The sequence below is a fragment of the Cyclopterus lumpus genome, chromosome 8 (genome assembly GCF_009769545.1).
Source record: "Cyclopterus lumpus isolate fCycLum1 chromosome 8, fCycLum1.pri, whole genome shotgun sequence".
Lineage (NCBI taxonomy): Eukaryota > Metazoa > Chordata > Actinopteri > Perciformes > Cyclopteridae > Cyclopterus > Cyclopterus lumpus.
Genome location: NC_046973.1, coordinates 13,991,480 through 14,061,187, shown reverse-complemented (window position 1 = coordinate 14,061,187; position 69,708 = coordinate 13,991,480). Strand labels below are relative to the sequence as shown.

General features: G+C 45.6%; 5 protein-coding genes across 10 annotated transcripts; 3 read left to right on the top strand and 2 right to left on the bottom strand.

Annotated features, from left to right (window-relative positions):
* Positions 1-14,091: 14,091 nt before the first annotated feature.
* On the top strand, positions 14,092-29,816 carry tcf20 (transcription factor 20). 5 transcript variants are annotated; one of them, XR_004609828.1, is made up of 7 exons: positions 14,092-14,252; positions 16,276-24,641; positions 24,726-24,819; positions 24,982-25,045; positions 25,197-25,294; positions 27,252-27,391; positions 29,733-29,816. XR_004609828.1 is itself a non-coding variant. In XM_034539212.1 (7 exons), the coding sequence occupies exons 2-7, from the start codon at positions 16,442-16,444 to the stop codon at positions 27,266-27,268; spliced, it is 7,374 nt and encodes a 2,457-aa protein (XP_034395103.1). In that variant the 5' UTR covers positions 14,092-14,252; positions 16,276-16,441; the 3' UTR covers positions 27,269-28,566. The 5 variants fall into 5 exon arrangements, 4 of the variants coding, with proteins under 4 accessions (XP_034395103.1, XP_034395104.1, XP_034395101.1 ...); XM_034539212.1 differs by lacking the exon at positions 29,733-29,816 and having other exon boundaries at positions 16,276-16,467; positions 17,567-24,641; positions 27,252-28,566; XM_034539213.1 differs by lacking the exon at positions 29,733-29,816 and having other exon boundaries at positions 24,982-25,031; positions 27,252-28,566.
* Positions 29,817-30,500: 684 nt separating this feature from the next.
* On the top strand, positions 30,501-36,086 carry LOC117734784 (germ cell-specific gene 1-like protein). Its single transcript, XM_034539050.1, has 5 exons — positions 30,501-30,795; positions 34,077-34,124; positions 34,258-34,422; positions 34,554-34,665; positions 35,627-36,086. Exons 1-5 carry the CDS (start codon positions 30,501-30,503, stop codon positions 36,084-36,086), a joined length of 1,080 nt encoding a protein of 359 aa, XP_034394941.1.
* A 249-nt stretch (positions 36,087-36,335) lies between these two features.
* Positions 36,336-41,001, bottom strand: LOC117735462 (peripheral myelin protein 22-like). The gene is made up of 5 exons (XM_034540097.1): positions 40,868-41,001; positions 39,099-39,186; positions 38,420-38,528; positions 37,767-37,907; positions 36,336-37,664 (listed from the first exon to the last, which is right to left on the bottom strand). Exons 2-5 carry the CDS (start codon positions 39,174-39,176, stop codon positions 37,504-37,506), a joined length of 489 nt encoding a protein of 162 aa, XP_034395988.1. The 5' UTR covers positions 39,177-39,186; positions 40,868-41,001; the 3' UTR covers positions 36,336-37,503.
* A 9,552-nt stretch (positions 41,002-50,553) lies between these two features.
* LOC117735212 lies at positions 50,554-56,498 on the top strand. Its single transcript, XM_034539712.1, has 11 exons — positions 50,554-50,631; positions 50,717-50,835; positions 51,281-52,847; positions 53,074-53,184; positions 53,407-53,567; positions 53,715-53,800; positions 54,413-54,543; positions 55,149-55,329; positions 55,828-55,963; positions 56,121-56,190; positions 56,394-56,498. The coding sequence occupies exons 1-11, from the start codon at positions 50,580-50,582 to the stop codon at positions 56,411-56,413; spliced, it is 2,634 nt and encodes an 877-aa protein (XP_034395603.1). The 5' UTR covers positions 50,554-50,579; the 3' UTR covers positions 56,414-56,498.
* zgc:65811 (uncharacterized protein LOC393524 homolog) lies at positions 56,480-61,192 on the bottom strand. 2 transcript variants are annotated; one of them, XM_034539713.1, is made up of 9 exons: positions 61,065-61,192; positions 60,740-60,836; positions 60,560-60,665; positions 60,355-60,452; positions 59,835-59,909; positions 59,602-59,703; positions 59,231-59,326; positions 59,035-59,118; positions 56,480-58,294 (listed from the first exon to the last, which is right to left on the bottom strand). In XM_034539713.1, the coding sequence occupies exons 2-9, from the start codon at positions 60,803-60,805 to the stop codon at positions 58,091-58,093; spliced, it is 831 nt and encodes a 276-aa protein (XP_034395604.1). In that variant the 5' UTR covers positions 60,806-60,836; positions 61,065-61,192; the 3' UTR covers positions 56,480-58,090. The 2 variants fall into 2 exon arrangements, with proteins under 2 accessions (XP_034395604.1, XP_034395605.1); XM_034539714.1 differs by having other exon boundaries at positions 56,480-57,493.
* Positions 61,193-69,708: the final 8,516 nt, after the last annotated feature.

Below are 69,708 nucleotides of genomic sequence, written 5' to 3'. Positions count from 1 at the left end.
TGATATCACTAAGTTTTTCTTGTTTTATGTTCTGTTGGTATAATATTTCACTACTGTTTTAGTATCTGTAGTTGTATCCTGTCTACCCTGGGTGGCAGCAGGAAGGTTGTTTTAAGTTCATCCAACAAGCCAGAAAGACTGAAGTCCTTAAATCCCTTTTTTTTCCGTGTTCTGTAGAATATTTTACTCCACGCTCATAACATTTATTTGCTCCTTGTGGAAAAACAGAATCTGGCGGACACATTTAGAGCTGACAGATCCCAGATCTCATTTGATGTTTCAAGAGGGTACAAATCAAATGCACACACACACACTCACACACACACACACACATGCAGATTTTATCGGTCTGAACTTGTGTTACTGTGAACGACACGTTTCGTCCGGAGCTGAAGACACTGAGAGGAAGGACGTGCCTTAACGGTCTCCAGTGGACGTGTCCTTCCGGTTCACACGCGGCACCGGGACGGACCGGCATGCCGTTCGGCTGCTCGGCGTTCTCTACGCGTTTACCAGCCAAAGCTGCAGTGAAAATGTTCAGCGGGCTTGAGACGCGACGACTGGCGGGTTAAAATACACGGGGAGGATGTTTTATACCTTCGTAAGATTATTCCGTACGTCGAGTTTGGGATGTTTTCAGGATGTCGCGAACGGACCGACGCATTCTCACCTTCACAACCCGGCAGCCTTCAGACCACTTCTTTTTATTCAGGTGTTACAGGATAGCAGTCACCAGGCACTCGCTATTTTTTTTCGCCTCTCTCGCCGGTTTCTCGATGTAGGCGTTACTTTTCACTCACACAGAAAGCTTTGTTTGTACATTGTGTATGATTAATATATATGCACTGTTGTTTTTTTTCTTTTGTTGGCGAAGTGCAACAAAACGTGTAGGAGACGTGTTGTTGCCCCGTGACAATGATGCCGATTGAAGCGTGAGCTGACGAGGATGTCTGATTGAAAGAGGCCTCTGAAACATCGACGGAGGCGTCCGGAAGGCGGCCATCTTGCCAACGCTTTCCGGCCTTTTTCCCCTCCGACTGATGTAGATAGTCCTTTTGAGCTGGAGGGGCCTCGTTTATTGCACAGGACCTTTTACTCAGTGTAGGTTCAGGATAGACATGCCTTATCATCCCATCAGCCTGCCCCCAGCCCCGTGATGACTCATCGTATTACTGTACAGAATAAAGACGCCTCTTTTAGTCATTTAAAGGTTTGATCTCCGATTGGCTGGCGGTGTCAGAAGTTCAAGGCCTGCGGGAGACTGAGCAGAGCGCTGGCCTGGTGTCGGAGTGCCACCTTTGTGACTGCAGACTTCTATCTTCTTATTCCCTAATCTAAAAGGTTGCCGTGTGTGCGTGCTTGTGTGAGTGTGTGCGTGGAGGGAAGCAAATCACGATTGAATGATTACAGTTGTTTAATCCCCCCCCCCCCCCCCCCCCCCACTAACCTGCTGATAACTATTCATAAGTTCAGCCGCCTCTCCTCCTCCCCTCGCTCCACAGATAACACCGTCAATGTGAGACTGATCGAGTTAGCCTTAAATCAAACAGATCCACCCCCACCCCCCCCCCCCCCCACCCCCACCCCCGATGACTCTCCTAATAAATAGATTGGGATCTCTGGAATTTTTTATACGCACACATTTTTGAAAGTTCAGGTCAACCATTATCAGCGAGATGGCATAAGGAGGCGACCAGGAACTGACGAGGAGGAAATAAGCAACGAGACTTGGGAGTGGGCATCAATCAGCGTCAGCATTTGTACGTTCAATCTTTTCCCTGTAAATAATATATTTAAAAACGCTTTTCACTTTGTACAGTAAACAGACAGACAGGATGTAAGTTTCAATATGTTTTACAGCAATTTAAGAAATAAACAAAACAATGATAAAAAACTCAAAAACAAAAAAAACTCAAGAACAAAAATATGCAAAATATAGTTAAGACACAAATATTACTAATCATAAGTGATATAATTGAACCTTTTTTTCTTTAAATCTCATGTTTACTTAATTATGATAGTTTACCAATGAGTATACTGATTATGTTAAGAATTATGCTTTTTCATATCTTCACTAAAGTGTTGGAAATCGAGGATAATTTACTGTAGGTGTAGACGTTTGGTGATAAAAGGGGAACGTTTAGTTTTAGCAGTCTTTGCTAAGCTTCCCTTGAATTGTGTTTAGATTCTCTCTTTTTAAGGTAAGCTCTTCTTCATGCTTTTTGAGATAAAAATCAATTATCTACACATTTATGGAATACAATATTACGTGTATACATAGATGATATTTGCGTATAGAGGCAGTATATTGTGATCCTTCATTTTTAAAGCAGCGATCCTTAAATATCCTAACGTACAGGATATTTGTGTTTTCGTTCCCCTTTTTATTTTGAACGTTGATTGCACACAGAATTTAGAGCCATCGTCGGCCCGGCCTATCCTGTTCCCTCTCTATGTTTGGGCTATACATCACTGTGGTAAAGGACACACACACACACACACACTTATATAAACACATGCACACACATACTCACAAATGTGCGCTGGACATTCCCCAGAGTTTATGTTAACACTGCTGAGGATTTTGGCACAGTATTGCCCGAGAACCGAAAGCGAGTGTAGTTCCATCTTATCGAGAACCCATCAGAAGCTGAAATGCATTTGTGCAACCCCTTTATTAAAAGGTGCAACATTTGTCCTGTCATGTCTCATCTTTGGTGGAGATTTGCTTCAGGGGAATCAACTGTTGTTGCTTTATTTGAGCTTGCCTGTTACTAAACTGTGCTGTTTGACAGCTGGAAACACTTAAAAGCTTTTGGATTCTAATTTATATTTGTGCAACTTTGCGCACCGCTTGTTTCTCAGTATGAGACGGGAGATATGATTTGTAATTTGTTGTGTACATATGCAAGTTTGTCCCCCATGCAGTCGCAAGTTATTTCCCCCGGTCTTCTTCTGTATGGCACTGATTCCAATAAGTCTCTATAATCCTCGCCCCGGCCCTGTGAGAGAAATTCATCTCTCTTCTGTTTTTTTTCTCCTCAACTGCTTTCATGTCTAGCGGGTTGATTGAAAAGTGAAAAATGTATCCATGTGCACAAACTCTTTTGGGTTTGCATATTTTTTTTCCATACAAGCCACCACGATCCTTCTCCTCATTTGCAATAAACAGGATGACAAAACAAAAAACAAGATCTTACTGTACACTGTATGTGCCAATTCATCACTTCCTTTTTTTGGGGGGGGGGGGGGCCCGGCCCGGCGTCCAGCTGCAGGTTGGGAAGTCAAAGGTGCACCTGACACTGTGGTAAACATGCTATCATCAGGCCCGTACCACCTCCAGCTGCTCTGAGTAAGCATGGCTCGCCAGACCATTTTATTGATTGATTGATTGATTTGATTTCCCTCACAGCCCGGTTGCTCCCGGGCTCACTTCTCTGCACACGAGCATGCCACAACACATTTTATCCAAATTGGGGTCGGGTCGAGCAAAAACACTGTGTCACATTTTTACAACGCAACAAACGGCTGTGGCGAGTTGGCGGGTGTGGGACATCCTGAAGGTGGAGGATGTGAATATCACCCTCAGCTGACGTGTGTTTATTTGGGACCAAACGAGAGCATGCCGGGGTCAGCCACAGGGATCGATGTACCGGTTAAACTGACTTGTGAAAATGTATCTGATATCAATATTTCTATCATGGTGTGTTGTTTTGTTTTTTTGTTTTTTTAAATCAACAAGTCACATGCAGATAGGAAGAATTATACTGTGATATTATGCGATTGATTTGTTGTGAAGCTCCATGTAATTTAGCTGCTTATAATTTTCCAGTTCACTCTAATTCATTTGCAGAAGCTGTTTACTCATATGTTAAAGATCTATCTGTGTGTGTGTGTATTAATATGTATTGATATTGCTTTATATTGATGCATACAAAATTTTCTATTAAATTGTGTACAGTTTTGTTTGTTTAATATTGCTATTTTCCATCGTCATCATTCATACAGTCAAGAATGAAAAAGGCATCAGGGGTTGCTACTAAATGTATTTCACAAGGTGAACACACATTGATTAGATTTACTGTGGGTTAACAAAGATGTAACATATGAATAGTATCAATTGTATACATTATGATATACATAATATTATTCTTGGCCATTCTTTTCTCTTTTTGTGGCCCTTTTCTTTGAAATATTCCCCCAAATTTTTACACCATACGAACAGAAAACGACACAAAAACAAATAATTGTACAGGTTGTGTAAATACTGAATATTGGGGGAAAACATTGACCTTGTTTTGGGGTTTTTTTTGTATGGAAACAATCAAAGTAATCTCAATAACAAAAAAAACGTGACAAAATCACAACAAAAAAAAAACATTAAGGTACTTCTAATAAGGATAATACTGATATCTACAATTATAAGTGCTCAAATAAGACTATCCTTTCTCTTTGTACATGATGAACAAAATGAAGTGTTGAGTATTAATAATAAAAAACTAAGTTTCACGCATATGGCACAGAGTCTTTTTAAGCCTTTCCCTCTGACCTCCGTCACACTCACTGTGGATTCATTTCACTTCGCCGCCATACCGTCCGAACAGAAGCCTTTATCTGGAGGCCGACGCCATCAACAGCTCCAATTCAGGTGCCAGTCGGAGGCGCCGCCTTGCTCTCCATCTGCCTCTCAGGCCCTCTCTGTCGGCCGCTCGCCGATGTTTTTGCGCCGTCACTCCTCCCTGTTCTCCTATCTCCCACCTGATACTCTAACACTGAGATTGTGTCCCTTCCTCCTGTACTTCCGCCCCCCCCTCTCTCGCACGTTCCCCAGAACACACACACACACACACACACACACACACACACACACACACACACATATAATCTGAAACCCTTCATTGAGTCCTTCGCCTCTCCCTTTCACACACACAAGCTCTCGCTCTCTCTTTCTCTCTCTCTCTCTCTCTCGCTCTCTCTCTCTCTCTCTTTCTCTCTCTCTCCCAGGGCCATATGGTGACTGTATGGTGGAGTGGTTGGGTCTGGGTCTGCCCCCATCAACCTTCCACACTGCTCACTGCTGCTGGCGCTCCACACAGCCTCGTCTGATGCTGTCCAGCCCCCTCAGGGTTCTCTCAGGCTGCTCTCTCCTCCCTCCCCCTTCCACACACACACACACACACACACACACACACACACACACACACACACACACACACACACACACACACAATCACTGCTCCTGCTGGACTTTGCATCAGCGCCTGTACCTGCCTGAGACCTGTTGTCTGATTATATTGTAAAACCTGATCCGGCCCCCATTTGGGTTCCCACTGAAAGGCATCAACACCGATTCATCCGGGAGAGATCAACATCGGGGTTGAGGGTGTCTTTCACAATGCATAATAATGATCTGAGGTCGGGGAAGCGGGACTGATTGAAAAATCTAGTTGACGGAAGTAAATGAAGAAAACCCTCCCCTGTCTCAGCAATTGCCATCAAACTGACATTGAGAAGGGCATTTATCTTCCGGCAGCAGCCGCCGACGCCGTTCAGTTGCCAATAGTGTAATATTGTTCTTGTACTGAGCAGGTCCCCTGTGCAAATGTGTTTAAATGTGAGAATATTAAGCAGGAGGATATACAGGCAAAAGCATCCCGCAGAAAATCAAAGCTGAAATCGTGTGCAGTTAGCTCGGCTGCTCATGTCCTCAGCTCTTTCTTCAGCAGTGTTGCATGTCTCCATTGCACACGCATCAACGCCAGCCAAGTTTGAATCCCGATGATGCTTCATTAAAATGGAAAGACATGTGCGTGATTAGCTCTGATTACCTCTCACATTACAAAAGCGCCTCACATCCAAAAACAACAGTTATTTTTTCTTTCCTTTTTTCCTCCCTTCTCTTTTCCACCGTTGAACAGCTGGGCTGTGTAGTAGATCTTATCCTGAGTGCCTTAAAGATGCAGGAGGAGTTTTTTACCGCCACAGTTTCTACCACCTCGTGACTCTCCACCTCTCGTAATCTCAGCTGGTCAAAGGTGGAGGACGGGAGCTTCAGTCACGAGTAAATCCAGCACCACAAGCAGGTTTTGTGCCCGAAAAGCAGAGCAGTCTTCATTTGGGGCCAAAAGGGCCGCCACCACCCAGGCGATCTTCTCACCTGTGCTCCCCACAGCTCCCCATCGTCTGCCAGGGGAACCTGGAAGCTCAGAGACGTGATGGTAAACTTGCTGACGAGAGCAAACACAGTCCGGATCATCCGGGTTGATCAGTGCAGTGAGGCTGCCTGCCGGGACAATGCTAACTAGCTTAGCATCCATTCTGTATGCTAAATCTCTGACCTGCTCTCACCTGCATACCTGCACTCGGCATCTACGGTGGCACCCATCCTCCTCATTCATCATCCCCTCACTCCTAGCTCACATTAATGTTTCAGTCACACTGGCGTGTGAGACTTATTCAATTATTGAGATGGAGTGAGGTGTGTGTGTGTGTGTGGGGGGGGGCATGATATATTAGTAAGAAGAATATCAATAAATGCGCTACAGTGCGCAGTGTTTCAGCTGCTGTCAGATTACCTGAATTATATACAGGTTTTTTTTGTTTTTCCTGCTTTGGAGAGTTGGGCAGTCTGACCTTCCGAACAGAAGCCAACGCCATCAACAGCTCCAATTCAGGCGGAGGCGCCGCCTTGCTCTCCATCTGCCTCTCAGGCCCTCTCTGTCGGCCGCTTGCCGTTGTTTTTGCCCTGTCACTCCTCCCTGTTCTCCTATCTCCACCTGATACTCTAACACTGAGACTGCGTCCCTTCCTTCTGTACTTCTCTGCCCCCTTCCCCCCACCCTCCATTCTGTTCTATCTTTTACTTTCTTTATCCCACTCTTTCTCCCTCCAATACCCCCTCCTTTTATTGTGCGTCAATTTGAGTTATTGGGGCGGAGAGAGAGGTGGGGCATCGCGGTAATAAAAGAAAGAGGGGCCCGTGAGTTATGGATGAGAGTTCACTGGATTATGGAGAATGAGAGGAGGAGCAGGATGGAGGGAGAAGAAGAGGGGTAAAAAGGACAGATGACAGAGGGGCTACAGTACTTCCAGAAAGTCCGATAAAGCAAGCGTCACCTTCAGTGATTCAACTCACTTCATCCTTGAAACCTGTGACCTTAGAAGACTTGCTTGTCTGCTGAATATCTCTCAACTGTGTGTGTGTGTGTGTGTGTGTGTGTGTGTGTGTGTGTGTGTGTGTGTGTGCGTGTAGCACTGCTCTGTCACTTTCCTACCTTTTTCTTCCATCCCTGTCCCTTTCTCTTTCTGCTCTTTATGATGTATACCTGCATTTTAACAATAATTAACAGTTACCTAGCAACAGGATATATTATGTCAAAAAAACAGAGAAGCGTCTGATGCAACGACAAAAAAGAGTAGTAATATTGTTACATTTCGATTGTATTTCAACTTAATTCCCACTATTTGGTATATAACAGAAGGCAGTTGACGCGTGCTGACTAGGCTCACCTCCGCACACTGGGAACAAACTGTGTGTGCGTGTGTGTGTGTGTGTGTGTGTGTGTGTGTGTGTGTGTGTGTGTGTGTGTGTGTGTGTGTGTGTGTGCAGTGTAAATGAGACTGTAAGTTATCAGTACACGCGGCGTATAGAATTCCTTCTGATTGTGGGAGGAGGCTTTTCTTTGTCATGATGCTGCATTCGAAGAGCGACACATAGAAAATATTGGAATTTGGCAAGAGTTGAGGTTGGCACTGTGTTTTATTAATTTAGTTCCTGACCTCTAAATGTTCTGTTTTTGCACTGGTAGCCATATCATAGAGGTACACGTGAGTGATCGTTAAAGCTGGGGAGGGCAATTTATTGTGGAAGTGTATTTCTTTGTTATATTTGTTGAAATTCTTTTTACACCCTGACAGCAATTCTTTAAAGCTGGGCCATGTAGAGAAAATCAAAAACAGGATATTTTCAACCAAAAACCTCCTTATCGATATTGCGACGATATCAATGTATTGACCAGCGGTGCTTTCTCCAAAATATAAGACCTTTTTGATAAATAATCACAGGTAATGTGGATAAAATGACCAGATGGGTAAAGGCAAATAACAGAACAGCTTGAACAATCTGGTAAGTGCAAAAGGTTACACCACTTTACTGTAACGCAGCTCTTAAAATACTTATTCCATATTACTATATGTCAAATGTAATCTTATTTCGCGACATGAAATGTATATGTTGCCGCGAGCAAAGCCTGGAAACAGGTGGACGCAGGTGGACGCAGCTAGCCCGGCTGTGTGTATTTAATCTGTCCAGAAAGACCGAGTTCAAACATGGCAGCTCTACACAGAATGATGTGCCACGCAGGTAAATGATGCCTGGAAGCCGAACAGGTGCTCAACCTTTAAAATGTACTCCTTGCATGACAGCAACCTCCTTCCCCCGCAAGTTTTTTTCCTTCCTGATTCATAACACGGTTCGGCACAAATTGTTGCTGTTCTCGCGCGCAGAATGATTCAGTGTGAACAAAGCACATGTGTGCAGACAAAGCGACAGGTGTGCCGACACGAGGATGAGCAATCGGGAGGAAGAAGATGAGAACGAGGAGCTCACGAGCCAGTCATTTTGTGTTGCAGGGAGGGAGAGCGAGAGAGAGAGAGAGCAAGAGAGAGAGAGATAGAGTGGGGGACACAGATGGAGTGATAGGACATCAACAAGTGAGAGATCGCCGCAATGATAAACGACAGAAGGTGAAAGTGAAGTGCTGAGGAGAAAGGGTTAAAGAGGAGAGAGAGCGAAAGAGAGAGAGAGAGAGAGAGATGGTTGCCTCGGCAACAGCAGCCGGCGTTTTCTCTCTTTCATTATCGACCCCTCTTGCACACACACACACACACACACACACACACACAGATGCTACATACACATGTTTTTGCAGGCGCATTGTATTAACGCGGCGCTCTTCGTGCTCTATAGATCTCTTCAGAAGGACGATGCACTTGTCTGATGCTGTGGAGGCGCAGGATGTTTAGAGATGAGCGAGTTCAACCAATGAGTTTTCGTGTTGTTATAAAGTCATAAAGATATATAGATGTGATGAATGTATTCTTTAGGTCACATGTGCAAAAAAAAAAGAAAGTCTTACTGCTGCACAGAGGCTCTCTGGCCTGAGGTTGAATTAAATGTTATATGAAATGTACAGTAATCACAAGATGCAGGCGATGTTAATTATTTATGCCTCTGCGAGCTGACACTGCACCGCACATACAACATCTTGCTATCAGAAATAACCTGCATGTGCGATCATGTTACAAGCTGTTGTGTATATTATATATTTTTATTATATATATATATATATATATATATTTATTTATTTTAAGTACCCTATCAACTCCTGTTGTGTCTTCCTCAACCCGGTCATGCGAGATCCAGTGTCTATAAGGTCACCGCCGCATCACACGAAGGGTGAGTGAAAAGCGTGACTGTGAGTGACGAGCATGTGTAGGTGTATGTATGCATGCGTGCATGCGTTTTCTTTGAGGTCTGCATGCGTGACATGTACACAGAATGTTGGACTCTGTGTGGCATCTCCGGCTGCAAATATACATGACTTGTGTGTGATGCAATGATAGGCTGTATAATGTAAATGTAGGATTGGAGCTTGTGTGTGAGTGTGTGTGTGTGTGTGTGTGTGTGTGTGTGTGTGTGTGTGTGTGTGTGTGTGTGTGTGTGTGTGTGTGTGAGTGTGTGTGTGTGTGTGTGTGTGTGTGTGTGTGTGTGTGTGTGTGGGTGTGTGTGTGTGTGTGTGTCTGCGTGTACGCGCATGTGAGAGCAACATAGATCACCAGAGAGAAGAGGACGGACCCCCGAGGAAGAGTGGAGTGATAAAGCGCAAAGGCCCACTACGAGAGTCACAAGGACGGAGCAGAGATGATGATGATGGCACCATCAAATGTAATGGGGCTACGGGAGAAGGTGGGTGAGAGTGGGGAGGATGGGGGGAGCTGCCGGGGGGTGAGGACCATGAGTTGGTGGAGGCTACGGAAAGGGGCCCCTCAAGACCAACGGGCTTAAGAGGGGCAATCACTCTTCTCCAGGTCCCAATCTGTAATGCGCCCGGTTTGAATTATGATCTCGACGTGTGCCTGAGAGCCTCTCCCCTCTCCCCTCTCCCCTCTCCCATCTCCCCTCTCCCAGCCAACACGACCCCCCTCTGGAACTCTTTGCATCGACTTTTTTTACCTTTGCACTCTATTAATTTTTGCTGCTCGGGATGCTGAAGCCTCTATAGCAACCTCTCACAACCTCCTCCTCTTCTCTCTCCCTCCGCCTCTTTCACACTCTCCCACCCTCCCTCCCTCCATCCCTCCCGGTATCCGTAGTGATTGGAGGCAGGGTTCTGCGGTTGCTAGGAGACAAGCAGAGTGTGGCAGCCGGCTTCAGTGTGGGAGAGGGAGATGTGAGAGCGGCAAGGGACATGAGGGAAGGGAGCGCCCCCTGCTGGTTGCTGCCGGCCACTCAGTTCAATGAATGGCGAACGAGCAAAGGGGCCACACACAACTGAGTGTTTTAGTGTTTGAGGGAGCCCTGCTGTGAACTTTTTTTGATGCTATTGATTTTCAGATTTGGTTAACATCCCTTGTTCGAACAGTCACTTTAAGAGCTGGCGGACTGAGGGGAATGCTGATTATGTACCACTCCGTGTCCCTTTGAGGAAATCATCTTTGTATCATCGGCCTCTGTTAAGGTCACAGATTTGGAGTTGGAGCTGTTGCAAGTGTATTTCATCTGGGCTGCGTCATGCTTGTTTGATCTGGGAGAGTTTTTAGGGAGATTGTGAAAGGAGGCGCCACAACGAGCAATCAAGTTCACCATCTCATCCGTCTGTGTCCTCAGAATGATGTTTTCCACCGCGTATTATCAAAGCTGGGCCTCTCTGCTGATATAATTCTTTGTGTCCGTGGGACACTAATTGTGATATTGTAGGACACTCCAGATGGAAAAGGATCAAAGACTGTGAAATTGTACCGAAGCATAACTTTAGAAGCACACACTTCAAAGGGATTGATGAACTGGGATTTCAGACAAAATAACACGAGAGCTATTTTTTCCCCATCTCATTCATCCTGCTGCTGTAATAAAGGGCCGAGCCTGAGCGTCAGAGCCCAGCTGCATATTTTTTGTATGACTCTGACTCCATGTGGTCATCAAGGAAACTGCAAATCACTGTTGTTCTGATTGCTGTCGTATGAACTGGATGAAGCAGGATGCTAAATATATGTATTTAGTGTACATATACAGCTCTTAAATACCCTAAAATAAAGCACTGTATTTAAAGGCCATTTGCTCCCCTGTCATGCCCAAACGTCCTGCTGTTGAAACTAGTGATTGTGACAAAATGTCAGCAAAGCATCAGCACCGAGAACAGAGTCATTATTGGTCATTTTGGTCAGTCAGTGGCTTGTATTCACTCAGGTTGCAGAGGGACTGAGTTTGAACTGCCGATTCACTTGCCGGAGCAACGTCCGGCCTGGACATGGCCGACCTACCGCAGAGAACCAGACCCATTCAGCGGGTTGAAATGAGTTCTACATGAATGTTGGCACGTTGGCGCACGGATATCCTCACTTAGTTTTGATGTGTCAAGGGCGATGCAATTTCTTTGTTGTGTGAAGGCTTTCATACCAGCTTCAGCTACTCGGTGCACTTATTTGCTTGGATTTTATGTACGAGTAGCTGGCATCAAAAATGGAAATGCAGTGTATTCACAAGTTCCTCTTAACTGGGTTACGTTGGACTTTGTAAACACGAAGGTCTTGTACATAATGTAGTGGACGTACTGTTTAGTGATCATATTTATTCAAGGATCTGGACCAATTCAGTCGTTTCTGTGAGTGGGTGCAGAGCTGGGGGACAAGCTGTGGCAATATCAATCGTTAGCATGACAGCCTTGAGATGTTCCCCGTGATGAAAACACAGCGACGTGAAATCAAAGTGCCTTTTAAATTAAAAAACATCGCCGGTGGATATGAGGCAACAAAAACTAACAAAGGCCACGCTGTTCAACTTCATCCAGAGAGGAAGCTTATTGAGGCATGAAACATTGTTTTTCCCACTATAAATGGAAATGAATATGATTCAATTAAAAAAAATTCCAGTGCCTTTGTTTTTAAATTTCAAACATCAGTTCCTTGTATACAATTTCAAAAAGATATCAGCAGATTGAAAGATGGACGTCTCTGCAGGACTGTATGCGCATGATTGTGTGTGTGTGTGTGTGTGGAGGGCATTGAGCGTGTTCAAAACCGCTCGCTTTCTTTACAACTGTTTCTTACAAATCGCTTCGAGCCTCCTCTGCAGACGATTGTGTGCCCTTGCCCGTGATGGAGAGAGTGTGTGTGTGTATCCCAGCAGGCGCTCCTGTTGATTGGATAGGCCTGGCTGGCTGACTTGCTGGCCCAGAGTATCAATGCCCTTTATCTCGCCTCTCAGCTCTCTCGCTTCGACTTCATGGCAACGCGAGCACGCGACTGCTATAGCTAAAGATCTTTGTGCGGGCAAACAAGAGGGGTCTGCATGAAATCATACGTGTGAAAAAGCAAGTGTAGATACGTAGCCTAAAAAATATCCACAGTTAAGGCTCTGTGATGCAGTTGCTATGGCAACTATGATAGAAATAGACATGTATCTGCAATGGGGAATGAAATGTATTGCACAGTTGCGACAGGTTAAGTGAGAGACTTTGCATGGATGTATGTGAACTGTTTGTGTGTGTGTGTGTGTGTGTGTGTGTGTGTGTGTGTGTGTGTGTGTGTGTGTGTGTGTGTGTTTGTGTACGCCACACTGCAGTACATTAAAAGTGCAACACCATTGATGGGGGCCATAGGGCCCATCATTATGATGGTATAGGGGGTGAGCGGGTCTGCACTCACTCGCTGGTCCATGTGTGAGAGCAGAGGAGCTCGGTGCAGAGGCAACACAATACATATCAACGGGAACAGGATTCAGTTTGTGGCACCTCCGTTGTCATCAACAGTCGCAATGATGTTGTGAGAGCGTTGTGTCAAACATTAACCAATGGCTGGATATTACAATAAGAATTTGAGTGGAAATTTAAAAAAAAAATCTTTGTGGAAAAACAACAATATAGCTGCACTGTGTGTATGATGGGTCCGCGCTCCAGCAGTGGGAGACCACAATGAGCTGAACAAGCTTCAACCATTGCACTGCAATCTCCCTCTATAACGCAGGCGTATATCTATTTGCTCCCAAATGGTCTTTATCTGTTATTGACTTGTTCATTTCAGACATAACCCACCGTTCCATTCAGCCCTGTCTCCTCTCCACATTGCCTTTGTACCCTGGTGCCTTCATTAGGCTATACCCTAATTCGTTTTCCCACTGGAGATGAAAATAGGAACAAAGGAGCTGTGCTAACTCCCTGAGCCCTGACTGAAAAAATTACATTTAAAAAAATTGCATTTGCAATATCACTATAATTATAGATGTTATGGTAGAAATAGGTAAAAACCAGTGGAAAAGCAAAAGCCTCAAGAGAGGGAGGGGAGGTGGAGGGATTGTGATGGAGAGAGATGAGGGAGGGGGGTGCAGGAATATGAGTGTGTATGCATTTTCAAGGCGGTCTTTCTGTTGCAAGAAGAAGAAGAAGAAGAAGAAGAAGAAGAAAAAACAGTAGTCTAACAGAAAAACGGAGAGGTCGAGCTCCCGATGAAGGCATGCAAATGCAATTCAGTGGCGGAAACTGACGTCTGAGATCTCCATGCGTTAGTGGTCGGCTCGGGAGATGGCAATGTGTTTAATTTCAGTTCGAGATCGGCGGTATCACCTCGTCGGCGTGTGAAAGAGGGAGAGCGAGCGAGAGAGAGAGCGAGAAGCAAGGGAACAAGAGGGGAGGGGCGGGGGTGTATGGACCTCACTGGCTACGGGACCTACAGGCACCCCGATTGTGCTCCGCTCTCATCATTTTTGGAGGTGAGGACAAAAGAAAAAAGGGGAAATCGGAAGAAAGGCCCGGGATCTGAGTGTCGTGACGGGCGCCCCCCAACCCCGCCCCACCCACCCCCCTTCCCTCCCTCTCCCCGACTTCGCCGCCGCTGGTCGGGGTTGTCTGGACTCAAACGGGTGAGGGGAAAAGCGGCGGAGCGGTCGACTCGAGACTGGGGTTTCCTGCCGCAAGCAGCGGGCTTGTCACAAAACAGCCTTTCACTCTTCGAGGGGCCTTGTGGCGCTCCGTCCTCAGGTATGCATTCACAGTGCGTTAGCTAGCCCGCCTCGGACCGACTTGCCCTTTTTTTCTCTCCCTCTGGCACACGCTAGCTCTTGTTTGCTCAGGAAAAATGTCAGACTGCGTGATGATCGCTTTCTAATGCGGTACCCACGCCAGGTCTCGAGCCAGTGGACGTTATTTATGCTAGCTAGCCCTTTTACTCCCAACCCAACTGGCTTTCCGGGGGGGGGGTCTGGGTGAGGGGAGGTGGGGGGTAACATCTGCACCTAATCACCTCTCTTTTGTAGCTAAACGCTGCCTGGCTGCCTTTAGCCTGCTACAACCGCCGTGTTGTGCACGTTCTCAAATGCGCGTGATAATTGTAGCAAACAGCTATGACGCTAGCTCCGCGACCGTAACCTAGCCGCCTCCTTAACGTATGCGTATGCCTCGCATAATTAATTTGCAGTATGTGAGCTGTTTTTTTTGTTATTTTAATTTTTTTTTTAAGCTAACGCTAACCTCTGCGAGAAAAGAGGCAGCACCACACGGCTAATTGCAATGCGTATTGCTACCGGCTAACGTAGCTGCGAAGGTAATGGCACGAAAGCCCGTGTTGTGTTGATGACAATCAAAGACGACGAACGCGGTCTGGAAACGGCATTGCGTCTGCTCTTCATAGTTAGGCAGCTATGCAATTGATCGGCCGGCTGACAGGCTGCATTGAGCCCGTTTTTTTTTGTTTTTTTTTTAAATCGCTGCGCTGGTCTATTGTGATTGCTGCTGCCTGGTTGTGCCCAGTGAGCTGCTGTGATTAATTAGTAATCAAGGTAAGGGCTAACAGACGGATGGAGAGCGATGGTGGTGTCCTTCTAACTTATTCTTTCTTCCAATTTGACACTGCATCAACCACCAGTGTTGCACCCTTCGTTGTGACACCTGGACAGAGAGCTGCGTGCAATATGTTTGATTTGGTTTGTTGAGTAGTCCACCTGGTGGTATTGTCCCCCCCATGTCCATCCAGCTGGTCCATCACCTTCTCTGTGCTAAAAGCAATGCATTATATTGGTAAATAGGGGTTCACACTTGAGATTGACAGACAAGAACCACCAGTTAGCCGTAGACTAATAGTTAATAGTAATCGTAAACAGCAAGGGCTTGGTAATCGCCTGGTTCAGTGTAAGTCGACACTTAACAAAAGTCGCCCCAAAGTTGCGTTGAGGCCATTAACCATTTTACAGTGCACAATAGAGGCTTGTGTGTCACACGCTGCAATTATGGGCGCTGACCTTTTTTTTTTTTTAAAGATGTCGCCTTTTTAATTGTGCCCCTTAATCATTAATGCCTGTAAAATACTCTTAACGTTCACGGGGTCTTTAGTCTCATTTTAGAGAGACTGCCTCTGTCTTGGCTACACAGGCTTGTTTGTTTACATGTGAAGTTGTGTTTGTGACCTTGCCTTTTGTTACTTTGTTGTCTTAATTGCATGCTGCCGCAAACCCATTTTTCTCTCCACCAACCTGGTTTGTTTTCAGTCAGAAGAGACAGCTCAGTCATGTGTTGTTAAAGCCCCAACCACTGTAAAGGCTGTACTCCCAGAGCATATTAAAACAGGAGTGTTGATAGGAGGCCAGCAACCTTTTTTAATGTTTAGTGGACAGTGTGTGCAACAAGGAAGCAATGCCAACAATGTTTGTGGTTTAGTAAATATATTTGTGATGGATCTTGGTGATTTTAGTGCTAAAGATAAATCCACTTATGGGAAATGCCATTCTAATCTGCAATTTATGATTCTCTAGCAACACTGACTTTTGCAGTACAAATTAAATTAATTTAGCGTTGATAACTGTCGTAATTTACCACTGAATTGTCCAAACGAGATTGTTGAATAGAATACTCAAACATAATATGAAACCAAAGAAGCGTTTTATTACTATTGAATGACCACAGTATATTATTCTTTTAATGCTTTGAATACAGGCACAGATATAGTAAATAAATGATGTATTTTAATTTTTATGTGCTAACTATTTTGAATCATCTTTTGTGTTTGCAGAGTTGCAAAGACTTCTGGTCAGCAGCTCCTGGAAAATGAACGTATCTGCATGGAAATACTGAAGAGAAAACCGAAAGAAAGGTGCTTGAATTGACTGATCTTGAGGTGGAATAAATGGATTACCCTCCTTTTGGAAAACTGTTGCCATGGAACTAGGTAGAGTTAAATGATGGTTGACACAATGAAACAAAGGTAAGACGGCTACAGGCTGAGGATACGGGAGAGCGCCAAGAAGAATCTGAACACAGTCAAGGAAAGAACGATTCCTAAATAGGGACCAAAGACATCTACAGTCCGAATTAATGCATGCCGTAGCAAAACAAAAAAAAACAGTATCTGAAAGGGAATGACCAAGAAAAAGAACATCCCAAAAAGTAATACACTCTGCATCCAAGAGCTGATGAGAATATCAATGGAGTGTTTGCCTCTGGGAGTATTGTGTGACGGTCTGTATTCAGACCTCTTGATTCAAGTTACTGCCGTTTTGGTCTCACACAGGTGTGAGTCAGGTCCTGGCAAACATATTGACGGACTAAAGGACTGTTGTGACGGAACACATTCTCAATGGTTTTATTTAGATTTTTTTTTGGTTTGTTTATTTGCACAAGATGCTATTGGACTACAATTTAATCCCAACATAGCTCTGTTTGCTTGAGCTGTTATTGTAGTGGAGAGTGTACATGTAAAGACATTTAAGGTCATCAAAGAACATCTCACATGGTGGTGCGTCAGAAGTGATATCATTGCCTGCTCGGTGCCAAACTGCTTCAGCTTCATGGGAATGATTGCACAGTTTTAATATTGTATTTTTCTGCAGTAGAAACCTGCTTCAAGACATTTCTGTTCTTTTTTTGTTGAAAGTTTAAATTTTTTAAAGACCGAGCTGTAAAGTGTACCTTTTTTAAAAAAGAAAAGAAAAAGTGAGAAGAACTATACCGTCACACTGAAGAAGTAAGACTTACCATTTGGCCTTTTCATATATTGATACAACCATTGTCTGTTCAACCTCACTATCCACTTTCTGCTACAGAAAAGTAATTATAACATCTGCGATAGATATTCCTCAGCTTGAACTATTTTGGTTTTTCAAAGCATTTCCTTGTTTTACTGCCAAGCCAGAGACTCTTTTCTTTGTCATTCATGGTTACTGCCGTAAGCCTTCCAGTTTCTGATCAGAAGCATTCCCTTGTATAGACACTGACAGTTATCTTCGTTTTAAATCCAAACTTGGAAAAACAATGCAGAATTTTTCTAACAGTCCGGTTCCCCCTTCACTTCCCCCGGGGTTCAGTGGGAGGGGTGGAGGGGGAACTCCGTATCCCCCTCAGCCAGCAGACCCCCAGATTTCCCCAAGGATGACAGATGATTACGCGGGGATGCAACAGCAGAGCCTGCACAGAGGCCATCACCACCCTAGTCAAGCCAGCCACATGCTTGCTTACAGTGCGAGGAACAGAGGTGCTGTGGAGGCATCGCCAACACAGGGTAACATTCACAGCGGCAACACTAACAACCCCTACAGGAAGGATGCCATGGATTATTATTTTTCAATGGCTGGAAAGGACAGACACAGAAGGGGGGGCATGGCATATGGGGCAGGGTTTGGGTACCCTAATATTGATGGACATATACCTCACCAGTATCGGCATGCTGGGTCTTCGTCTGCACCAGCATCTGGCCTGATGTCACCATATCCAGTAGACTATGGCTCAAGTGCTGGTTCTGGTGGAGGTGCTGGTGCTGGAGCGTTCTCTCCTTCTCATCAGTACAATATGAGTCAGAATGCTGCAATGCAGTCAGTGCCAGGTTCTCAGATACAGCACCGCCAGCTTGGACAAACCTTCCCAGCTGTCCACCATGGACAGCAGCATAGGAGCTATCCACACTCTGGGCACAGAATGACCCCTCAGTACCCACACTACTCACCACAGGGTGGAACATCCACAGGGTCATCAGGAATGTACAGCCCTCCTCCACAGAGATATCTTGATGGGGCTGCTAGCGCGGGGTTCGATCCCAAAGTCAACAGTTCTCCCAATGTCAACTCTAGTTCAAACTCAGTCTCCAGTTCAGTTGCTGCTAACAATGTGGTGCCAATGGAGAATGTTCAGCAGAGTTACCATGCTTCAAATTATCCTGGATATTCCCCACAGACCCTTTCGCTTCACAAGCAAGCCACACTACAGCACCGCAACTTGCAGCACAATTTAGGGGTAGGTTATGACAACTCTCTCAAGATGCAGCACCAGGGCCTGTCTCCAGGCTCTGTATATGCTAAACATCATCAAGCCTCCAATCCCGCTATACCTCAAGCAGCATCTCAAGAAATAGCCAAATCCCCATTGCATCCCAATGCTCAACAAACCCAAATTAACCAAAACTTTAGCCCGATATCCAACCCCTCACCAGCGGCCTCTGCAGTACATTCCCCCAGTTGTAGCTCCTCTCCTTCCCCATTGATGGGCATCTCAGAGGTACATGCAAACCCCTCAGGTCATGGTCCTTCGCATCCTTCGTCAAACCCCCGTAGCAGCCATGGTCAAGGTAGATTACTGCAGACTATGCCACAATTAAGTCCCACACCGAACTCAAATAGCAGCATCAGTAGTTGTGGTAGCAGTGGCAGTCATAAAGCTCACAGCATGAGTGCAATTGGAGGAAACAGTCTTCCTCCAACAGGCCGAAACAAATTGGGTTTAGGCACAGGAGTCGGATCTCGAGAGGAAAGCTCCTCTATTTATTCATCCTCTCCACTTGACAAAATGCAGGATGCTGGTCTGAATAGTCTTAATGCCTTGAGCTCGCAAGTAGCCAATTTACCAAACACAGTTCAGCACATGCTCCTCACCGACTCAGTGCTTTCACAGAAGAAGGGGAAGGATGTGGGGCAGATGCAACAGGCAACGCATGGCGTGCTCCCATCACAACCAAGAAGTCGAAATGCAAGTGCAGCCTCGAGCACTAGCACAGTTAAAGACGGAAGTGCACCAGGAATTGGTGATGGCGCCAGCTTAGATGTTGGTGCTGATGAAGACTCCTCACTCATGTCAGTTGGAGGCTCATCAGGGACCAAGGTGTTGCGTGAGGAGCAGTTTTCTGAAGGGGAACATGGGAGAATGAGGCAGATGAGTGGCGCAAGCAGTGGATCTGAACCAACTGGCTGTCGCCCTCCCTCTCAGAGTCAAACACAGACTGGGCAAGCATCAGCTGTTAAAACAATTGCCTCCCATTCCCCATCAAAAGAACCAAATGTTTCCAAAACGAAAGCAAATGAAGCACGCGTTCCCTCTTCGTCATCATCTCCATCCTTTGGATGTCAGTCATCAGAGACTGGCCCAACTTCACATTCAACACCTCCGGTTTCCTCCTCTCCATCATCCACCTCCTCCAGTATTCCTCCTCTACAGCCAAATTGTGTCTCACAGCCTGGTCACGCATACAGTGACCACAGAGGTGGCCATAGGAGGACAACAGAAATAAAAAGTGAGGCCATCAAAACTGAAAGTGAAGGCCCAGTTGACAAAACGGAGAAAGGCCGTAGCCAAATGCAGCGAGTTGGAGAAGTCAATTCTCAAAATTGTCAGGACAAAGAAAACAGGTTGCACACTGCATCCAGATTACACAATAATGAGAGGGGAGAGAAGCACACGTCTGAGGAGCAACAGAATGCCAGTAGTGTCGGTGTGATTGTTTCAGCTCGGTCTGAGGGAAGTCACACTGAAAAAAGCCAGCATCCCCAAGGCAACTGCATAGAAGAGAAACACTCTTTCTTAAGAGAGTCAAGCAGCCATAATGGGGAAGAAGGTGTAGATCTGAGCGTATATTCCTCCCTTCACCAGAAATCTAATTTTGGACGGCCTCAAAATCCTCCCCAGTCTGGACCGCATAAATATAGCTACCCAGAATCAACATATGGCTCAGATTTGACAATGAAAAGCAGAGGTAGGGCTGGTCCGGTGGGTGTAATGGAATCAAATTCCAGATACTTAGGATATCAACAATCACAAGCTGGTTATGGCCCTGTGCATCCAAAAGATGCTGGTTCTGTCACAGAGGCTTTGGTAAAGAGAGGGCAAGGAGCAGGAGTCAAAGGTCACGAGGATAATTTGCAGCAATTTCCAAGCCTTCTACAAGAGGTTCTTCAAGGTTACAATTTAGATCGACGTTATGGCAGACCAGAGCAGGCCTTTCCTGCCCATCTCCAAGTTCAACAACAGTTTCAACCCAGACACCTGTACGGCATAACTGAGGCTTCGGCTCATTCTGGGCAAATGGGTATTACTGGAAAGCCTCCACATCCAAACCAGAGGCATGGAAGTGAGCCTAGTTTTACCACAAATGCTCAGTCCTCCGTGAAGTCTGAAGTGTCTATTACTAAGATAATACAAAATGCTGAGAAAAATGACATGTGCGTGTCCCAGAGTCATTTAACACAGGCGGCAGAGCCTCAGCAACCCCCAACCAAACATATAAACTTAGCTGACTATTCTCTACCACAAAGAAAAGCCTTATCTAGTGTGTCCACTCCTCCCTCTGCTGTGCAGGAGCTCCTTTTGCAAGAGCCAGAGCCGCTTACGGGCAGCATTGGTCAAACGGAGTCTCAAAAATCATCAGGCTCCATATTAGCCCCATCAGAGCGGCGCTCTGTCATCTGTGATGTGTCACCAAACCGACACAGCACACCAGAGAGGGACAGGGAAAGTGACAGAGAGAGAGAGCGGGAGAAAAGTCAGAGTGGCGCCTCTGTTATTCAACAGCCATTTTCCTCTCCAGCAGCAGCCAATGATTTGAGTAAAAAGGATATTGGAGAGAAACAAGTGGTGAAAATGGAAATGGCATTAAAAGAGGCTGCCTTAGATGCTGCAACTTTACAGACTGATCATCATGGCATTGGTTGCACGAATGATGCTGATATGGAATATCATTCCAAGTCTGTTCATTCATCTGTTGTGATGAATACTGACCCCTACAGGCGCGGTAATGTTGATATTACACCCTTGCCTTCTCATCCTTTGAGTACTAACCCTTTATCTTCACCTTCAAGGCATCAGTCCTATCTTCATGGTGTTGATTTATCTACTGGCAGTGGCAGCAGTTTTCCTGGATATCGATTTGGAGATACAAGAGAAGGGAATATGATACCACGCAGTAACCCCCATTTTCCCTCCCACCATCCGTACCACAATTTATCCCCCCAGCAGTCCACAAATAAGCTTCAAATGTATCCTCACCCTCGTGGCCCCCCTCATCACCCCCATGACATGACTGACTGGGTAAAGGCAATGAACAGGCCATCCAAAGAGATGATGATGCTTCCTCGTTCTTCTCCAGGAAGACATAAGGTTAGCCAAACGGAACCGAGACAGAGGATGATGATGTCACAAACTGACATGCCCGGTGAACTACACGCAGCCAAAACTTCACTTCATCAAAGCGCTTTCTTTGATTTGAAAATGTGGGAGTCAACACACTCTGGAAGAGAAGGTGCTAGAATGATAGAGGGAGACTCTTTCTACAGAACGCAACCGCCTCCTCCTGCTCCTGTAGCTTCACACGTCCCCATTCCACCACAAATGACTCATGGCCTAAATGCTGCTGAACCTGAGGTCCCCAGAGGAGCCACGGAGGAAGCCAAACATCCATGTCCACCTCCACCCAGCTCTGCTAAGCCTTCTGCTGACATGAGCTCCACACAGCGTCAGACTAAAGCCGGGGGTTCTGGAGACACAAATCCACTAATATTGCGCCGGAGAGTTCGCTCTTTTATCTCTCCTATTCCCGCCAAAAGGCAGCTCCAGGATACGTCCCAGCAGAGAGCTGCTACAAATTCACATCACTCCCCTGGGGCTCAGTCTGAGTCGAGCCATCACAATGAAGATGACTCCTCCAGTTCAGATATCCCATGTCCCAGGCTCTCTTCCCCTCTGTCCGGAGAGAATACCTATTCACAACCTCTATCTCCATCAAGTGGTAATACCAGGGCTATGCCTCCCAGGAAAAGCCGAGGTTTGAAACTGGAGGCAATAGTGCAGAAAATCACACCAAATATCAAAAAGCCATCAGGCCATGTTGATGATGAGTCAAATCATTATCCGGGCTTCTCTCATTCAGAAATACCATCCTTTAGTGATTCACAGGACCAAGACTTGGCACATTTCCCCAGGGTTGCAGGAGGGGACGATAGTTACATGGATGAAAGTAATTCATTAAACAACATTATTTCCTTTAGAGGCGTTGATGAAACCGGGCCTTTACCCCCATCAGCCTACCCATGTGATCCTCATCAGACGTCCCAAACCCTAAAACAAGACTTTGACTTTGGATTAGGATCCACTGTTGCATCGGGTGACAAAGAGGATTTTGCTCTGCTTGGACCTTTACCCCCTCCTCCACCTCTTCCTCGCCCGGTCCAGGGTTCCCCACCTCCATCTTCATCTGCCCTGTCAGACATTCAGCATTTCACCAACACTTACCAGCAGCTGGAGACGAGAAGAGGAGAGCAGTCTGCGGCTGACCTTCTTCGACAGAAACTTCAAGAATCTGGCATGGGATTTGATGACTATCCCGGCAGTGACTACTATGGAGCCACCTCACCCCACCCTAATCAGGCACAAGGACACATGCTGAACAGGCAACATCAGATGTCCTCTGGTAGATCCAGCCTGTCGCCGCAAGATTCTAAGCTACAAGACAGTTCCGTGCCTAAAGGCTATTTCCCATCTGGCAAGAAGAAGGGGAGGCCCGTAGGGAGTGTGAATAAACAAAAAAGGGCTAATAACCAAGCCCAAACACAGGGGCAGGATCATCCCCAAGGACAGACTGAGAGCACAACTCGGAGTGCCACTCCCGAGCCAACTACAGCTGATGCTCCAACCTCACCGTTGGTGGAGACTACGAGCTGCACACCACCCCCTGCAGCACTCCATCTACCCGACGACAACAATGATGATGCTCCCCCACTGACCCCACCCATTTTAACCCAGATGGTGAAAGTGGATGTTGAGAATGAGGAAATGCCGCCAGAGATCGAGGTCAAACCTGTGCGAAGGAGACGCAGAGGTGAGTCAACACAGGCAAGAGGACGACGGAGAAGGAGAGGTGCAGGACCGACTGTGCCACCATTGGCCAAAGTTGACCCAGATACACCTTTGGGGGGAGGAGGAAGCCCTGGCACAAATAAAGTATTTGTGGACTTGAATAGAAAGGGCCCGTTTGTTCCGCACATACACGTGGAGAACAAAGTACCAGAGATTGGGGCGGTGTGCTCCATTGTAAATGCTGAGGAGGAGAAGATGAAAGGAGAGCGTACTACAGTCGGAGGGAAAGTGGGCGGGAGTGGGATTGATTCTCCCCTGACCTCAGCTCTTTCCTCCCAGTTATCTCGGAGAGACAGAGAATCTGAGAAAAGAGAGACAGACGAGGTGGAGACTACACTCCAGTCGGGAAAAGCACTTCCTTCATCTGGCTACATTGTTTCTGGCCCCGTGATTACAGAGACCAATCACTCTGGCCGCCTGCTCTGCTGCCTGTGTCAGAAATGGGCAAATTACAAACATCTTGGAGATCTCTACGGCCCTTTCTATCCAGCTGAATATGCTGCAAAGCTCCCCAAGAACCAGCCCCAGGTCCGACAATGTCAAGCGACCACAGGCGCAAACAAAATGGTACAAAACTCAGACATGAGCTCAAATGCTTTGAGCGCCAACCAGGACGCACAAACCCAAGACGCTCAGTTTACCAAGCCCCCAACTGAGAGTGACTTTGCCATCAGCCTAGATTCAAACCCCGTACCTCTCCCTGCTAGAGTCAGATCCGCCCCGGCAGCTGGTGGTGAGGAAATTATGATGCACGTGACGGGCAAGTTCAGTAACACCCCCTCCTCTTCCTCCTCGTCCTCCTCCTCTTCGTCATTCTCCTCCTATACCAGTAAAACAACGTCTCTGACCTGGGACATGAATCTAGACATCCGGCCTATCCCGAAGCTTAAGAGAGAGCCCAACCTTGATATAGACAAGCAACAGCCGCAAATCCAGCAACCGTTGCAGAAGCCAACAGACGAAGCTCAACAGCGACCTCAACACAGAAAGCTGACCTCACACCCCCGCTTTAAAAGGAGGCACAAATCTAGTGAGGATTCCCCAAGAATGGTGCCATCCAACAGTAAGGCGTCCCTGCCCTTCCAGCCCCCTCCGCCCGCCTTGGACTCCCTGGGACCCTTGGCGCAACTTGCCCAGCTGCCTCAGATGCCCATGGACCCAGAGGAGCTGTGGGTCCATGAAGGATGCATAGTGTGGACCAGTGGGGTGTATCTTGTCAATGGGAGACTGTATGGCCTGCAGGAGGCACTAGATGGTGCCAGAGAAACAGTAAGTGTCCTCTTTATCTATTCAACCTGTTTTTCAGCTTTTGTAGCTTATTTCTGATATTGACTGTTCTGGTTTTCTGCTCAGTCCTGCTCATACTGTGAGATGGTTGGCTCAACCCTGGGCTGCTACAGCAAAGGCTGCACACTCCGCTACCACTACCTGTGCGCTATTGAAGCAGGTGAGTGGATGCATTAAAACACAGGCGTACTCTGGCGTTAATGTTAAATACAGTTTCGCAATAATCGATTGTGCTTGTTTTAAACACCAATATTGTTCTTTAATGTACATGCTTTGTGTGGTGATATCTATTTTATACTAAAAGTCCTTGTCCCTCTGCCAGATTGCTCTCTGAACGAAGATAACTTCTCACTGCGGTGTCCGAAGCACAAGGTAAAGAAGGAGAGGTTGGTCTTCGTTTTGTGTGATTCACTCTCATTTTCCTTTGCCATTCTAGATCCACACCACCCACTCACATCTCTTCATCTAACCCTGACAATTTTCTTTCTCTCTCTCTCTTTCTCTCGCCCTGACTCTCCTCCTCCCTCCTTCACTCAGTTTACCCAGAGCATCCGGCCAGCCAAGTCAGTGTACCTGGAGCAGTCCGAGAGAGGCTGAGAGGAACGCAGAAGAGGAGACACAGGAGTCTGGGAGCTGTAAGTTCAGACTTAGTTGTGTATTTGTGTGTGTTTGTCTACAACCTGTTTCATAGTGGGAATTAGGGATGTCAACGATTAACCACCAAGAATAATTTGGACCGGTTACCTATCTTGGTCTAGGTTATCAGACACATGAGTCCATTCAATAACAAAAAGAAATACAACAAAAAGAATTACAATACTTTAAGGTCTAACTTAAACTATTTAAATTTAACGGAGGGCAGCAAAATGAAGCCAGACAGGACTTCCTGCCCACTGTGTGTGTATCTATCCAGTTGTGAATTAGAGAGCAGGCAAGAAAGCAGACAAATGATGATTGAAACTATTTCAATTCGGATTTGATGTGTCATCGGATCAGCTCTTCTAATCGTCCTTCACAGAGACCACTGGTCCAGATGTTTACAACAAACAATAGATGATTACGAAAGGTCAAGTCGGAGCAAACGACAACCTGACCAAAATGCAGCATTAAACTTCAGTTTCAGTCAACAGAAAACACAATTCACAAGTCATTGAAGCGCTAGTCTACAAGATAAATGCCTTATTATTCGTATTCTTTCTTCCTTCCAAAAAATGTAATGGAAAAACTTGTGTGACCTTGTGTGCATCCATATGAGGGGACATGACGAGCTCTTCATTTGACCTGATATTGGTCCTCACATGCCCACGATAACAGAGCAATAATTAATTACGCAACGCTAGTTTTTGCACTATATTTGGTCTCTTTCTTTGTCTCTTACCTTTTTTGCTTCACCGCATTTTTGTAGCATATAAAAAAATGAATTAACATTATGCTGGCACATGTCTAATTTTTGTTGTTTTATAAATATACGGTGGTTAGATTGCTGCTGTACCTCGTAGTGAAAATGTAGTTTTTGAAAGGCTAAACACCAACAAATATGGATTAAAGCTGAATATTTTGTTTGAACATCTTTAGTGAATTTTGGAAATGATTACATCTTTTTTCAATATGGACTAAGATGATTACAGAGACTAGAACACAGTTCACTTTGTGTGTGTGGGAGGGGAAGGTGGAAGCTGGAGAACTATTATATGCAATGATCCTGAAAGTTATCAATGATTAAATTAAAGTTTTAAAATATATAATTTATTGAATAATTCAATATTAAATAATAATAATTATGTCCTACTATTCGGTACAGTCATAGTAATTAGTAACCCAAGTAGCCCGAATAACTCCAGCAGCAAAGATTTCTGCTCTGGCAAATGGGCCAAATTGGCGATTCTTTGCTTTTGAACCAAAATAAAAAGGAGAGCCGGAGATGGAAACACCTCGAATCTCCGCTCCCATCACAAATACATTTTCATGATTCGTCTGGAGACCGGCTTCTCATTAATGGACCTTCAGTGAATGGTCACCAATGTATTGCCTCAGGGCTGTTCATACCTTTTCTATTCAGACTATTTAAATTAACACAGCGATGCAATACCTACTCTACCCCTCCTTGTTGGCTGGTCCTCCGGCTCTCACACTCCTCCTCACCTCACTCTCACTACAGCCCCCTCACTTCCAATCAGCCCATCCTCATGGAAACTGAAGACGCATATATCTCCCCTTTTCTTTCTCTTCTTGTGAGATTACAGCAAATTCCGAAGGTTCGAGCAACGTCTCCCCCTTACTTCATCACGTTTTGTGCAAATGCATTCTTTTTGATTAGTTTTTAATGGAAATAAAAATTAAAAAATGTGGGTTTTATGCCTCAACTTACACATACACATTTAAATAATGTGCCTCAGGTAATCAGTAAAAAGCAGTGAGGCAATAACAACACGACCTGTGCTTATCGGCCTAATGGTCCCCTTCAAGAGACTTTTAAAAGAGGATATCTCCATTAAAGAAAAGGTGCTACTTGTGAAAGCAGTTCATTCTTTGTGTCCAAAGGGGTCTTTCTTTATCATACTAACCTCAATTTGTACGTGTTCCCTTTCCCAGGTTCTTTTGGTCAATAGACGACTGAGTGGGACTTGTTTGTGAAGCAGCCCGACGTGTGAAAGGACGGGACTGGCTTCTGCGACGGAGAACAACAAAAGGGAATGTACAATTTCTCAACTGGGAATCCGCATTATCTACATGTAAGACAATGGAGAAAAGAAATCCTTTTTTTTCTTTCTTTCTTTTTTCTAAGAGAATTGTTGCTGTTCACTTGAAAAAGAAAACATGAAAATGCAACAGAGCGGAATGGAGCTCCAAGTAAAAGATGAAAAATGAGACGTCAAAGACTGATGGTGGAACTAAAGGAACTTTTTTTGAAGAGAACAAAAGAAACAAACTTCCTCTCTAGGCTTACTTTGATTTTCCTAAGACACCCTCAAAGTGTCTTGTTTATCATCTGTATTATCATTTTATTTTTTCTCCGTTTTTCTTTTTAGTTGCTTTTCAAGAGGCGTTTTGGGAGCGAGCCCAGAAAAGAAAAACAGAGAGAATTCTATATCCTCTCACGAGTAGTATTTTATCTTATGATATTAGGATGACCACACTTATTATTTTAGTCCTCATTATTATTTTGTATCCTTGTCAGTATTTACTTATGAAAATGAAATGGATGTATCTCACTTTATATATTCTGTCAACACATGAATCTGATTTATTTTTCATTCCTGGAGAGGGAGGAGCCAGAGTGATGTCTGGAATGTCAGGGTTGAGTTTGCCACAAAGACATTATTGCCTTGGAGAACGGACATCTGTTGCCTTTCAATAGTCATGTGTGTGTGTGTGTGTGTGTGTGTGTGTGTGAGAGTGAGAGAGAGAAAGAGAGAGCGAGCGAGAGAAACTGAAAACAATGCCGATATCTGGGTCTTTGATTCCATTTTTGGTCCTTTTTGAAAAGTGTTCTTATTTTTCATCACTGGGGTTTTTACGGTACAGATAGTATTCATGAAAAAATCCCATGGACACAATCTTATTTTTCAAGTACAAATGTCCGTTATGTGCAAAGAGAAGGACAGAAGAGGGGGGTAACACTACGGACTATTGCCCGTCCGCCATCTTTGGCTGTGCGGACAGGAGGAAGCTGGACAGCGGGACACAGCGTTGTGGAACTGTGTACTGGGTGCACACGCGGGGACAAAAACATTTGTTTGGGAACTGGAAGCTTTGGGAGCCGGTGGCTGCGACTGGCCGACGGGGAGTAAGCCTTACCGAGTACTTCTGAATGGTTTCATTCTTGAGCGACACAGCAGCGGTTTGATCGGGAGATGCAAAATCCATTCAAAAGAAGCATTGCCATAAAATGTACAAGTGAGTCGTACATGGTGTTGTCTTTATCATTTTTTATTGTTATTCTTGTAAAAAAAAAAAGAAGAAAAAAAGTCCAGCTGAGGAGACAGTTACACTATCAAAACCATGCTGTATTAGAGACCTGTCAATATGTATATGAATTATGAATACACTAAAAAAAATGCTTCAAGTAAGCTCCTCTAATTATTTCTGAAACTTATTTTTGTCAATTTTGTTTATTCCTCCTTTCTTTTGTTGACCCTTTTTCTTTCCAACTGTTTTCAGATTGTCTGCCACCCGCTCCTTGATTTTTCCTTGCACATGTATTCTCAATCATCTCTCATGTGCACGTCTCTATTTCTGTCCCTCCCTGGTTTCTGCTTCCTGCCGGTTCAGTTTGAGGGGTTACGAAAGCACGTTGTTCAGTCTACAGACTACCAGGTCCATTCTGTTTCTGTCCCTCTGTATCTGAGAAGGCTTCCAGAAAATAGGGCGGCTTCGATGTAAATATAGAGGAAACCTTAATGTCTGATTTAGCTTTGGTAAAAGTTCAAATGCAATGTCCATGAACGGTGAAAGCAGATGTAGTGGCTTTAATATGTATATTTGTGCATTAGCTTAGTTTTCTTTGTCTGAAGTGGAACTATGGTTAACTTCATATAAAGAACCAAGTTATTTTCTACAATAGCATACAGAACGGTGAGGGAGACGTTACAGGTGGGAAGAGTAGAGAAATGTTTCATCGGACACTACAAGAAAAGAAATATTACAATTTCATTTTTTTAAATGAATGAAATAGTTGAAGTTAGCTAAAAGTAATAGCTAAACAATTGAAATAATTAGTTAAAAGTAATGGATAAACAATTTAAATTAAAGTAATGGATAAACAAATTGAAATAATTAGTTAAAAGTAATGGATAAACAATTTAAATTAAAGTAATGGATAAACAAATTGAAATAATTAGTTAAAAGTAATGTATTAACAATTGAAATAATTAAACAATTGAAATCATTAGTTAAAAGTAATGTATTAACAATTGAAATAATTAACTGATGGATAAACAATATAGTAATTGTCACTGAAAATTGGTACGTGCACATGCGGCACTGCATGTGTATCTGACATTTATTCATTTCAAGGTCATGTTGCTTTTCACTTGGAAAAAACAAATGTGAGCGCAGCATCCTATTTCACAGGCCGGCGTTTGAAGAGGGGGAAAGATACGATGAATGAACTGGATCACAACATGAGTCAAGGAATCATAATGAAAACAGATGGAGCAGAGTTGTCTGGTTTGGATTTACACGGATGGATTAAAGAAGAGGGTGGGCGGCGGTCCCTCTGCTCACATAGGTCAGTGCGACTGCCAACGTCCTCTCACTGTGATGAAGAGGGAGAGGAAGAGGAGCCGGATGTCCCTTGCACCTTCCACGCTGAACTAGATGAGGGAACTGAGGACAAAGTACGAAGTAAGAGTAGGTGAGTGCTTTTTCTTCTTCCTCCTCCTCTTCTCTCATCCATTCAAATGTAATTCCCCGCTTGACGTCGAGCCCACAGAGGCACAGTTTGAGCATCCGTCTCCTGGAGGGCTTCCATGGTGACGGCAATTTTTTTTAAACCTATTTTCCTCTCGATTCAGCCGTCTTGTCTTCCCACCAATTACCGGAGGTGTGCTGATTTTTCTGTCACGGCCTTTTCATTCTTAAAGTGATTAGTCATGTAAAACCTCTGGCTCCCCCGCACCTTCCCTTTCAGACTCCTCGCCAAGCCGCTCAGGCATCTCCTTCTCCTTGGAAACTAGGAACATGCTGGGGATATTTTAGTGACACGCAAGAGTCAAGTTGATTAAACTTATATTCAGTTCTTCCTGGCTACTCTTTGAATAGGTTTTGAACATGTGCGTCTTGTCTCCATCTCCTATACAGTCCTCCACCAGCCCAAGCCCTCGTTTAATCCCCCGTGCCATGGCGTTCCTGCGGCAGCTGCGCTCCCCTCGCCTCTCCTTCATCCAGACCGTTGTGTCTCTCTTCATGGGCGCCCTCGCCCTCATGTCCTCCTACTGGTGCGAGGGCCAACAGAAGGTGCCCAAGCCCCTCTGTTCGCCCGTCAAGCACAGCAACTGCATCCCCGTTCCCGGCGTCTCCAACTCCTCCACCATCCAGTTCTCCTGGGAGACCGGCGACGACCGCTTCATCTTCCCCGTCTTTCACACGGGCCTGTTCCTCATCTGCGAGGAGGACATCTACGCAGATGCAGCACGTAAGAAAAAGAAAGTTAGTGACCCTGGAAAGGATTGAGAGTGTAGAGGAAATGTATAATTGAGAGAACGCAGGACGAACCTCAGTTATACGTGTAGCCGTGCTGACAGGAAACAATCGGTGTCAATGCACAGGAGTTCACGAGCGTGACCCCTAGGATGCACATGTGCAGTACACGATATTCCCAAAGTGGAGATGAGGATCGGCACAGAAGCAGGAAGGGAAACAAACTGTCTGTGGCACTCGTGCGACAGACAGTGAAGTAGGTCACAGGAGGAGAGGTGGTGGGATGAAGTGTGTTAATTTGTATTTGTGTACGTGCGTCTGAGCGAGTGTGTGTGTGTGTGTGTGTGTGTGTTTGGGTGCGTGCATGCGCGGCCCAAAGAGGATTATCATCAGTGTGTGTGCTGCTTGCAGAGGTTTAGACTTTAACAGCATGACTCAATTATGGATTAGATACCCAGAGAATGAAAGGTTAATAGGATTCACAAACATCGGCTGGGTTTTCACCGTTCTCATTTGCAACTGATTTTAAAGATTGAGTAATATATATATATATTATAGTGTTTATCCCTATTTTGTACATTACTTAACCGTCCTGTCTATTCTAGTCCTTGTCCTCGTCACTAGCTGTTTTCTATTTCTGTGTCAGTACAGTAGTGGAACAGTTTAATTCATTGTATGTGCATGCATACTTGGCCAATAAAGGTTATTCTGACTCAAGTTCAACCAAAATATTCAAATGACTTGTGTGGCCAATTCTATAAATCAGTCCGCACTTGATGTTAGAAAGTTAAACACATTTCAATTCAAACAATGTTTGTACCACTTTTCTTTTCTATTTTCTCTTTGCCCTGATGCTCCAGCTGTGGTACTCTTCTCTCATATTAGATAAGTTGGGTTTAGCGTCTCTTGACGATGTGGCCTGACTCAAATATTTCTCCATGCTAGCTAGCTCGATGGCTAATAGGCCAAGTCACGCGTGCAGCAGGAGAGGTTTGTTGCGCCCTGAATGTCACACGCATAGCAGAGTTTCTATTGGTCCGCAGCTAATGGGGGTGAAACTTATGGACATAATATGCTCCTGGTCTCCATCTATATGTACTTTTCAATGATACAGCACCGTTATATAATGGAGAGCTACATTTGGTGACTCCCTAACATAAACACAGCCCCTAAAGGCCGTAGTAGCCGTAGTAGCACTTAAATGTCCCTTACCGATAGCACTTTGTTGTTTAGCACTTTAGTAGCACTTAAATGGCACTTACAGATAGTATTCTGTAGTTTAACGTTATTGAAGAAATTGTACTTGCTTGATTCTTGTTGTTCTGAGTTTGGACTCATGGTTTAATGCACTTATTGTAAGTCGCTTTGGATAAAAGCGTCAGCTAAATGACATGTAATGTAATGTAATGTAATGTAAAGATCCAGATATCTACAACTGCAGCTGGTGGAGACCCAAAACGGAGCTAAAACCAGGCGGGCAGACACATGACAGCAAATGAATATGTTGCTCCATATCTGCTGGATGTGTTAATATAATTCAATTCAATTCAGTTTATTTTGTATAGCCCAAAATCACAAATTACAAATTTGCCTCAGAGGGCTTTACAATCTGTACACATACGACATCCCTGTCCCAGGACCTCACATCGGATCAGGAAAAACTCCCCAAAAATAACCTTTGACAGGGAAAAAAGGGAAGAAACCTTCAGGAGAGCAACAGAGGAGGATCCCTCTCGCCGGATGGACAGATGCAATAGATGTCATGTGTACAGAATGAACAGCATTTACAAAGTTACATAAACACATTACATGAATATGACAATGTATGAATGGAACTCCACTCCATGAAACAGAAGGAGGTAGAGAGGAGGGGGGGACGGGGCGCATCAGCAGGAGCAACTGTATGCTAATGTTAGCTGGATTAATTTGAAAGGTGATTCTGTAGCCACATGCTGTTACTGCAGGTTTACACGACACCCCTGTTTCAGACTAATACATATTTCACACAAGCTCTAAACATGGAAATTAATGCGAATAATTTATCAAGTACGGTGGCCCTGAGCTCTCAATGCACATGCAATTAGACACAATAAAGACAACACATGCATAGGAACATGCTGTAAAAAGTTAAAACACCAGCGGATACAATGCAAATAGACAAACCCCGAGCAAAGAGAAAGCGGTTTTCTTTGTGCTTTGTCTGTTTCTATCTGATTTCTAAGTCACGGTGTGTTGAGCTTATGGGCCACTGTAATTTAGAGCCAAATACCGTATTGCAGCTGCATGTAAATACATGTGTCAATAAGCCATAAAGAAGCTTAGTCGACTGCAGAAACAGAAACGGGTTGCTTCTATTTAATGTCATTATGTCATTGCTAGCAGTGGTAAAAAGAAAAACGTTTTGGGGATAAAAACTAAAAGTTTTTTCTGTTGGCATTTTCTTTTTTATCACAAAAATGTAAAAACTACAGTCGACACACTGACCAAAGTGTCATAATGTGCTGCTACTGAGAGTTAGCCCCACCCCTCCAGATTTATAGGAAACAAATCCTATAATCTCCTATCTGTTTAGTTAAAGCTTTTAAACATTATGCAAACTGTTACCTCAATCTGACCACTTTGACCACACACGCACAGGCTTTGGAGGGAGAAGAAAACACTGCAAATACAGCGCGATTACACCAAAAACACCAGCAAATGAAGTCGACGTTTTCCCACACCTGCTCTCACGCACACATGTTGTTGGGAATGTCGTCTTCATTCCCTCGTTCTTCGTTCTGTTTGCATCTGTTTTCTTGTGTGTTTTAGCTTCCAGCTGTTTGGTAAACAAGCCACAAAGAAGCTTAACCGACTTCGGAAAAAGTGATTGCTTCTATTTTCCCCTCCTCTCGCAGTAGCTTTGCCGTGGTGGAAAAGACGCATTTCGAGGGGGTGCAAACAAAATATGTCCAAAAATCATAAGAGAAATGAAAGAAAAGGCACAATGACAAAGTCTCATTTTGTGGCGCTTTCCCGTGGGCCCCATCCTTCACAATTCATACCAAACAGATCTCACAATCTCCCATCAGGCGGCCTCAGGCCAACACTTATACCTCAATCTGGTTATTCACAGAGTAATCTGATTGCAGTGTTTATTTAAATTGATGTATGCACATGCTGAAGGATGTTCCAACTCTGGGTTTCTCTAAAAGCTTTCCACTTTTCCTGTTGGCGTGAAGCTGATTTATTGTCAACGTGTGAGCTTGTTTTTACATTGCCGTGTTATGATTCCCGTAGCGGAGAAGTGTCGGGGGTTTCACACGTTGACTCCGGGATCTGAAAAAGGTAAGCGCAGCCATCACGTTCTCCTGCATTTTCTGTCGTGGGTCCTTTTGTCCTCTCGGGTTCGACGGACTTGTTGTGAAATCCCGAACCTTCACCTGTCTTTGTGCTCGGGCCTCTTCTCCTCCCTGCGCAGCGATGATGTGGCTGTCTCTGTCGTTGGAGATCATGTACGTGGGTCTGCTGTTAATCAGCTGCACGCTGCTGTCCATGCAGTTGTGCATCCGGGCCTGGTGCCCCTCCACGCGCCGCTGGGGCCAGCTGCTCAACGCCTTCGCCGCCGTCTTCACCGTCCTTGGAGGTACAGCTATTTGTTCATTTTTAAAAAATCAGAATCAGAATTTGAATTACAACACCGAACGACCAGTATGACTAGTTTCCCTTTTAAATTGTGTAAGCAGTCTGGCATATTTTCTCCCGCGGTCTTCACAGGTCTGCTTGGGATGGTGGGTCACATGATGTTCATGCAGGTGTTTCAGACCACGGCCTCAATGGGACCAGAAGACTTCAAGCCTCACAGCTATGGGTACTCGTGGGCGTTCTAGTGAGTTCATTGAACACACGCAGCACTAACATCACACACACACAAATGAGGCCTGATTGAAACTGCACTGCAGTCGCCAGGATTCTGGGATGCTCAGTCCACTTGGCTGTGGACCGCAGTGAGTGTTTCGTTTGTGGATTTACTCCCGAAGCTGGAGTATTTGACATTTCCATCGCTATGGCGGAAAGATTTTATGGCTTCCTGTTGAGTCCTTGAGTTGTTCTCTTCCTGCGGCCCTTCTGGACCAGGCTGTGCCCCGACTCATTTCCCCACACTAGCATTCCTCCAGCTCTTCACGTGGGACCATGTGCGACGGAGTCCTTTACAAGCGGGCTTCGTATCGGGGTGTTCTTTGACGCATCGCAGTCTCAGCTTCAGCTGAGTTTTCGTGACACCGTGCAATGCCAAACCGCCCTGAAGGCATCATTCTGATATTCAACAGCTCAGCCTTTTTTGCTCCTACAGTGTCGCAAGAACTTGGCCTCAGGTGGCTAAACAGCTACAAGCTCACGGCCGAGCTGGTCTCAGGTGCCTTTTCAGCTCATTAATAGTGTCTTCTTTTCTGCCTCTGTGAGCATTCATTGAGACCCCAGTATGACAAAGGAGATAAAGCGTGGCATAACTATATGTCTCAAAGCATCCGCCCATTTATTCAGATCTGTTCAAGTCCGTCGAACGGAACCTACTCTTCCTTAATGTAGTAAACACTGTACTTTACAATAACAACAAACTACTGAACTGTATCTCCAAGTGTGTCTTCCCTTCAATCAGAGTCTGAAATGACCCCATATATCTCTACTTAGTTCCGCTCCTTCTGCACACAAGCAGCAAATTAGACTTATTTGTATTATTTTCAACAGAAAAGCTTTTGGTTTTTTTATTGTTTTTCCACTGCTAGCAATGACACAATGACCAAACAGAAGCTCGTGATCCGCTGCCTGTCTCTCTCTGTCTCCGTCAGTGTGGCCTGGTTCGCCTTCACGGTCTGCATGTCGGCCGGCGTCTCCACTCTGAACAACTACACCAAGAAGGTGCTGATGGTGGGGCCGCGGCACAGCTCCAGCCTCAACGCCTGCAGCTTTAACTTCGTGGGCCTCCTGCCACCTTACTACACCCCGGCGCACCCATCCACGGCCCTGGCCTGTCCCCCGTCTCCCCCCCGGATCTCCCACTTGTCTCCCTACTACGAGCCCCCGACAAAAGCCTGCTTACCGAGGCTGGCGCACTCCCACTCGCTACCCCTCCCTCACTACGATTCCTTCCCTCCTCTCCCGTCACTCCATGCGCCTGCATCCCCTCTCCATCGCCTCTCCCTGCCATCTCCGTCACCACTGCCCACCCCGTCCTTCTCCGTCCACCTGACGCTGCCGGGACACGAGGAGAGCCACTACGGGCCGGAGGAGGACTACAGCCCCCTTTGACCCGCTGCATGTTGCTGTTCTTTGACTTTTTTTAAGGTCTGAAATTAAATGGTGAATAAATAAAGAAGGAAAGGACAATATTGTTTTGTAAACTGCATCGTCTTGTTTTATCTAATGCACAACATTTTAAGACATTGGATGTTCGGACTGGCTGTTTGAAACGTGTCACTTCTGTTCATCAAATGAAACACAATCATTCCCACAAAGTAGCAAATGGAAGATGGAAAGAAAAAAAAGCAACCTCAAAAATTTGGTTGGAAATCAAGTTTTAATGACGTAAAGATCCATAATGAGCAATAACAGTAGCAAAAATAAAACAGCATTAGACATACAGAGCAGAGTTATGGGAAACAAGACATATTTACAAATAATATCTCACGCTTTAAGATACAAGGCGGTTTGCCTTTCTGTCACACTGGGTGGAAAGAGAGCACATATCACCGGTACGTCTGTGGATTAACTGTCAAAAAGATATTATATTAGTGGATTTAGGTACGTGTCATACAAACTAGGAATCTCTCATATATTCTCAAATATTGTGTTCTGCTGCTTTTGGAGCGGACCGAACAGAAAATGAATTCAAGTCCCGCTGCTCTGGGGTTCATTACTCTGTCCTGTCTTTGAGCTTTGCATCAAGCGTCAACACAATACTGTAGTGTACACCCCTAATCACAAATAATTACAAAACAAAAGCTGCTGTATTATTTTACTGATTTGACATTTTCACATAGACTTAGATCACACACACAAAATATGCAACGGGATGGATTTTTCTTAAAGACTTTTAAGACTTCGCCGGTCACGTTGTAGTTGCTCTGTTTAATTATTTAAAATAATATCAGAGCAGAGAAATGAAATAAGGTTGATGAACTAACAATAGGATAACGGGAAGGAGAACAAAAAAACGATAAACAAAAAAAATTCTCAAAGGCGCCCCTTTTTATCCAACACTCATATCCATTCGTAAATGTACATTACAACAAGAACAACAAAAAAAGACTGCACATTAGACTCTTCAACCTGCCTTTTGTTAAAAGCCAGAAACATGGATAGATCTTAATTTATCATCGTAAGGCAAACTTTGTTAAATTAACAACACAAATAAGCTTAATCTGTCGATGCCTTAGAAATCCAGCCCAAACTCCGGGTTGAAACTGCACTCAAATACAACTGTGATTGATTGAACTCGTGGAACCCCGACTATCGGACAGCAGGCTCAATTAAACACCATTATGTATTTGAGAGGGTCAACAGGTCGTCTTTATCTGTAGCTGAATATACACTAGCGGCTCAAATCTGATGTCCACAACGGGGCAAAATATAAACACGGTTTGCACCATCTAAAACCAGTTTTCAGCTGGGAGGGTAGATCCAGCCAGAGGTTTCGGGCTGGTTGGAGCTAGTTCTAGTGTCCGTCTCACGCTGTCTTCTTGCGTAGCACAAAGTAAGTGATGGAGGAGATGAACGTGAGGCTGAAGGAGATCCACGCCAGGATGTAGCAGTGGCCGTACCAGCCGAAATTCTCGTCGATGTGGAATTTGTCGGTGTAGATGGAGGCTGCGATCATGATGCACAGGCCTGGAGGGAAAGGGACAAGGACACGTCAGTGAGGGCCCGGGGAAGGACACAGAGAGAGAGAGAGAGAGAGAGAAGGAAAACAAACAGGGCAAAGACACTCACAGGCAAGGAGCTGAAAGATGCCCGAGATGGTGAACCTCTCTCCTTTCGGGAGGGTGAAGAGCTGAGCCACAAACACAAAGATGCCCAGGATGGAGAATATACATGCCAGCACTGAGCTGGCCTGCACCGCCTGGAGGTAATCTGCAGGGGGAGACAGAGAGAGCAACACAGTGAACGTGTGTTTGAGTATCCTAAATATGTGCTAAACATCATCATACTGACACACCCAAGAAGCAGTAATGCCACGGTTGCCTCTGTGTTAATGTAAAATCAGTCCAACACGAGTACACATGTTTTAGGATTTTAAAGCATGCAGATTATGTAAAGACACACAAACGTCTCTTTATGTTACGAAGGTCTAAAGTTGGAGTAACCCCACCACTAAACAACCCCAGACACGAGGTTGGATGTGTTGGTGTTATATGGCAGCAGCCCTGTGATGGTCGTAAAATAATAATAGTTGCAAACCCAGTGTGTGACCTGACGATAGCCGTCAATCAAACCAAACCCCACCCACACAGACATCTTATAAGCTCTGATCGTGTCATTCATGAAATAAAGGCAGCACAGGGAATGCTAAGTCCTACAGTGTGGCTTAGTTAAAGTGTTGCATTGCACGGAAACAGGTTCCCTCTCCCCTCTGCCTGACCTACCAGTTGGGTAGTGTGAGCCTGTGGGGAGATCGGTGGTGTTCCACACTCCAGCTGTCTGAATCCACCGGAACCACACGTCAGTGGACAGGTCGTTGGCCACCCACCAGGCCTGAGGGGAAGAAGATCATTTCACATTCAAAGTCACGCATAAACACAACCTTCCTGACATGCTGTGGGGGGAGTTCATGAATCAATACTGTGCGAGAGAGAGACAAGAACTCAAAGCCGGAGTGTGTGTTCAGCCTGTGTTTTTACATGTCTCAGGGGGGCAGGTGCAGGCAACGAGGAGACGGCGATCAGAGGGAGGAATGCACATTCGCCTGTCACCGTGGCATTCCTCGGGTCTCACTCCGTTGTGTGCAACACTAACTACGACTCAGGCAGGAATCTAGCGGGTTCACGTGTGCCTGATTGACACCTCCGCCAGCAGTTTAAGTGACAAATATGTGGCCCTGTGAAGATGGAGAAGGGATGGGGGGCATCCAGCAGCCAATCATTCACAGGCCTTGGACTCTTTGCGGCCTGTTGGCGTGCCGCTCTGTCGTTTTTAACACACAAACTGAGGAGGAAGTCAGGGATTCGCGCGGGAACGATCGCGCCTTGAGGCTGCGAGGAGCCCACGTACGACGCTGCACTGTGCAGGTGTGAGGAGGAACACAACACGTCTAAGTGTACTTACATTGTCAATGGTGGCCACCAGGAGGAGGATGATGCCTATGATGTGGAGGACAAAGATGGCAGCAAGGAGAATCAGCATGTTGACGGTGCTGGGGAGGGAGGGAGGGAGAGAGAGAGAGTGGGGAAACTTGTTACACCACTTTCCACCTTTTTATTATGCAGGACGGATATAACTGGATGGCTAACTCACACTCAACATAATAGAAAACACACACACACACACACACACACACACAGAGCAGATTGACAGCTACTATGAGAAGAAAGAAGCATAGTAGCCAACAATAAAGGCTCCACACTTCCTGCCCGGTTTCCGAAGGGCAGCTATTAATGACAGCTCCACACACGCTATCTTCACGAGCCCACTCATGAGCAACAACGTGAGGCCCAAAACCTGGCACCCGCTCAGGGTGTGGCTTCACAGCTTCTAATTGCTCTGGGTGTACAGCTAACGCACGCCCAGTGAAATGCCTGCAAATAGACGGCAAAATGGCGTTCCTGTTTGAGGGTTTTATTTTTTCGAGACAGAGATCAGAACACAAAATCAGTCGGACAAAGAGACGCTGTTGGTAAAGGGAGAGTGAGCAGAAGAGAGAGAGAGTGTGTGTGTTCAGGTGGGTGGGTGGGGGGGGGGTGAGGTTCACGGTAGGCAGATGAGTTTGGGCTTGTCTTGTGCTGCCAAGAACCCCTGCCACTCCTTAAAATAACTGTCGAGAATACCTGCTATCCCAGCAGCTAACCCTGGTTGGCCCACGCCCGATTCCCGCTGCTTTGAATTACAAACACACCATTACACAACGTAAACCCAATAAAAACCTCTGCTCCTGAGGCCTCCTCACTGTCGCTACATTATATCTCCTCCACAGGTGGCTCTGCCCTTGTGTTTTACACACACATCTGATCACTTTCTTTCTTCCACTCGTGCCCGCGTGGGAACAGAGCAAGAGGAACATCTGGAATGTGCTGGTTCCCTCCACGGTAAAGGAGTGGTCAAGGGCTGGGTCTGCACACACACACACACACACACACACACACACACTCGCATGCAGACACGCTAGTACATATGTGGTCACGCCTGTCGCAAATATTTCCCACCTTTGGTTTGCTTCGAACGGCTACTATGAAGTTAACGTTTCTTAGGAGCCCAAAAACAGATTTGCCAGAAAATGAACAACTTCTGGACGGAAAGAATAACCAGCAAAGTTAAACGCTCAGCCGTCGCTTTAATACCAAACACACTTGTGGAACACTTTGATCAGACTTCCTCCAAATTCTTCGCCTAAACAAAAAACAGACATGTCAACTGCTGCTGCCGAGATTCTTGCATCTGGCTTGGCAGTGGTGTATTTTCCATCGCGCCAAATGGAAATACGCGTGGCTGAGGCCAGGTGAGAGACCGCTAAGAATCCCTAAAAGAACGAGCAGCGAAGCAACCCTGTGCCTTTTTAAAAAAAGAGCACTTTACATTCAAGCGAGCCACTTTAGCACTGCTACGGGAACTGAACACATCTGGGCAGCAGTCACACCTGGCCTGGCCTGTAATTCAATGGCAAAGTGCCCGGGAAGAATGAACAGATAGGTTGGAGGTCACACACACACACACACACACACACACACACACACACATACACACACTTGCTTTTACTCTGAAACAAGAAATACTAAAACAAGCCTGCAGAAGTCCTGTGAAAACACCCCAGTTGTATCATTCTGAAGCATGGAGAGAGAAGGAAGACACACAGAGGGACTCAAGAAGAATCTTTGACTTACTGCTTGATGGCTGTGCGTCTCTTCAAGTCTAAATCCTCCTGTTCTCAAGGACAATAACTTCAGAGTCTAAATGCACAAACTAGGAGCTACCCGTCCGCCCACTTTTACCCGGCCCCCTTTCTAAGTCCACACCCCAGACAAGCCTCTGGCTGGATCACATAATCTCTGCCTCTCTTCCTCCCTCCCACTCTACTCTTTGCTCCCCCCTCCCCCCCACACATCCAAAGGCTCAAGCCAGCCACTATTTCCACAAATTTTGTGGGCAGGCAATATATATATATATTTATATATCCAAATGTTCCTTTTGTGTTTGGTGTCTCATGTCTTTGTCATTCAGTTGGTGGTGGTGATTTTCTCCAGCGGATGACTCACTGAAGGTTTCTTGGGGGGGAACTCCCATAACATCTCACATTATTGACAACGATTCCCTCGTGCGCTGCCATGGCGACAGACTTGAAGCCCAGGGCCCAATCACAGGCGCATCATTGCCGTCGCACGTATAAACAAACGAGGCAAACTGGCGTAAAGTCTACAGTGTTTCTTCCTGATCGCCGCCCTCCTTCTTTTCCCGCTTTTGTTACAGAAGAAGGAGTTTCCGGATGAAGGAATGTTGTTGGTTGCGAGGGAGAAAGAGAGGTGGGGGAAAACGAGTGCAAGTCATAGCTTGAGTGAGAGAGGAGGGAAGAAGAGGGAGGGAGGGAGGAAGGAATACATGAAGGCAATGGGAGAGGAATTTAGGGAGAGACTTTTCACACTACTACAAGTTCGTTAAATGATTGCTCGCCATCATTGTTTCATAGCTGGTGTTGATTGATATGGTCCTGATGATCCCGATGAAGAGTCATCGGCCTTTTTGAGCCGATCACATTAGGCGTTAGATTAGTTTTGAGCAGGTCTTCCAGCAGCTCTGCCGGAGACTTAACCCCATCACGCCACATAATAGCATTTGCTCGTCAGTCACAGAGCTCGTTGATTGCAAATTGACATTCCTTTTGGCGAATCGGTGACATCAATGGGACAGAAAACGCCGGCGCCTCGTCGCTATGACCGTATCTAACAGGTTTCCCCGAAGGCATCGGACACGCTGAGTAAATACACTGCTGTCCTCAGAGAACCAGGCCGAGGACCGCCACCAGGCTCAAAGAAGAGAAAGAGTCTTTACCAAGTGGTTTAATGGTTTTTGGGTGTAACGGCTCTACTCTTACTGGTTCTGTTCAATATTCACCAATTATACTTGAAAAACTCAAAATAGGTTGGCTCACATTCGAAATGCCAAAACACTGAAACAAGTGAAGGTAAAGAGGCGGTAATATATAATATAATGATAGTTAAAAGGGATGTGTGGAAGGAAGTTTAACTGACACATAGTGTAAACACCAAATTAAGTATTGTTAATTGCACCTGCAGTGGCTTTCCTTAACATATGTGTGTGGTGTGTCCATACTTATAGGGACAGTTCACCCCTAAATCAAAAATACATATGTTCCCTCTCACCTTTAGTGTCATTGATCAGTCTAGTTTGTTTTGGTGTGAGTTGTCTCGTATTGGAGTGATCAGACGTAGAGATGTCTGCCTCCTCTCCAGTATAAAGGGACTATAGGGTGTAGTTGGCCAGAGAGAAAATAGTTCCTACATGAAACTGCTCACAACAAGGTCTGGTGATTATGTTTCAGTAACCGGGCTCATGATTTCTGGAAAGAAACATTGCTGTGGAATTTTATAAATGTTTACTTTTTCTTTCTTTTTTGATGCTTTTAGCAAAACAAGCTGAGTGCCGTATCGTCCCATTATATTTTCCAGATAAGGCCGACATCTCTACAACTGATATCTCCAAAACTAGGCAACTCACACAGAAACAATCTAGATTGAAGGTAAAAGAGGCTTCAGGGTGAACTTTCCCTTTGAACTGTAGCGTTTACTCTCGTACGGTCTCACTTGATCTCAATGAGACTACTTGTTAAAATAGAAATGATAATAAAGATATAATAAACGCGAGGACAGGAATGTCAGATACAGGCACAAAAAAAGACACAAATACTCTGGGTGTGGACTGGGAGACTGAGGTCGCTGGTTTTCTTGTGGTGAGTGTGGAAGATAGATACACCGAGCAGAAGTGTGAGTCGACGGCTCAGCAGAGTACCTGGTCAGTGTCATGTCCGGCTGCCTCTACCACAGGTATGAGCCAGCAGGATAATAACCGGCTTTGGGGAAATAATTGACCTGCCAGTGCAGTGACCTTGAAAGGCCGGAGATTGTGGCGCGGCTACTTTAGTGGCTTTACACTGCCGGGCTTCACGCCTGGCCTCTTACTCAGAAATGAAACCAATCCTCTTCTCCTTTTGTTGTGCGCGCTGTTATGAATGTGTTTTAATGAGGTTGTCATGGAAAATAACCTTTTTCATGTGTAGACAAAAGGGGCCTCAGAGAGCTGGAATGCTGATCGTCACCAGCGCTGAAATGGGGAACCAGAGGATGCTTCTGCCATGGCAACACTTCAGGTTTCCTGGGACTCGTGCACATCGGCGATTTCCATGACAACCCTATCACACTCCGTGGGAACCACAGCCCTTCCCCCCATTCATGTTCAACAGTCGTCCAGACACCACACCTAGCTCATACTACTTAGCGTCCGACGTGCCACGCCCAAACTTTATGGAAAAATATGTCGCAATTCCGATGTTGGGAATCACTATTTGTTTTATCTTGTACAAATCTACGCTACGTCTAGTACAATAAGCTCCCCCCACCCGCCCACAAAAAAAAAAAAAAACAGAGACAAACATCTCCACCTAGGCTGACAGACAACTCCCTTCATGCATGCAAAGAGGATGCATGTGATCATTTCAGGGCCTCCGCTATTTCAATTATCTTCATTTTTTTTAATGATACATCTTCAAATGCAAAACGCTTGTGCGCGCGCAAGCAACATGACGACAAGAGAGACTTGCTGAGAAAAAGAGAGAAGTGAGAATGTGGTCGAACCTGATTCTGCTCTGAGCTGGTCGGCCCCACCTTGCAGGTGAGGTAAGGTTTGTATTGTGCCGTACAGCGTTATACGGCACTCCCTTCCGCCTTGTTCCACCAGTGATTGTTACTGAGTGAAACCAATAAAAAGGCCTGTGAAGTAACAATTCTAATAATAATCAAAAAAAATTGTAAACTGCAGTTATGCAAGAAACGGGCCTTTTACTCAGATCTTGGTGTATTGAGTCATGAGTCACGTATCGGTCTGTTGAGAGCGAGTGTTTGACGCCACTGTCTACTCTACTATGTCTGTCGAAGTTGGGGGGGGTGGAGCATAACCACAAAACCCGTTTTCTTTCTTTTCCCTTTGCTCCAAACACAAGTTGGCAAATCACATGTCTGTGTAACCACTGAAGAAGACCGATGGGGCGGCGTGCCCAACAATCGTCCCTTTGTGGCGCTGACATTGCTGATCAGTACCGGAAGAACCCGAGTCCTGAAGGATCACTCGGAGCAAGTTATGATAGTATCTGTCGGATCTGCTGAGTGCTGTGTGCACTCGTAATAACAAAGTTGATTTAAATACTTCCTCAGGGTTTGCTGGTTCTGGGTGGTTCTATTAGTGTGTGGTGTACTCAGTGCACAGTGGGGTCATGACTGAGCTGTACGCGGGGCTGCGATTCAAAAGTTAAATGAAATATGGAATATGTGTGTCCTCTCAGGAGGACAATTACTGTAACTTATCCAACATCCAAATCTGGGGCATTCTTGCATTTTGATTTAGTCTGCTTGTTGACATACACACGCACACAAATTGTGAAAGAAATTGTACATTTGTCGTACACAGACGAACAACGTGGAGGCCGGTTGCTATTTTTAGTTTATATACTTTTTTATTTATTATATACCTTTGATTGCGTGTTTGTGAGGACTCTGAATGAGGGGTGTTTCAGCACGGCTGTGTGAGACAAAGCCAGCCGAGCGGTGCCTACATGCCGGGGGAGTGAGCCTGACTGCAGCCGAGTCACTGCCGCTTTACACAATAGTAAAGCCTTCTGTCTGTGGCTGGCTGTCTCACTGCGCCCAGTCCTCCTCCTCTTACACAATGTCGCACCCAGCCCTGAGATTTCTGAACTCCTATTGTGAAGAAAACAGCCTTGGAGTGTGTATTTGCGGGATTTACAGAGGTCATTTCAAAGAGTTGAGATGTGAAGTGTTCTTTTAAAACACAAGGGCCATGTGCCAGTCGCTCCGTGTGTTGTAGCGCTCACCTCACTGGGCTATTGACTAATTGGAAAAGTTGACAATCGCCCGCGCCCCTCTCTTCCGCCGTCACCGGGCTGTTGTTTTATGGCGAGCTGCTGCACAGGCTGCCCTCGATGGACTGGCGGCCTGTCCAGGGTGTCCCCTGCCTTCGCCCTATGTCAGCTGGGATAGGCTCCAGCGCCCCCGCGACCCTAATGAGGATTAAGCGGTATTGAAAATGGATGGATGGATGGATGCTGCACAGGCATGTCAGTCACACACATTCTCTAACGCACACACACACACACACACACACTTACACTCACACACACATACACGTACAGTACCTACAGATAACATACATGTACACATCCTCGTATACTGCAAAAGAAGTGACACATGGCCCCCGGTTTCTGGAGAAAAACACATGCACAATGCACTGCATACTCATCATTCTTTAAGGGACTGACACATTGCCACAGCCACTGGAGAAACAACAACACACACACACACACACACACACACACACAGAGCTTCCTTTTCCTACTGTCCTTCTCTCAGGAGTGTGATGATCATCAGTTTCATTTTCCAGTAATGGTCATCTCCCCAGTGTGTGTCAATGCTGTGACCTTTAGCCCCACAATAACTCATAAATCAAAGGCGACCTCTGCCTCAGTCTATCTTTCAGGAGATTAAGTCTTTAAAAAACAAAACAAGCCGGAGGGCAACGCTCACCACTGGGTGGGCAATTTACGATACTTATGACCAACAGTTTTATCTTGAGTATTGGCTGTTTCTAATACCCATTACGTTCCATGATGGTGTTCCACAGGGTTCAATACTTGGTCAACTCCTTTTTTTTAATTACACAAGCTTCCGCTCAGTACAATAATTCAACTACACAGTGTCATTCTGATACACGTGTTTTTTGCTGCACAAGTTGTCGACTCACCAAATCACCAGCACCTGAGGCTCTGCAGAGCACCGTACGGCAAAACATCCTGCTTTAACTATGACGAATAGTGAAATGATTAGTCATATGGCGACCGACAAATCATAAATCAGACATTCACAGTTTAAAATACACACTGTGTGATCTAACATGCATCATCCATCATTGTCAAATGTAAAGTTGTATTCATATGAATGGTTCTAAATAAAAAAGTGTATAATCATTATTATAACTATATTATAATTTTTTTAAATGTATCTACAATTATTTGCTCTGATTTTTTCCCTATACTGTTGTTTGAATTGTTGTACAAGACTCAACCTTTGTGTTTGTCCCGAGGGTAAAATACTGGAATCAGAGAAGGGAAGCTATAATGTGGCACAGGGCAAAAGCCCATGTAGGAGGGAGACAGGCTGAGGATAACTTTGAGCGAAGGGGCAATCAAAATCAAATTAAGACATCAAAGAATATGCTAAATATGTAGCGAAGAGAATTTATCTGAAAGCATTTGCATGTGCCCTGTTGGCTGCCTGCCTGTGGTTTGAATGAGCCAGCAGGCGTCTGTTATGAAGGGACATGGTGCACTGTACTTTCTGAACGCTGCAGTACAGCTTCCAGTGGGGCGACCATTGTGTGTGAGTGTGTATGTGTGTCAGCTGTGGTATCTGAGCCACCGTTTACATTCAATAAAGACGAAATTCCTCATATTTAGTCGAGCTGCCATGTTTCCATGGTTACTGGCCAAGGGTTTTCATACTTGATTCACTTCCTCACCCTCCTGAGCGCTCTTTTTGTTTTTGTAGACCTCACTCCGTTTCTTTCCCCTCCCCTCGTGCACATTACTACATTTAACTCCAGCTTCTCCTCACGTGATTTTCTTCTACTCTTTGGGAACATTTCTGCTCCTCCTGTTTCCTGCTCGGTGCCACCCCTGCGTTTATGTCGCCCCCACAAAAGCCTTGCTCTCTCAATGAAATCCAGACACACACACACACACACACGCTGTACTCTCGCTTCGACTCAAAAGAAAAAGAAAACAACTCCTGGCTGTAGCTAGGCAACTTCAAATATGAGTCATCTCACTGCCGCGCCCATCATCAACTGATCATCCCTTCCCTCCCCCCACCCTCCCTATTGACGCACACACACACACACACACACACAGCCTCTTTATGAAGTGTAGTTGTTCCAAGCATTGACACTGTGCAGCCGTGTGGCTCATCTGATTCTTGAGGTGGGCAGACGGGCCTTCGAAGTGACAAACCGTGAGGACATTACCAGTCGGCCCTCAGTTGATATCCTCATGACCACAATGTGATGACTGATCACAGCTTGAGTCACTAATTATCAGATGGTGGAGTTGGCAGTTAAACTAACTGCGCTCTTGTTTGCTGACGCTTTGGTTGCGTTCGGCAGCCCGCAGAAAATATCTGTTTTTCTCATAAATAGGTGGAGCATCTCGAGTCTATTAAACTTTTATTAGAGGCATTTATTTCCTGGCCAGAAAAGCAGTTTCAGTTAAGTGTATGAAACCAAACTATAAAATGCAAATGAATGTATGATATACAGGAGTTAGGTGGTGAACTAGTCTCTGATGTGTAATATACGACTTATTGCTGTGTGCAGTTTGACAAAAGAGAGAGATTATTTAAAAAGAGGGCAAAGGTCAAAGGGGTTGTATGTCAGGGTGGCGTGAGATCTGTCAGCAGCGCAGATGTTTTTTTGTATTGAAACATATTTTTCACTATTCGTTGTGGTCAACAGTATTAAAGAGAGGGAAAAACAAGCTATTTCTAAAGATACATATTTATGAATAACGTGTGTATCAGTGGAAATGATTAGTGTAATGTAGTACCGCCCTCTAGTGGACAGGGAAATTGACTGTGTTAAACGTTTTTAATAGTCTACACTCAAAGTACACGTTTTAAAATCATAATCCTGCTGAAGTAAATGTACTTATTATGCAGAAAAATGACCCTTTTGAATGATAATGATGCATCATAGTTTATATCTTGTAGCTGGTGTGGTGGATGGAGCTTGTTCCCTCCAAAATATCACAAAATATATATTTTGTGACTTTTCTTTCCTTTTTGTGACGCTTTGTATAATTTTAGCAGCTATAGATCCCTCTAAATTGTCGAGGGGAAATCTCTCTTTGGAGTTTACAGACAACATCAGAAACAAAACAATGGGGCCTCGGCCAGACGCTGCTTTTTTTTTGTGAGGAGCCACAAGCCGAAAATGTTTGAACCACTGATTTAACAATTAACTGTGCTTTGTATCTCTATTTTTTTAAGGAAAAAAAAACCCAGATAAATGTTGTGGGGTTCAAAAGTGTTACCATTTCCCTCTGGAGTGGAATACAAGTATAAAGTAGCAGAAAATGATAGTCCTCAAAAGTTAAGTGCACGAGTAAATGCACTCAACGTTAAAGAAACACACTTGAACGTGTGACATCTGCGAGGTTAGGCAATAATAATCCGCTGCTTACTGCGCATGTGTCCGCTGGCTCGTTAAGGCCAATTAGCAGACAGGTGCGTTGGCAGGAAGTCTACAAAGACCCCGCTGCGGCTCCCCCCGGCCCAGTGTGCGCAGAGAGAAATTCTTATCTGACATGCATTTGAAACACACGGGATACTGCGTCGGTGTCCTTCTCGTTTACGCCGTCACAACCATAACGTTACCCTCGGTGGGCTGGTGCGAGCCCACCGGTCACACCTCCAGAACGAGCCCTCGCCCGGCTCTTCTCGATGAGAGGGCCGGAGACTTCACGACGGGGGGCCTCAGTCCCTCGGGCGGAGAGCGGCCGCAGCTCGACTCGAGAAGTCTCCCGAGCTCCTTTCACAATTTGGAAAACGGGGACGGAACGGAGACCGAGACCCCCGCAACGACTCCCAACCCCACAATGGCGTCTACGTCACGTGACAAAAGCTTCGAAACCCGGAACAAACCAAAGCGAAGCGACCCTCCAAATGAGGACTGCGGCAAAGGGAGAATTGAGCATCTCATTCCCGGAAAGTTTTATATTACTGGTCGACTGGAAATAACCCCTAATGTTGGCTACCAGGCCGACTCTGCTGCGTCAGGTAAACTATTAGTCTTCCATACACTTTCATAATTCTGTTTATTCCCATTGAAGTTACGTTGGGTTTTTTATATAAAATGTATTCGCTTTGTTCTGTTGTTGCACAAACCAGTACAATACATTCAATTTTAAAAACATATACAATTTAACCGCTGAGAGGGAGTGTATATAATGTTTAAATAAGTAATTTAATTTTATAGATTTTTTTTCATGTCAAACTTTCCTAAAAGCAGGATATGAACTTAAAGCAACGCATTTTTGAATATTTGTTTTACAAAGATTGTATTCACTTTTCTTTTTTTTGTACATATGCATTCATTTAAATACGAATTATAATCTCGATGTATGTTTTTCTGATCTCAAATAAAAGTTTCAGTTTGCGATTCCACCACTGCGAAGCCTTATGTTATACAAAAAAAAAAGTGTATTCTCCGTTTGGAGCTCTGAGGTGGTTCCGTTTTTGTTCACCAGTCAAACCTCCGGGAGGCCTGGAGAGGATCAGGGGACAGCGGCTCAGTGGCTCAGAGGAGAGCTGGCAGAGGCTGCAGCCCGTGGTGCATTGTGGAGACGACGCAATGACCCTCACTGTCAGGAGGAGACGAGCTGTACAACTACAGCTGGACCGAGGTGAGGCTACAGCCCCTCCATGATGTTGTACAAAGCTTGAACTTGGAAGATGCACCACACAAAATAGTAGGAGCTGGTGTGGACTTTAAACACTTTTTTTTAATCATAAGGGTAAAATTAAGGTTTTGTTTTGCTGTCTTTTTATGTCTCAGTGAACGAGTCCTCCGTGCCCCTGTCCCAACTGCCACCTCATTGTGGCTACTCTGTTCAGACCACATGGAGAGACCTCAGTCTGATCGCTCGGTATGATTCCTGCCACGTCACACAGGAGGTACGAGGTATCTGTGTAATATATTTTATTTTTAAGTGTCGTGTAAAACATGACTCTGTGCATTGGAATCAACCAACTAGCTGATTTTTGCCCATGGTGTCTGTTCATTTTGATAAAGTAGTGGGAAAACACATCAAATGGACAAGTTCACTTTGTTTTTGATGTTCAAATGGAGGATTTCTAATCCCACTGAAGCCTCTCACTTGATCATTTGTCAGAGTGTCTTGTTTCCTTGCACCGAACACAATCTTTTTTTAGTAACAGGGTTCAGATGAATTATCCATTACAACTGAAGTGACCCACTCTTGTGTCATCTTAACAAGATAGTTGGGGACTTGCTAAAAAACCTCATGTTTTTAATGTTTATTTAAGATCTTCCCAAGGATGTTAAATGGCAGCAGCAGTAAAAAGGTATAAAAGAATGCTGTTCTTAAAACGTGTGTTTTAGGATGACGGTTATGCGTTGCCTCTGCTGTGGAGGGGGACTCCGGTCCAGATGTCCTGCCCAGCCCCTCAGATCCAGCCTCAGGCTGCGGGCCCTCCCTCCCTCTGCTGCTCCCTGCACGGTATGACCGTCAAAGTGCAGGGACTCCATGCTATGGAGGAGCTGAGCGTAAATGGTAAAAACCGAAGCTACGTCAGATTTTCTTGTATGTTTTTCCAGACTTTTAACATAAATATGACTGTTTTTCCTTTTCTCGACAGTCCGAGGTGAATGGACCCCTTTGGGGGAGTTAGCCGAGCAGTGTGGCTACAGGCTGGAAAGACAAGATGCAGAAATTATAATTGCTGCTCCATTCATTACATGTGGCGTCACAGTAAAGGTGAATTTCAGGAAGGGAATAATCAATAATAATGACTAATCACTTGTCAGTGAAGGATGATGCCAAAATGATGTGACTGGCATCACATGATAGATTCAAGTCTCGTTTGTTTTTATGTGAACTTTAGAAACATGTGTTTAACATCTTTAAGAAACAAAATGATCCTCTGAAAGAAACAAATGAAATCCCATACATTGAATGAATCTGTCAGCCATTGATGAAATGGCAATTTAATATAAATACAAGATCAAAGGATCTAGGACTAAGATTCAAAGCATTTAGTCGTAGGGTACAAAGGTGCCCTCGTCAGAAGTCGGACCGCCATTCCTCAACTCAACTGCTAAATATGGATGTTTACTTCCTTGCGTGGTCAGACATTAATGATCTAGTCCTGATCGTGGTTGTTTTCTACACAGTCTCACACAGAAAATCTCATCTTTTTCAGGATGGAAAATACACACTTTCTCTTCAGGTGGGAGGGAAGACTTTCACACTGGCCTGTCCCGTCTCTCCCCATGAAGAACTCTCACTGACCCGTCAGCCTGTGTTCAACAGCCCTCCTCATCTCACCAGAAGGCCAGCAGAGCACATGCCAGAATCCCTGGACCCATTTCCATGGGCTCCACCTTTCTACCTGGCCCCCCCTTATTACCCCCACCCTACATATCAACACAGGTATCCTAGTCCTGATGAACGCACTGCAGATATCCCTCCTACCCCCTCATCTTCAACTCCTGACCCTACAGTTAGTCCTCATTCTTTCCTCCCTGTTGCTTCCCAGTCAGACTATCAGAACTACAACTCTTACCCCATTCGAGTCGCAGAGCCTTATACACATTTCGGTGTCCACGGTTCTCTGCCTTCTACGGTTGAAGCGCAGGATTCTGGTCGGGTGTATCCAGATCTATCAGACAGCCCTGTGCTAGGTGTCTCCGAGCGGCATAGTGCTGCCCGTTCCGTCTCCTCAAATACAGGCTTACTAATTCAAGTTGAATCCCCACCTCCTCTCCAGCCCCCCAACCATGCCTTCAATCCATACTATCACTACTACCATCACCCTAAAATCCCTCTCCGTGTCCCGCCTCAAGACCCTTATCCAGGCCTCGAGGTTCCCAGAGAAGTGTCTTTAACTAATCCTAATAACCCTGAGAATCTGGTGTTGCCCCACAACATGCAGCAGTCTGAGGCTCAGATACCACAGGCTTCTCATCCCCACACCATTCCAACTAGTCCTCCCAAAGCCTCTGCACTGTACACACCTCATCCTCCAGATCCCTATCCAAACCACTACTCTCATTACTTTCCACATGTTGTACAGGGCGAGGCCATAAGATTGGCGCCTCTCAATCCTGACACGGCTGCAAAAGCCAATTTGCCTAATCATCAAAACTCAAAGTCTAACGCCTTCATTCATCCACTTCCTTGTTCATCACAGGTTCATGACGGATACAACTTAAATACTGTTGATTCCCAAAACGCAGACAAAATAATGATCTTTCAAAAGAATAGTCCAGAAGGGATCAAACCTCCACTTTTCTCAGAACTAAATGTTGAGCTGGATGCTCCTGTGGCCCCAGCAGTCCAACCTCCCCTCCCCCACACTTACCCTCCTAGGCCCAGCGCTGTTGCAGCGCCACCTCCCGAACAACCCTCCGTCCCCACTCCATCACCCAACCATAATCTTCCTCCTTACCCATACAACCCGTATTATCTCTACTACCAGATGTATTATGAACCTGAGGGTTTACACGATCGCGTCTCTCCGACTTCCTTCAAAGAAGTTGTGGAGCATCTCCCCCGAGCGTCTTCCTCCCCAACTCGGCATTCATCCTATACCAATCAACAAACCACTACTCCACCCACAAAACCAGCGCATGATGTTCACAATGACCCCCTACATCCTTACTACCACTATTATTATTCCTATTATAACACACCGCAACATCCATATGATGCTTTTGGACGTCCTGGTGGCGAAAAAGCAGAAGAGAGGCTGGATAATGAAATGAAAGGTGATTGGAGTGGGGGGAACCTGCAGCTATTATTTTTTGGTGTCAGTATCTTGATTTCAGATCACCACAAGGGGGCAGAACATTATTCTTCAGCCCTGCTAGGCTAAAGATCTGGCTGAAACTAGACACCTGAATGGAAACAGTCATGGATCTGTCATCTCTCCTGCTGCTGAATAACACCATTCAAGTATAACTTGCTCTCTCTTTGTTTGCTCTCTGCACTCAGATCTACTCGGAGCTGTGTTTTCCACGCCCTCTGCCTCGCCCCAGGGCCTTGGCCGTGCGTCATATTTCGACTGCAGCATCTCTCTGGGCTGCTGCTCGTACCCTGTGAAGGGTGAGTCCCTCCCAAAGCAGATCCTGTCGAAACACGTCGGACACAAATTAATAGAAAATGAAGAAAATCCTAGAATTGGATGATTGTGTGAGCCTTTAAGAATAAAAGCCAACGCCCAAACTACCCTATTAAAAACATGAAATGGTTTAGAGAAAATATTTGTACTTAACTCTAGATCAAAACGGCACAGCTCAGGAATGACGTGTGTGTGTACACCAACAGACTGTACAATGGGACAACATTTAATCTTTGCGATGCCGGACTCCGTGGTGGAGCCCTCGGTGGCTCATCCCCCTGAGGGCAGTAATGTGTCCTGCACTCTGCAGAAGCTGACCCCTGACCTCTACGCTGTGCCGCTGGACGGCTGTGGAGTGAGCAAACATGTAAGAAACACGTCAATGTATAAAATATTCACGGTAGAGCCCCCAAAAAATGATGCCTTGTGAAAGTTATTCAACTTGAATGTGGCTGAACTGAGTGCTTTGACTGACCACTGTGACCAGTTAACTCGGAAATACTTTTTCCAACAGGTGTTTGGTCAGACTGTGGTTTACCTGTTGGAAGTCCTCGCTCTTCAACAAGACCACAGCGCTGAGCTACAGAACTCTCCCATCAGGTATGGCATTACTGTGGAAGGGAACTTTTTTTTTTTATCCTTTGCCTCAATCTATCGTTTGAGCATGTCTATTTTTTTCTGCTGTTGGCTTTGTGTAATTCCGTTCTCAGACTAGTATCAATTTCTTGGCCAAGATCCTCTACTTGTCAGCTGATTGCATTAATGCATATAAATGCAATCGGTCAGAAAAGCACATTTCTCAATAGTTTTGTTCAATCTTCTGATCCCAGGAAGTTTTGAAGCTTTCACACGGCACTTGGCCAGGAGTGGGAGTCGATGCTCAGGCCTCGTTTCCAACACGTGCTCATTGTCCTGTCATTTCTTATGATTATAGGCATAGAATCTAGCACAAAATAGAGGGAAGTTGAGTCTCACAGAAAACCCCACTCGTGCAAAATATATTGCCTCTATTTTTATAGTCAAATGTTACAGGAGTTAACGGCTGCATGCAATTATGCCAAAATCCCAGCTTCACAATCTTGCCAACGACACGAAAACATGAACACCGTTTATTTTTAAAAGCCGTGCATGTTTTGGATTTTAGAAACATCAAAGATGCTCGGCTTGGTTTGGGATATTGAGACGTGCTGCATCCACTGTGTTGATCCGTAGGTTGATGGTGGAATGTATCTCCTTCCCGGGTTTCCCAAGTGAAGTGAAGCTCCACGTGATGGATCCACCTCCTCCACCTCCCGTTCCCTCTACACCATCCATGGGCACTCTGCTACTCAGAATTGCCACAGGTGATTGTCTATCTGTATTGTGGTAGGAAAATATGTTTTATATGTATTAAAGCTATGTTGCAATATATTCATATCGCATAACTGGATTTTGAAGTTGTACCATTATCAAATGTATACCGAGTCGTAGGAGGTGAACGTGCCCTTTCATTGACTTCAGTGTCGTGATCACGACACGTGCAAGGCCACAGCAGACCAGACCTCACTCTGTCGGCAGTATGTGGACGAGGAAAACAGGATGCCGAGCAGGGAGGGTACAAGGGAATGGAGGGGTCACGTCGGTTGTACTGTACGGATTACGAAGATAAGAGGGCATCGGGACATTGAACTTACAAAGGGCTCTAACATACGGCTGACAATAGATCCATCAGTCTTGAATTGGGCTTGGCTCGACAGTTGAACTTTGTTGCCCTGTCCCGTTGGGATTCGGGTAATCGGCCACCTGGACCCAGAGACCAGATAGCGGATAGTTGTCAGGTTTGAAGTTAATAAGCTTTTGTAGTTCAACATCATCGAGACCGCATACCGAAGAACCAGCCACAACTGTATTCTCTTTGAAATGACACTGTACAACGTTATAATACGTTCCAATATTCTCTTCCTCGTAGACGAGACCTTCACCAGCTTCCACCCCGAGGCTCACCTGCCTCTCAGCCTCATGCGAGGCAGATCCGTTTATATGGAGGTGAACCTCCTGGACCCCCCCGAGCCCGGCCTGGTGCTGCTGGTCCACTCATGCCTGGCTTTCACTCAAGCTCCATATGCCAGTTGGATGCCGGTTTATGATGGGTACGTTCTGCAGAAATTAATTGTTTTGCATTGCAGGAGTCAATGGGCCATGTCAGTATATTATAATCCATTCTCCTTCAGATACCAATATAGTTTGTATTTTCATTGAATTCTAATTACCGGTAAGTCTGAGGAGCCATCTGCAAATTATGGGATGCAGTGTTGCACCTCTAATAAAAGGTTTAATCCCAGTATCAGAAAACACAGTAATAATGGCCTGATCTGACTAAGGGGCGTAAACCAGATTTTTGATATTGGCCATGTTTCCATGAACATTAGTATTCATGAGATGATTCTTATAGAATTTGGGAACGCCCTTTTCACTCAGTCAGTGTCAAAATATCTCAAAACCTACTGGGGGACATTGATGTTCTGGAGAAATCTAATATAGATCTAATCTGGCAGATAATCACCATTTTGATTTAAATATCTCAAGAGCCAGTGCTATTGCATTGTTGGGTGATTTTGAGTTGTTGATGTGCTCTCACTGTTGTTCAGGTGTGGTGGTGACTCACAGCTGCTTCCGTCTCCGCGCTCTAACCCTCACCACCTCCGGAGGTTCAGTTTCTCTGGCTTCCGGTCTCTAGACTCAGAAAGTCCTGAAGGAGGATACTCTCACCTGGGGGACCCAGAGGTACCTCTCTTAACATGCGCTTACAATTAAACATCTCGGTGTCTTCGAAGTGACTTTTATTCAGGCTACCCCAAATATACCCCATCCATGATCTACATGTAGACTAGGATTACTGTAATTGGGCTAATAAAACATTTTTTCTCCCCTTCCCCCCCAGATCTACTTCTTGTGCTTGACAGAAGTGTGCTCTGCTGCAGGAGGGCACTGCACTGTGGGCTGCATCAACGGTAAGCTTAACTCGGTGGCAACAGAGTGGTCCAATAGTCAACAGGGTTCTTATACATTCATTCTATATCGTCCCTCTAACAATAAATGTGATTGAATGTATGAAATGTATTGTGGCTACATGTAGTAGTTACACTTCACTTTGCATTATTCCAATGAGCTTTATAAATCTTGAGGACTTAAAGTTAACTTCTTGCCCTCACAGGTCCAAACGGTGGTGTATGAGCAATGAAATAAATACTTTTACACAACTGCACTCTGGTTTGGAAATAACAGATACACAAGTCTTAGTGGATGGGAAAAGCCCTCGATGGCATATTTATTTAAAAACAAAATGTAAAAAAAGTGCAATGCAATAGTACTACAGCAGGAGAAATAAAAACAATTCTTCCCTTAATGTACTTCTATTTGGTCCAAAAGGCGTTTGGCAGAAACGTGAGGGAATAAACTCAAATTCACTCGTTTATACATTCAGTTTAACAGCCTCAAACCGTACCTGATGACTGGGGAAGCCTGCAGAATATGTCTCAATGAATGCCTGTGACTTTATTTGACCTTTGGCCCTCGGTGCAACACCCTAACTGGAAGAAATAAAGCGGAATGCAATTTTTGCAAAACTTAAGGCAGCGTATAAATTAGTGGTACCAATGTGACATTACACCTATAGCATTAAAAAATTAAAGTGAAGATTAAGGGAAACTCATAACGACATGGAACACGTTTTCAATGGCGTAAAAAAAAAAATCCCTTTTGTATTCAGACACATGAATTCTAACATGTGCCATTGGCTCAGAATTTAATTATTTCACTTGTAACAGACAAAAGCACAATCAGCCATCGTTGGGGACAACACACTGCTCATTAAAATAATCACACTAATGTAAGACATGGAAGTTTCTTGTATAAAAGGGACGCATCATTATTTAGCAGATTCTCAGGCTAGAATGCACTTGTTGTCGAGCTGTTTCTAGCTGGATGAATAAAGGCTCATTCTAACATCCATTTTACTAAGCATGGTTATTTAAAGAAAATGTATATTGATGGTTGGCAACTGCTATGAAAAAAAATGCAAGCACTGATTTAGGATATCAAATTGAAGTCAGCAAAGCTAGTATGAACAGTAGTTCATATACAGAGACAAATCTGTTAACACTTATTTGCTGGTTGAGTCTAAATTCCAGTGGTCGTCAAGCGGTTGAAACGGGAATCCTCCCGTTAGTACACCGTGGAATAGTACGTAGTGACCGCTTGCTGGTCTCTCTTGGTCTGCTTCAGCAGGATAATGGTGCAGACCAGGGCAGTGATCTGTGATGCAGACACAGGAGGGGGAAGTGAAGGGTGGGGAAGGGACCAACCTGCTTCAGGATTAAAACCCTCACAGAATGGGTTAGTGCGAGGGAGCCACCAGCCCATGCTCTCAATTTGGATGCAACCACTTGCGTGAGGAATTTAAAAGAAAAGGCAAAATGCTCAAATAAGTAGCGGCTTAAAGGAAAAATCCAACCCTGGTTATGTATCGTTTACCTGTATACACAGCCTTCACTGGTGGGACGACAGAAAAACAAAACGTCCAGCTAACATACTTCAGTGGAGGAATTAAATGTTTTATGTAGCCTAGTGATACATAATTGTAATGCGTGTAAAAGTATGCTTAATAAACAATTGCTCTTGGAATTTGAAGCTGTCGCAGCCCACTGTAGCTGTATCAGCATTTAGCCAATAACCTGTGAATTAAATGTCGTCATTTTAAAAAGGTGGATTTTTTTTTTCCTTTGAAAGACAACTGGAGACACCATGCAGAGAGGCACTGAACATGAAAAGAATGGATTAAAAACAGATGCGTATTCTCTATGCAAAGAGCGTTGTGAAATCAAGACAGAGGGAAACTAGAGCATAAGCACACTATGACTGAGCCAAAGGGATGTTGGCCACAGAGAGAGGGGTGAAGACGACTGGGTCGGGGTAAGGGTAGGGGTCGGGGTAGGAGGTGGAGACTAATCCATGCTGAGACATGACAGAAGTGGCCTGAGTCAGGACAATGTACTGAGGAGAGTTGGACAGACAGATCTTTTTGCTGAGGGTTATGCTGCAAATCAGAGCTATGCACTTTGAACACCAAGGATGGAGAGAATGCAAGAGTGAAGGGTAAAAAAAAAAAGTATAATTTTTTTTTTTGAAGCAGACGGGGAGGAGTGTTAGTTGAGAGACAAAGGGGGTTTAGCGTGATTAGAACATGATCATATACTTTATGAACAAGGATGCAAGAAATGTAATGTTCTTTGAGGATAACGGGTGGCCTCAGCTGTTACCTCAATCTATGAGCCAATTGAAGCAAAGGATCTGGCTTGTGTTTGGCCATCGAATTTTGGTAAATGGTCCTGTACTTTCTAGTCTTCCGAACACTCAAAGGGCTTTAAACACTAAATGACATCATTCACACACTGATGGGCGGAGCTAAGGTTCCACCTGTGCATCAGCAGTAACTAACATTCACACACCGTAGCCACAGCTACTGGAGCAATTTTGCGTCTTGCCCAAGGACACAGCGACATGGACTGGCGGAGCTGGGGATCGAACCGCCGATCCTCTAATTGAAGGACGACCCTGCTCACCACAGCCATAGTCGCTCTATATTTTGGTGGCTCTCTACAATGCACCTCTGCCCTCATTGGCATTGTGTTGCACTTCATAATGAGCTGTATCAAGTTGCATGTACACAAACAATTATGTTTGGTAAATCTTGTAAAACACTTTTCATTCACCGGCCTATTTCCGCCAAAACGGTGACTTCCTTTACGGCATCGGAACGTTGAAATGTGCAGCACGCAACCAACATATTGGCTTACCAGAAGAACTCCAGTTCCAATGAAGATGCCCAACATCAGCTGTGCTTTACTGTCAAAGACGCTGAGGATGATCGCAGGACAACCCTGTAGCGGGAACACGACGGGGGAAGAAACGGTTAGTGCCCCACAGTTCCCAGTAGCGGCAACGAGAATGCAAAACATGTTCATCACAACGGCTTTCTTGCCACTAACTCACAGGCATCTTGATATTCTCCCAGACAGCTTTTGCTGCAGGACAGGTGTCATTAGCCAACTCCAACACCTTGAACCCGGTCACTCCACAGCAATGAAGCTACACAGGAGGGAGATGAAAGGAGGTCAAGAGAACTCTAAATGAATAATCTTTTTTTACATTTCATTTTGACATCAATTTACAGGCGCTAGCTAACACTTAAAATGTGATGCTAAGTAATAATGGCAGCTCACAAGCCAGGCGAGATAATAAACCAGCAACATGAGAAAACGTCAAAATTAATAAAAGCATTTTGTAATAAACCATGTATCCAATAAATGAGGCTGTTAATGAATAACAAAATAGCATTTAGGAAGGAAAGAGTTTGTTCTTACCACACTGTGGATGAACACGAGTGTGACACCAATGACCGGGTCTCCGCCAGTCACATACAGACCATACATGCTGGAGTAGAACTCCACAATGTGCTTTCCAACCTTAGCGATACAAATTAAAAACATCACAACAGTAAATATAGTATAATATTAGTGATTTATTTTTGACTGTTAGTGAAACTATTTTTCATGCTCATTTGTGTTCCTCCCGGTCTTTCCCCTTCCCCTCTTACCGCAGCCTTATTGGAAAAACCAATCACTCCGACAGTGATGTCAGCAATCGCCAGAATGGACAGAAGGGCGGAGAACTTAAGGAGAAGGAAAAAGAACCTCATGTGAATAAGCCAATATGAAACAAATATCATAACTCACTCCTATGCATGAGCATCAAAACAAGGACATGCGTGTCTTTGTTTTAACCAGTGGGAAGAACGCTCAACAACATTTTATATATATATATATATTCACACACTTTTCGTTTTTATCAAGGAAGAAAAAAAAAAAAAAAAAAAAGGTGAACTAAGACTGTCTACCCATACACACACACACATATATATACATATATATATATATATATATATATATATATATATATATATATATATATATATATATATATATATATATATATATATATATATATATATATATATATATATATATGTTTTGCACTAGTTCCGGTGCGTACATTGTGTTCGGCGGGCTCTTGTGATCACACAACAAGAAGTTGGTGTGTGCGTGAAGATGCCTCACCACTTGCAGAGCACATCTTTTCTCATTGCAGGCACCGTAGTCCCCGAACACCACCACGATCAGCATCACTGTGCCGAGAGTGATCAGTACGGTCACCGCTGAGAGGAACACAAGAGGAGAGAAACACAGATGTGGGATTGAACACCTTATCAGAGGCAAAATATCCTTGTGCAGTTATTTGGGAGAAATGATACACGGTACTGACCCATCACAAATGCACTTGAGTTAAGGGCTTCTATTTCGAAGATGCCCCTGGTCCCTTGGCTGAACCTCAGCCACAGGCCGATGCCCAAAAAGGCAAACCCCACCAACTGCCAAACCACAGAAATCACAAATTAAAAAAACTCTTCAAACCTTTTATTGTATTTATTTTGTACAGACGTACCGCAAAGAGGAGGTTGAAAATGAAGAGGGTGTATTTGCAGACGAGGCCACATCCATCCAGAGCCATGATGAGGAGCGGCGGGTTGTCCTCGTGAAGTCTGTGGAGGTGTAATAAACGATTTAGGTTACCCCGTCACTTCTGCTCCGGAGCACGCTGCACGTTAAATATACGCGCACGCGCGCACAAAACACACTGCAACCTCTTTCGGAGTTATGTTTAACATGTATACGTCGTGTGACTCAAACGTCGTAACAGCGCTGCTCCACTTTACGTAGGTCATTAAGTTAAGCTCGTGCTGTACGCCACGTGAACCGCAAACACATACCTTGATTTGTTGAAGGCGCTCGCGGTCCCTTTTCTCTCGCAGTTAGGCGGACGAGTATTACCTACAAGCCTGTAGCCTCCCCAGTGCGTGCTACTTGTGCAGTCACGCACCGCCCCCTTTGACTTCGCTCGGTCATTTCATTGGCTGCGAGGCGTGACCGCCCCGGGGTAGCACCAATCAGCGGGCGGTGGCGTCCAGAAGGAGGCGGGCCCAGGAGTGCGCGAGAGGCAAAATGAAACTTAAGGAAACGAGAGCTACGGGACGTCAAAGTGAGTTTTCTCTGTTATACGGGCCAACGGTGTGAACGGTCCATGTTTGATTTTTTTTTAAACTGGTCACAATCATTTATTGACCATCATTAAGTCAAACAGACCAGCCCGTTGTAGCTCAATCCAGTTGTTTATCGCGTGGAGAGAACCTATAAAAAAAAGGACTGGACATTTTTTTATTCTTGTAAAAGTGAAACTTAAACCCCAGCTGAGAACAAAGAAAGGAAACAGAAAGCACAGGAAATGGGTTGTGCTATCTCTCCCTGCCCCTCTCTTGGGTACACAATTCAACAGGATGCGTTGCACCCTTGCAGTTTAAAGTGAACAAATAGTAGCGTTAGGCTATACCTGCATGCAAAAATCATACACCTGGCTTTGTTGATTCATGTTTTCTCCTTGTCAGCCCACTTAGTAATAATGCACATCATATAATTATGTTTAACATGTGTCAACTACTGTCATCTCACTAACATTACCTCTAGTTTATCTATCCTACCTTGTGTGCATAGTGTGAATAGTATACAGATAGACACACATGTTTCTTCCGTACAGAGATACAAATACTCGTATGTTCATTGTCTATTTGCAGTGTGCTGATGGCAGTACACAGACAAACTTTACATACATGCAGAACACATACCCAGTGGTGGCTGGCCAATCGAGGGCCACGGGGCCTGACCCCACCCACATTGAGCCACAAAAAAATAATAATAATAATAATTAAATTGATAAATTATGCAAATTGTCATTTTTGTGTTTTGGAAATATGGAGTATACCCAGTAATATTTGTAAAATAGGATATCTGCGCAAAATATATGCTTTTTCCTGCACGTCCACTCCGCCTGTCTGCATTTCTCAGTGTTAGGATCCCTGTCTGTTGTTAGTGTTGGCTCCCCTCTTTGTTCCCCTCCTGTCCGGTTTGTTGTTGTGTGCTTAATGTTTTGCTTTTTCAGTCTACAGTCTCCACCTCCGGTTTCCGCCCACTACCACGCCCCTCTCCTTTGGCTCAGCTGGGGCTCGTTGCCCTAAGTGCCGCCAGCTGTATTAAGGACCATGGCATTCCCTGACGGGTTGTCAGATCATTCCGGTCACCAGTCTGGTTCCTACTGCATGTTGGGATTCACCAGATCTCTACCGATCCCGTGGGTAGCAAGGACTTGAGCTCGGTTGAGTTGCCCTCCCGACTCCAGCGAGGGAAGACTCGCGCCTGATCAGCTGGTCAACTCTGATCATTGTTTTGTTTGTTTTATTCTTTGCTGTTTTTTCCTTCCCGATCAATTAGGGAAATAAAGATCCTGAATCTTAAGGTCTGCTGCGTGAGCGTGCGTTTGGGTCCTCCACACCACACAACCCTAACAGAATGATCTGACCAACATGACGGACCCAGCAGCCGCAGCAGCATCGCTTGCGGAGGAGAATCTGCAGAGGGCGATATCGTCGCAAGGCAATCTCCTCGGACAACACCACCTGATGCTGCAGAACCTCCTCGACTCCCAGCGTTCCATCGGGTCCCAGATGGCGGAGATAGGAGGTCTGTTACGGGATGTCGCGCTGCACCGTTTTCCCCAGCCCGACCACCAGCCCCGTTCCTCTCCGCCGCAGCCGGTTCTGCAGGACTCGGCTGGCAACCATGAGTCTTTTGTTCCTTCTCCTGTGCCCTATGGCGGAGCGTCCGGGGAGTGCAGAGGATTTATGCTCCAGTGTAATTTTGTTTTTGACCAACAGCCCCGCACATTCGCCTCGGACAATGCTAGGGTGGCTTATATGGTGGGGTTGCTGCGCAGCAGGGCACTCGTCTGGGCTGAAGCTTGGCTCGTCAGACGCTCTCCTGCCCAGGTTTCCTACACGCGCTTCGTGGAGGAATTCAAGAGAGTATTCGACCACCCGGTGTACACCCGGGACGTTGTTCAGCGCCTGCTCAGTCTTCGTCAGGGCTCAACTAGCGCAGCGGAGTACTCTGTGGATTTCCAGATTCTGGCCACGGAGTCTGGTTGGGACAAGGAGGCACTAAGGGGAATTTATCGCAGCAGTCTTTCGGATTCTCTGAAGGACGAGTTGGCCGTCAGGGAGGAGCCGGGGTCTTTGGATGAGCTCATCACGCTCTCCATCAATATCGATAACCGCATTCGGGAACGTCGTCGGGAGAGGAGCTACAGGCCTTCCTATCCTGTCCGTCAGTTTGCTTCCACTTCCAGCTCTCAGCCTCCGAGCCTGTTCCGACGTTCCAGTCTTGCGCGCCCCCGCTCTCCTCCCTCGGCACCTCCCCCTTTGGAGCCGGAGGAACCGATGCAACTCGGCCGGATTCATCTCTCTCGGGAGGAGAGAGAGAGACGCCTCCGCGCTGGAAGCTGTTTGTACTGTGGTGAGTCGGGACACCGCATGGCCGTTTGCTCTGTTCGGCCAAAAGAGAGAGCTCGCTGGTAAGAGTGGGGAAGCTAGTGGGCGGTTCAAGGTCAATTCCCCATTCCAGATCTCGATCGCTATTTCCTGTCACCCTGGGCTTGCCATCTGGGCCAGTGCACCTATCGGCGCTCATCGATTCAGGGGCTGAGGAGAGCTTTTTGGACACTGAGTTCATCAGGAGTCATGGGATTCCGGTGGAGGCGTTAGAGTGCTCTCAGCCGGTGTACGCACTGGATGGCAGCCTACTGGCAGAGATAACTCACTGGACTCAGCCTATTTCCCTGCTCGTGTCTGGTAACCAGTCAAAAGACCCGGTTTTTCGAGTTCCCTTCCCCGCAAACACCCCTGGTTCTGGGACTCCCCTGGCTCAAGGACCATAATCCTCAGATCGATTGGGCTGGGGGTCGGATCACCGGTTGGAGTCCCGCCTGTCACTCCCACTGCCTCAGATCTGCTGTGCCCCGGCAGCCTAGTCTTGTAAGCAGACATGACGCTTGTCCTAGCCTCGCCGCAGTGCCTCGGGAATATAGGGACTTGGCAGAGGCATTCAGTAAGGAGCGGGCCCTTTCACTTCCTCCTCATCGTCCCTACGATTGTGCCATTGACCTGCTTCCGGGCGCGTCACTTCCCACGAGCCGGTTATATAATCTCTCCCGGCCTGAGCGTGAGTCCATGGAGAAGTATATAACCGATTCAGTCGCCGCAGGAATCATACGGCCCTCTTCTTCACCTGTGGGAGCGGGTTTCTTCTTCGTCTCCAAGAAGGATAAGAGTCTTCGTCCCTGCATTGATTACAGAGGTTTGAATCAGATTACCATCAAGAATAAGTACCCCTTACCACTTATCTCCTCTGTTTTTGAGTCCTTAGCTGGAGCCAAGATTTTCACGAAGCTGGACCTCCGTAACGCTTATCACCTGGTCCGAATTCGTGAGGGGGACGAATGGAAGACGGCCTTTAACACACCCCTGGGACATTTTGAATATCTGGTGATGCCGTTTGGTTTGACCAATGCCCCTGCCGTTTTTCAGGCCCTTGTGAATGACGTCCTCCGCGACTTCCTAAACCGTTTCGTGTTTGTGTATATTGATGACATTCTCATCTTCTCCCCAAGTCCTCAGGAGCACACTAACCATGTCCGCCAGGTCCTGCAACGGTTGTTGGAGAATCAGCTCTTCATCAAGGCGGAGAAGTGCGAGTTCAACGTCACCTCTGTGCAGTTCCTGGGCGTCTTCATTGAGGAGGGTCAGGTGAGAAAGGACCCCGAGAAGGTGAAGGCAGTGACTGAGTGGCCGGTACCCGCCTCAAGAAAGAAGCTCCAGCAGTTTCTGGGGTTCGCTAACTTTTACCGCCGGTTCATTCGGGAGTACAGCCGAGCGGCAGAACCACTGACACGGCTCACCTCCTCCAAGGTACGTTTTTCATGGTCCCCTGAGGCTGACAAGGCTTTTCAGTCCCTCAAGGAGAGGTTCGTCTCGGCTCCAATCCTGGTTCACCCGGACGAGACTCACCAGTTTGTTGTTGAGGTGGACGCCTCTGACACCGGCGTCGGAGCTGTACTCTCCCAGCGGTCAGCTGCCGACTCCAAGCTTCATCCCTGTGCTTTTTTCTCTCGTAGACTTTCTCCGGCGGAGAGAAACTATGACGTTGGCAACCGTGAGCTGTTGGCCGTCAAGCTGGCCATGGAGGAGTGGAGGCACTGGCTGGAGGGATCAGTGATCCCCTTTGTCGTCTGGACCGACCACCGGAATCTGGAGTATATCCACACGGCTAGACGCCTCAATTCCCGCCAGGCCCGCTGGGCTTTGTTCTTCACACGTTTTAACTTCACCATCACCTTTCGGCCAGGGCACAAGAACACCAAGCCGGACGCACTTTCCCGTCAGTTTGCCCCGGTGGAGGGAGATTCTCCTCCCGACACATCTTACCTGCCTCGTGCATGCTTGGTGCTGTTTCCTGGGAGATCGAGAGAGTGGTACGTGAGGCCCAGCAGACCCAACCTGACCCCGGAGGGGGCCCCCCGAATCGCCTGTTTGTCCCTTTGGCTGTCCGTTCCCGAGTCCTGCGGTGGGCCCACGAGTCCCGTCTCTCTGGCCACCCCGGCATCCGCCGGACAATAAGCTGGCTCCGCCGCTCCTTTTGGTGGTCGTCTCTCGAGGCGGATACTCGCTCATTTGTGCTGGCCTGCTCTACGTGCGCCCGCAACAAGGCTTCACACCGACCCCCCGTGGGGTTACTACGACCACTCCCTGTGCCTCAACGCCCGTAGTCTCATATTGCAGTGGACTTTGTCACTGGTCTCCCCCCATCAGACAGCAACACCGTCATTCTGACGGTGGTGGACCGGTTTTCGAAGGCCGCCCATTTCATTCCCCTGCTCAAGCTTCCATCAGCCCGTGAGACCGCCGACTTGCTGGTTCTACATGTGGTTAGGCTTCATGGGATCCCTGCGGACATAGTTTCGGACCGTGGGCCGCAGTTCTCTTCCCAGTTGTGGAAGGCATTCTGTCACACCCTCGGCGCCACGGCCAGCCTCTCCTCGGGGTTCCACCCACAGACTAACGGCCAGACCGAGAGGATGAACCAGGAGCTTGAGGCCATCCTCAGGTGTGTGACCGCCACCAATCCCTCCTCATGGAATCGTCACCTCCCGTGGGTCGAGTATGCCCACAATTCCCACACTTCTACCGCTACCGAGCTATCCCCATTTGAGGCCTCCATGGGCTATCAGCCTCCCCTGTTCCCTAGCCAGGAGGTCGAGGTAGCTGTCCCTTCAGTCCAGAGCAGTGCTCGTCGTTGTAGGCGCGTGTGGAGGGAGACTCGGGCTGCTCTGCTTCGCACAGCTGAGCAGAACAAGAGAGTGGCGGATCGACGTCGTGTTCCAGCACCGGCCTACCGTGTTGGACAGTCGGTTTGGCTTTCGTCCAGGGACATCCCCCTCCGCACAGAGTGTAGGAAGCTCTCCCCCAGATATATCGGCCCTTTTCCCATCATCTCCATCATCAACCCCGTCTCGGTTAAACTACAGTTGCCTCGTTCCATGAGGATTCACCCAGTATTTCATGTCTCACTCCTCAAACCCGTTGTCTCCAGCCCCCTAAACCCTCCGCCAGAACCCCCTCCACCCCCCCGTCTCTTCGAGGGGGGCCCCGTCTACACGGTCAACCGCCTATTGGATGTCCGCCGTCGAGGTAGGGGGTTTCAGTACCTGGTGGACTGGGTGGGTTATGGACCGGAGGAGCGGTGCTGGGTGCCCCGTTCCCGGATCTGTGATCCGTCGCTCATTTCAGATTTCAACCGGCGGAACCCCATTAGACCCGGTGGTTCGCCAAGAGGCTCCCGTTAAGGGGGGGTACTGTTAGGATCCCTGTCTGTTGTTAGTGTTGGCTCCCCTCTTTGTTCCCCTCCTGTCCGGTTTGTTGTTGTGTGCTTAATGTTTTGCTTTTTCAGTCTACAGTCTCCACCTCCGGTTTCCGCCCACTACCACGCCCCTCTCCTTTGGCTCAGCTGGGGCTCGTTGCCCTAAGTGCCGCCAGCTGTATTAAGGACCATGGCATTCCCTGACGGGTTGTCAGATCATTCCGGTCACCAGTCTGGTTCCTACTGCATGTTGGGATTCACCAGATCTCTACCGATCCCGTGGGTAGCAAGGACTTGAGCTCGGTTGAGTTGCCCTCCCGACTCCAGCGAGGGAAGACTCGCGCCTGATCAGCTGGTCAACTCTGATCATTGTTTTGTTTGTTTTATTCTTTGCTGTTTTTTTCCTTCCCGATCAATTAGGGAAATAAAGATCCTGAATCTTAAGGTCTGCTGCGTGAGCGTGCGTTTGGGTCCTCCACACCACACAACCCTAACACTCAGCTGCTGGCTGAATCGTTTTGGCCCAGAAGAGACTGGTCTAAAAAGCAGTTTATTACTTTATTACTGATTAAATATATAAATAAGTGATACACAATTTAGCCAATCCGTGACCTAAAATAGGTTCAGCTTTTGGCCAGTCATCATTTTTTTTAACGAGATGACAATGGGAGAGGGAGCAGCTTTTGTGGAGGTGGATGAAAACAGGCACACTTTAACCCTAACAAGGTTCATATGGGCATCTTAATATACAAACTTGTTCTATTAGATTTTATATACTGTATATATGTGATTTATAATATACGATATGTATATGTTATTATAATATATTTATGATATGTATATTGTATATTTACATTAGATGGTATTTATATATCATATTATACTGAATATTATTATATGATATATATATATATATTAGTTCAATTTTATGAATAAGATGTTCTTATTATGTCAGTGTTGAAATAAATGTTAAATATTTTACTACAAAGTAGAAATGCATGTTTGATGCTTTTTTTGCATTGAATCATACTGGAATGTTTGCTGAAATTGATTGGATGGCCCTACCAAACATAACTTTAAATATGTTTTTGAAAAAGAGACAGGGACAGAGAGAGAGGGAGAGAGAGAGAGAGTAAAAGATGTAATGAACTAAAGATGTTTACTTTGAGAAGTTAAAGAGACAGTTATAACCTCAAAATAAAAAATACATACTTTTCATTTTTGTTGCTGTAGTGCTATTCATCAATCTAGGCGTGAGTTGGCCAATTTTTGAGATATCGGCCGTAGAGATGCCTTATCTACGGGACTTAATGGCACTCGTTACTCAAAGCGCCAAATGTATGTATGAAAAAGTCAACAGCAATGTCTCTTTCCAGTAATCATGACCCAGTTAGTCAAGATAATCCACCCACCTTGTTGGCCAGTTTCCCTGTTTAATTATTAATTATGTATAAAAGATGCATAATCCACAACCTGAGGGAATGACCTAGACACACACACACACACACACAGAGAGAGAGAGAGAGAGAGATGCATTGTATATACTGTATATACAGAATTAATTTATATCAATGGTAATAAGGTGTTGTTAATATTCATATTGCTATTCATATTTTAGTATTGTGTACTGTCCAAATATTTGGACAAATTGTATACTGTTCATGCTTTGGCAACATTGTTGTTGAAACCTTTCTCTTTTAATTGACAGTAAAAACGGATATGTCCTTCTTTTGTTTTTACATTACTCCTGTATACATATTATTCTGTAGGTGTAAAGAGTTAAAGATGCAGGTTGTTTTCCGTTGCCCAGTGAACACACAGTCATGCTCCCACCTCAATAATGTGATGTGAAAGTGTTGGTGGCTCCTAGAAAAACTCAGTGAGCACACGAACAGGCTTGTTCAACCACTCACGCGCTAATTACACCAGCTAGTAAACTGTATAGCAGTGATCTGCACAAATCGATAGGATCGAGACGTAAGGGAGGTGAAATGAAAAATAAAAAACTACATCTAAAATCAGCAAGATAGTGCTGCAACTCTGAAGATGATTATTCCCTCAGTGAAACGTGTCTATGCATTATATAACAATAGGCTTAACACCGATTTCTCTGAGCCCAAGAGGGGCGTCTGTAATTTTATTGTTTTATCCGTTGATGCCCAAAGGTCATAGGTTCACTATTCAATTTGAGAGGCCAAAATCAGATGCTTGACATGTCTAGTGTGAAAAATTACAAATATTGTGAGTCGTTTTCCATTGCCCAACTGAGTCGTTGAGCTCTAAACTAAACATGCGTGAAAGGAAAGAAAGAAACGCGATGTGTGCAAAACCAGACCAAAGGAAATCTGAAGACGACAGGACTACAGCACTGAGACACAGATGTTGCTACAGATACCAAGGCGTATATGTCACAGCCGATATCTTTTCATGAGGCGTGAGGTCTGCGGCGGCGGTGTAAAAGAGAGAGTAATGCTTCATGCCGGCTCTCACAGCCTCTGTCAGGGAAACAGGGGGCTGTGTGGAGTGATGTGACGTCGCCGCCGAACATCATTGCGGGTTCAGTGGGTGGCGGAGGGACAGGTAGCAGAGAGATAGAGGTTGATGGAGTGAGTG

Excerpts from the sequence above, each read along its gene's own strand:
- LOC117735462 (XM_034540097.1), bottom strand. The coding sequence starts at position 39,176 with ATGCTGATTCTCCTTGCTGCCATCTTTGTCCTCCACATCATAGGCATC. Across the intron at positions 37,908-38,419 it reads AGGCTCACACTACCCAACTG|ATTACCTCCAGGCGGTGCAG; the intron begins GTAGGTCAGGCA and ends CTCCCCCTGCAG. Across the intron at positions 37,665-37,766 it reads CATCTTTCAGCTCCTTGCCT|GCCTGTGCATCATGATCGCA; the intron begins GTGAGTGTCTTT and ends CTTTCCCTCCAG.
- tcf20 (XM_034539210.1), top strand. The coding sequence starts at position 17,514 with ATGCAGAATTTTTCTAACAGTCCGGTTCCCCCTTCACTTCCCCCGGGG. Across the intron at positions 24,820-24,981 it reads CCTGTGCGCTATTGAAGCAG|ATTGCTCTCTGAACGAAGAT; the intron begins GTGAGTGGATGC and ends TCCCTCTGCCAG. Across the intron at positions 25,046-25,196 it reads CACAAGGTAAAGAAGGAGAG|TTTACCCAGAGCATCCGGCC; the intron begins GTTGGTCTTCGT and ends TCCTTCACTCAG.
- LOC117734784 (XM_034539050.1), top strand. The coding sequence starts at position 30,501 with ATGGCGTTCCTGCGGCAGCTGCGCTCCCCTCGCCTCTCCTTCATCCAG. Across the intron at positions 34,423-34,553 it reads CGTCTTCACCGTCCTTGGAG|GTCTGCTTGGGATGGTGGGT; the intron begins GTACAGCTATTT and ends CGGTCTTCACAG. Across the intron at positions 34,666-35,626 it reads GGGTACTCGTGGGCGTTCTA|TGTGGCCTGGTTCGCCTTCA; the intron begins GTGAGTTCATTG and ends TGTCTCCGTCAG.
- zgc:65811 (XM_034539713.1), bottom strand. The coding sequence starts at position 60,805 with ATGGCTCTGGATGGATGTGGCCTCGTCTGCAAATACACCCTCTTCATT. Across the intron at positions 60,453-60,559 it reads CTCAAGTGCATTTGTGATGG|CGGTGACCGTACTGATCACT; the intron begins GTCAGTACCGTG and ends TGTTCCTCTCAG. Across the intron at positions 59,910-60,354 it reads AAAGATGTGCTCTGCAAGTG|TTCTCCGCCCTTCTGTCCAT; the intron begins GTGAGGCATCTT and ends CTTCTCCTTAAG.
- LOC117735212 (XM_034539712.1), top strand. The coding sequence starts at position 50,580 with ATGACCGTCAAAGTGCAGGGACTCCATGCTATGGAGGAGCTGAGCGTA. Across the intron at positions 52,848-53,073 it reads GCTGGATAATGAAATGAAAG|ATCTACTCGGAGCTGTGTTT; the intron begins GTGATTGGAGTG and ends CTCTGCACTCAG. Across the intron at positions 54,544-55,148 it reads GCTACTCAGAATTGCCACAG|ACGAGACCTTCACCAGCTTC; the intron begins GTGATTGTCTAT and ends TCTTCCTCGTAG.